Source organism: Osmerus mordax, chromosome 5 (genome assembly GCF_038355195.1).
Source record: "Osmerus mordax isolate fOsmMor3 chromosome 5, fOsmMor3.pri, whole genome shotgun sequence".
NCBI lineage: Eukaryota > Metazoa > Chordata > Actinopteri > Osmeriformes > Osmeridae > Osmerus > Osmerus mordax.
The window spans coordinates 20,666,062-20,734,633 of NC_090054.1; the positions used below are offsets into that span (position 1 = coordinate 20,666,062).

At 46.3% G+C, this 68,572-nt stretch overlaps 6 protein-coding genes across 10 annotated transcripts; 3 read left to right on the top strand and 3 right to left on the bottom strand.

Moving 5' to 3' along the window:
• Positions 1 to 8,555: 8,555 nt before the first annotated feature.
• fancl (FA complementation group L) lies at positions 8,556 to 14,980 on the top strand. Of its 2 annotated transcripts, XM_067236394.1 has the most exons (14): positions 8,556 to 8,847; positions 9,239 to 9,297; positions 9,474 to 9,534; positions 9,936 to 9,992; positions 10,347 to 10,444; positions 10,981 to 11,077; positions 11,167 to 11,235; positions 11,550 to 11,700; positions 11,983 to 12,066; positions 12,281 to 12,326; positions 12,636 to 12,717; positions 13,456 to 13,572; positions 14,031 to 14,102; positions 14,246 to 14,980. In XM_067236394.1, exons 1-14 carry the CDS (start codon positions 8,761 to 8,763, stop codon positions 14,279 to 14,281), a joined length of 1,116 nt encoding a protein of 371 aa, XP_067092495.1. In that variant the 5' UTR covers positions 8,556 to 8,760; the 3' UTR covers positions 14,282 to 14,980. The 2 variants fall into 2 exon arrangements, with proteins under 2 accessions (XP_067092495.1, XP_067092496.1); XM_067236395.1 differs by lacking the exon at positions 9,239 to 9,297 and having other exon boundaries at positions 8,589 to 8,847.
• vrk2 (VRK serine/threonine kinase 2) lies at positions 14,362 to 21,926 on the bottom strand. Of its 4 annotated transcripts, none has more exons than XM_067236391.1 (14): positions 21,830 to 21,926; positions 21,323 to 21,495; positions 20,989 to 21,044; positions 20,589 to 20,658; positions 20,190 to 20,277; positions 19,505 to 19,613; positions 19,014 to 19,106; positions 18,408 to 18,540; positions 18,071 to 18,191; positions 17,853 to 17,911; positions 16,940 to 17,127; positions 15,449 to 15,613; positions 15,136 to 15,264; positions 14,362 to 14,868 (listed from the first exon to the last, which is right to left on the bottom strand). In XM_067236391.1, the coding sequence occupies exons 2-14, from the start codon at positions 21,447 to 21,449 to the stop codon at positions 14,362 to 14,364; spliced, it is 1,845 nt and encodes a 614-aa protein (XP_067092492.1). In that variant the 5' UTR covers positions 21,450 to 21,495; positions 21,830 to 21,926. The 4 variants fall into 4 exon arrangements, with proteins under 4 accessions (XP_067092492.1, XP_067092493.1, XP_067092491.1 ...); XM_067236392.1 differs by having other exon boundaries at positions 15,136 to 15,258; positions 21,675 to 21,907; XM_067236390.1 differs by having other exon boundaries at positions 21,675 to 21,907.
• Positions 21,927 to 23,880: 1,954 nt separating this feature from the next.
• On the bottom strand, positions 23,881 to 25,236 carry cst3 (cystatin C (amyloid angiopathy and cerebral hemorrhage)). The gene is made up of 3 exons (XM_067236110.1): positions 24,985 to 25,236; positions 24,502 to 24,612; positions 23,881 to 24,199 (listed from the first exon to the last, which is right to left on the bottom strand). The coding sequence occupies exons 1-3, from the start codon at positions 25,186 to 25,188 to the stop codon at positions 24,122 to 24,124; spliced, it is 393 nt and encodes a 130-aa protein (XP_067092211.1). The 5' UTR covers positions 25,189 to 25,236; the 3' UTR covers positions 23,881 to 24,121.
• A 1,608-nt stretch (positions 25,237 to 26,844) lies between these two features.
• Positions 26,845 to 30,809, top strand: ephx5 (epoxide hydrolase 5). Its single transcript, XM_067236111.1, has 9 exons — positions 26,845 to 26,929; positions 27,032 to 27,245; positions 27,348 to 27,528; positions 27,671 to 27,880; positions 28,196 to 28,325; positions 28,889 to 29,103; positions 29,547 to 29,655; positions 29,871 to 29,996; positions 30,106 to 30,809. The coding sequence occupies exons 1-9, from the start codon at positions 26,907 to 26,909 to the stop codon at positions 30,305 to 30,307; spliced, it is 1,410 nt and encodes a 469-aa protein (XP_067092212.1). The 5' UTR covers positions 26,845 to 26,906; the 3' UTR covers positions 30,308 to 30,809.
• mad2l1bp (MAD2L1 binding protein) lies at positions 30,735 to 32,719 on the bottom strand. The gene is made up of 3 exons (XM_067236112.1): positions 32,363 to 32,719; positions 31,930 to 32,210; positions 30,735 to 31,826 (listed from the first exon to the last, which is right to left on the bottom strand). Exons 2-3 carry the CDS (start codon positions 31,978 to 31,980, stop codon positions 31,299 to 31,301), a joined length of 579 nt encoding a protein of 192 aa, XP_067092213.1. The 5' UTR covers positions 31,981 to 32,210; positions 32,363 to 32,719; the 3' UTR covers positions 30,735 to 31,298.
• Positions 32,720 to 33,211: 492 nt separating this feature from the next.
• On the top strand, positions 33,212 to 59,383 carry kif16bb (kinesin family member 16Bb). The gene is made up of 20 exons (XM_067235736.1): positions 33,212 to 33,258; positions 33,456 to 33,525; positions 33,704 to 33,820; positions 33,918 to 34,034; positions 34,786 to 34,883; positions 36,275 to 36,384; positions 36,490 to 36,632; positions 38,695 to 38,863; positions 39,396 to 39,533; positions 40,778 to 40,953; positions 41,268 to 41,333; positions 41,437 to 41,496; positions 47,657 to 47,776; positions 47,935 to 47,986; positions 48,156 to 48,293; positions 51,767 to 51,849; positions 52,921 to 53,015; positions 54,780 to 54,833; positions 54,976 to 55,312; positions 57,222 to 59,383. The coding sequence occupies exons 1-20, from the start codon at positions 33,212 to 33,214 to the stop codon at positions 59,301 to 59,303; spliced, it is 4,272 nt and encodes a 1,423-aa protein (XP_067091837.1). The 3' UTR covers positions 59,304 to 59,383.
• The last annotated feature ends 9,189 nt before the right edge of the window (positions 59,384 to 68,572 follow it).

Below are 68,572 nucleotides of genomic sequence, written 5' to 3' on the forward strand. Positions count from 1 at the left end.
CCCCTCTCACCGTCATTATGGCTAAAATTAAGCAGAGAATGTTCTGCCAACGACGATTAGGCACATCAGAGTAGCGTGGTGTTGAGAGGGGGCATGGTGTTAGTCTCAGAGCAGACCTGCATGGTGTGTTAGTAGGTACGAGATCCAGAGAGGTGTTCCAGAGATAAATGACCTTCCTCTCCCTGCGTCTCCTTCCTAGTCACTTCATCCTTCATTTCTTGATGATCTTTCTTTTTCTCTGTCTATCCGTCAATCGGTCCTCCTTCCCTCTCTCATCTTTCACCACTTTCTTTCTTCAGAGACTCAACAAAATATGACAACTGTAACAGGAGAGTCTGCATAAACGTAAACAAGTCAAATTGATCACGTAGAAGATGAGGCAATGTGGGAAGCAGACAGGGAGAGATTAAGCTTTTCCCTCTCTTGATAGTGCAGCGTTCCAGAATGTTCCATTCGAAAGAGACACTTCCCAAACAGATGCCTGAAACACAATTTCACCAAGCTAGAGTGCGAAGACACTCTCGCTATAAATACCCCATGTGATTTGAATAGGTGTGAGCAAAAGGCAATTAGGCAGTGTTCACAAATAATGTACAACAAAGGCAAAAATGTGCGCTTGAATATTCATTTACAAAACAACTGTAGGCTGAGGCATGCAATAATCTATTTACTAAATGTTACTGCAAAAACCAAGTTGCTTTTTTTGGTACTAATGTTTGTCTTTCAGAGAAATCAAAATGGATACTTCAGCAAAACTCTGTTCTGAATACACCATCCGCATTAGCCTAGATAATAGCAAAGAACAAAAAGGAAAACATGAGATGTATTTGTAATGAGTACGTTGGTAAGATTTGTTCATGGCGTGTACAAAGAGTCGGTGTTATATAATCTGAAGTGAGTTTAAATGCATTTGCACTTGCTTAACAGGTTGTATTTTCTAAGCAGTCACCGTAAACTCCTTGAACAGTAAAGATATGTTGACATTGCGTATGTCATACATTCCTTTTAGAATGTAAATTAAGATTCTTTATCAAATCATCCTGTCAATACCAGCAATATTAACAACAATCAAGCTCAACCTATCAAATCCTCCAGAGTGAACACGTACAGACCAAATGATCCCTTCATACAACTTAAAATTCACAAGTAATTTACCGTTAAATTCCATAACAGGAAGCTCTAATTGTACAGCAAGTCAGATGTAATTGACTTGTTCTTCTTGCACGGCGCTATTAACCCATTACCACTGTCACCAGTACACTGCTACAGTCGATGGTCAGAATGACGAGAGGCATGGTTCGAAATGAGGGGGTGCAGGGGCAGTGGGGTGTTGGGGGAGTGGGGTGCTGGGGGGTGGGGTGCTGGGGGGTGGGGTGCTGGGGGGTGGGGTGCTGGGGGGTGGGGTGTTGGGGGAGTGGGGTGCTGGGGAGTGGGGTGTTGGGGGAGTGGGGTGCTGGGGAGTGGGGTGCTGGGGGAGTGGAGTGCTGGGGGGTGGGGTGCTGGGGGGTGGGGTGTTGGGGGAGTGGGGTGCTGGGGAGTGGGGTGCTGGGGGAGTGGAGTGCTGGGGGGTGGGGTGCTGGGGGGTGGGGTGCTGGGGGGTGGGGTGTTGGGGGAGTGGGGTGCTGGGGAGTGGGGTGCTGGGGGAGTGGAGTGCTGGGGGGTGGGGTGCTGGGGGGTGGGGTGCTGGGGGAGTGGAGTGCTGGGGGGTGGGGTGCTGGGGGGTGGGGTGTTGGGGGAGTGGGGTGCTGGGGAGTGGGGTGCTGGGGGAGTGGAGTGCTGGGGGGTGGGGTGCTGGGGGGTGGGGTGTTGGGGGAGTGGGGTGCTGGGGAGTGGGGTGCTGGGGGGTGGGGTGCTGGGGGAGTGGGGTGCTGGGGGGTGGGGTGCTGGGGGAGTGGGGTGCTGGGGGGTGGGGTGCTGGGGAGTGGGGTGCTGGGGGGGTGGGGTGTTGGGGGAGTGGGGTGCTGGGGAGTGGGGTGCTGGGGGAGTGGGGTGCTGGGGGGTGGGGTGCTGGGGGGTGGGGTGCTGGGGGAGTGGGGTGCTGGGGAGTGGGGTGCTGGGGGGTGGGGTGATGGGGGGTGGGGTGCTGGGGGGTGGGGTGCTGGGGAGTGGGGTGCTGGGGAGTGGGGTGCTGGGGGAGTGGTAAAATTGGCATTTTTCATATTGTATAGAAATATAGGGAACTAAAACCCCCCCCCCCCTCATTATCATCACAATCATCATCGCCTCGTCAAACAACCAATGGTCTTAAACCCTGACAAACACGCAATAAACCCACACACTCTGCCACCAACTGGAAAGCAGGTACAAATCTCCCTGAACCAATGAAATCCAACCATATTCCACACTTCCAGGCCATGTGCTGCCCTTCCCAGCAGCACATGGCCTGCTGTCTTGAGTCCCTGAACCAAGGTAGCCCTCCCTCTACTGCCCAGACACAGAAGTGCAACTGTCCCTGGCTCTGCATCCTCTAGGTCACTTGATGGGGAATAAAGAGGAAAGGCTGTGCCAGGGAGAGCTAGGATTATCCTGTAGGGGAAAGGGTTGGCACGGCTATCTGGTAGGGTGTGGGGGTGAGACAATAGAGGGCTCGCGTCTCCTGGTGGGTGGTCCGCTCAGAATGAAATGAGGAGAACTTCTGATGAACTGTAAAATACCACGGAGTGCGTATCGCTAGAGATCCATGAAGCAATCAATGGTGTCATAGCGTGGAATAAAAACATGAAGAGAACGACAACTGTGACAATCAAAGATCGCATGAGAACAAAGGATTTGAACAGTTAGGGTGTCAAAGTCACGCAAAGTGCTCTGTGTGAAAACAACACCCTACAATTAGTCTAGATTCTGTTGATCAAAGGTTTCATAGTCAACAAGAGGTCATGAAATAAAGAAAACAACCGATAATCAAACAACAATCAAATTCGACAAACTGTAGAAGGTCTGTCACTCATCTGAAGACGTCCTCGACATGTCGCTCCAAAAAGCAGTGGCCAGTGCGCTTTTCAGAGACACGGACCCGAGTTAGAGTGGCGCACTTCTGTTTTGATGCTTCTGTTTTATCAAGGCTATATCCTTTCATAATGACACATTGACTGGGAAGAACTTCATCCACCTGCTTTTGCTATCTCCTCTGTGTGTGACAAGGCGGCTCTTTGTTGCCTTGAGAGGAAAGAGGAGGCTTTGAACTGCAGAGAGACTGCATGGGGGAAGCCGTTCCAAGCGTAAATGTAAATTATTGTTACTTACACATTTAACCTGACACCTACAATCCACCCCATTCAGAGAGGCTTTTAGTTGCTCGGCGAAGGAATTCTGACATCATGTTGCCCTCTTTTGGCCGGTATGTGCAACTGCATCTCTCCTCAGGAGAGGAAAGTCACTATCTACCCTTGACACAAAAAATACCGGAGGTGAGTAAGATACAGCTGACTGGCAAGTAAAAACACAGGATGTTCAAATGAAGGCACAAAGAGTGTTGCACGAATTACAGAAAAAAAACTATAAGAAAAACCAGCTGTGTTTCTATTTTTTTCCTTTGAGAACAATACTGTGTTTTCCTTCCTTAAGGACCCATCCCCAAGCAGCTCTTCTTTATACAACCATCCATGGTCCTATTCAACCCCTTTCTCATTCTCATTCTGCAGCCCTTCAACTTCTTCAATTCCTGCAAAAATGTCAAAGCAAATGATACATCTGTCTGTGAACTCCTTCTGCAGCACACACCAAGACCTCTCTGAGGAAGAGAGAACAGCTTAAGCTGTCTGGTGTATGTTTCCCTGTAGCGTGGTGCGGCATTTAAGATACGACCGACATTTAAGGAGTCCATTTTACATACTAACCCTGTGAACTACAGGAGGGTATTTGAAATAGGCTATCTTCAAAAGTCCTTTACACTAGATGTACTACAAGACAATCAATAAGGCCCTGTCAAGATATGATATTACACCTGATTATTATAATTACTTTGCGTAATTAATTTTGTCTTAATATGAAGGCTTATATAAATGTGCAATTCAACCCCACTGAGGGAAGAGAAAATAAGATAATCACAAATGCATCTCTTATGAAAATCAATTGCCGAATGGATATTCCAATAATGCAAAACCACTGCCCCTTAGTTTTCTCATGCATATCAACCAATCATGTTCTCCATTCATCTGGAAATAAATAAATAAATAAATAATCATATTTCACACTGCCCCCCTTTCTGACGCGAAAACAATATGGATTTGCGTGGCCTCACAAACAATTTTAATAAAAACTATCGATTAGCAATTGAGCTGCTAGCCTGTGGGTACAGCCCCCCCCCCCCCCCCCCCCCGTGAGTCTAGATCATAATGGCCTCAACGGCTGGCTTCATTGGCATAGCTTTGGTCAATAATAGCCTGACCAGATCCAGACTTTTATACAGCAATATCACTACTTTAGTACTTCTCACATGTTCAATCAAAACTATTTCTAGATCTGCTCAATGAGTCAAAAGTCAATATAGGTCAATTAAATCCAATGCAAGAGCTTTCCAAAAGGTAACTTTAGCAATAAATATGGACACCCTAATTTATGCGTAACACCGAAGAGCAGGCTATCCCAAACCACAACAACATTACATGTAGAGAGGATGCAATTACGAGTTCACTAAAGACAAAACTACACAGAAACATGATGCTTTCTCAATCTTGACGAAATACTCAGATTGTCAACTAAACTGAAAAACAACCTTCGTGCTTTTCAACCCTGCATCCCTCCCTCTCGCTCGTTCTCTCTCTTTTAAACAGACATCCAAAACAGACAAAGAAACACACAGTAACCCTCTCAGACTCCTGCTTCTGAGAATGTATCAAAGCCAAACAAGGCAAAACTGTTTTAATTACCAGGCAGGTACTGTTCTTATGCTTACAATTTAATTTTTTTCCTGCAAAAACGGTAATGATATTCAAACTGCCTGCCGGCTGGTGACTCCATCTTTGCTATTCTCCAAGCTTTTCTTTCTTTCCACAAAAATGTGAATGCCTTATTTTATGGGCTTATTTATCCTCCAGTCACTTTGGTAAATCTTTATTCTGATGAACATTTACTTAAAATGTGAGTGTCCCCAGACACACAGCAATAAAGGTTTGTGGAGAGATCAATGTCTGTACAACCGAGACCAGCTTCAGTAATAAAAAAACAAATGAAATTGTGCATTAAAGTGAACCTTGTTTTGTTCCACCCAAGTTGAAGGTTAGTCTATTCCTTTATAACCGCCTAGAAGAGAATCCTCATATTTCACACAGACCCAGAATTAATGACCACTTGAAAACAAGTAACACCCACCATGGTAAAGAAATCACAATTTACAGACCAATAACGTCCATTTTGATGAGTCAATGTAGGTTGACTTTGACAAAGCAGCACTGTTGCCATAAAACAAGGCATTGAAGGACAGAACTATTTAAATGCACTCGGAACGGAGCAAATACTTTGACTAATTCCTTCCGTTCGTTTATATGTTTATGTACTTTAAGAATGAATAAAACATAACTGTGACACCACAGTAATGGCATCAAGTGGACTTATCCATATTCACCCCCCATGTCTGCCTCATCAACTTAATTAATAGATCATTAATAAATGGATATTACATCACTCATTATTGTATATCAGGGGAACACTGCAAAATTACATTGACATACCGTGTATAAAAGAAGAACTGCTGACATCTGAAAAATTGTTTTACAAAACAAAACTCAATTAAAGATTTTTGAAGGAATGTGCAAAGTAATGTGCGTGGAAATGTGTGACAAGATTCCTTTTAGAGCACTTGGATTCATTCCCTGCCCTCTGCTACTTAAGACTGCAGATAGAAAACCAGACTGTTCAGAACTCCATATCCCCAGTACCATGTCACCCTACCCCCCCCCCCCGACACACACACACACACACCCACACCCACCCACACACACCTATTCAGTCACTCCCAAAAACAACCTTGCCTCCCAGGCCCACAAGACATCCACAAGGGAAAGTCATTTACACCAAAACTGCACCAGTCTCTCCCATTTTACACTTACATTTAGTCATTTAGCAGACGCTCTTATCCAGAGCGACTTACAGTAAGTACAGGGACATTACCCTGAGGCAAGTAGGGTAAAGTGCCTTGCCCAAGGACACAACGCCTTTCGCACGGCCAGGATTCGAACCGGCAACCATCTGATTGGTAGCCCGATTCCTTAAACGCTCAGACATCTGACCCCCAGGATGAGGATCATCACCTTCTAATCTGATCCGTTCATGCCACTGATCTGTCAGTCCTTAGCTCATACGACAACCTCAGCATCCAACAAACAGAAACTGTATCAACGATAGGGCAAATGGTAAATGGACTGCATTTTATATAGCGCTTTTCTACCTTAGCGGCACTGAAAGCGCTTTACAATGTTTGCCTCTCATTCACCCATTCATACTCTCACTCACACATACCGACGGCAGCGAGCTACCATGCAAGGCGCCGGCCTGCCCATCGGGAGCAACTTGGGGTTCAGAGTCTTGCTCAAGGATACTTCGGCACATGGCCTGGGAGGAGTCGGGGGTCGAACCGGCAACCTTGCGATTAACAGACAACCCTCTCTACCCCCTGAGCCACAGCCGCCACAATTAGTGTTGACACACACACAGAATTTTTTTTTGGGTGGCTTTAAACAGATCTTTAACACGTTTCCCTAAAATAAGAGGGTGCCATGTTGAAAGAGGTGGCAAATCTACTTCCTGTAGCATCATATGAACTTCTCACTGTTCTCACAAGCTCTGGTCCCATGCACACATCTCACAAAGACCTTTAACCAGTTTTATCACAGCTTACGTAATTAACTGGAACCTGTGTGTGTGTCTTGTGTTGAGGTGTTAGACAATTATATGCATGCAACTTTATTATGACAATGCTTAATGTTAATAAGCTAATACAGGCCTAATAATAAAATACTATATGTGAGGAAAAAGTGAAGTGGCATCAAATCATCATCTAAACATAAAGGAAATCCTCCTGCATCCACACCAGAACAGAATCAAAACGTAATATTCTCTTTCTTCTCTTCCCGGTCTAAAAATCCATCACAAAATTAGTCATTCAAATACATGCCAAAAAAGAACACACAACCACAACACCTCTGCTCATGTCTCACTTCAGAGAGCGAGACGGAGAGAGACAGAGCAAGAGAGGAAAAGAGAGAGGGAGAGAGAAAGAGAGTCAGAGAGAGATGACAGGTATAAGACCCACACAGTGTAGTTCCAGCCAATTGCGTTCCAGAGAAGTGACCATGGGCCAGAGATAAACAAAGCACGATACATCATCCCTCTGGAAGACAGAGCCGTCTGCCGGAGGCTGCAGAGAGGAGAAAACCCAGACAGAGACAGACAACACTGCCTCTGCTCTGGCTCCTGCTACACTCTGCTCACCGAATGGATCAAGCCTTTTTCATTCAGATTGCCATCTGTGTTGCATTCATTAATCTTTACGCGAGTCTGGTCTTACATGTGACACGGAGAAAGAGAAAGAAAGAGGAGGAAGAGAGAACGCCGGAGCCAATGTATGCTTTCAAAGGCTCAAATTACCTCGAAATGTTCCCCGCACAAATTGTTTCCCACGTCCACACACACACACACACACACGGAGACATTCAACACTTACCTGTTTTGCTGGAACATTGTCAGAGCATTGTGTCCACCACAACACAAACTCACATATTTCTCCATGCACAGCGCTTGCCTGCTTCTCCCTTGTTTGGAAAAAAAAAGCCTCAGCCCTGTCGGATTCCCTGTGCATCTGCCTGATTTTACAGCTTGGAAGCAGGTGAATGACAAAAACATCAGCCTCTTCAATGCAAGCATGCAGGGCTTGACGCCTCCTCTGAGGAATCACAATCTTACAGGAAGCATAGTGATCCAAGCAGAATCGAAACACTTAAGCTACTGCTGGAATCCTGCACATGGGAGGCTTTTGTTATAATCATGATTTGACTTGATTTGAATGCTGCAGAGAACATACCGTATTTGCATCATATGATGAATGAATTATTAAGATGCAGGGTGTCTTGTGGGAGGATGGGGTTTAGATAACAAACCAAGACTGGGCCTGGCGCTACTGGGCAGAATTTGAAATCTTAGGAGATATCAAATATGTCTTTGAAGGAGAATCTGCATTTCCGAGAGCAATACGGGTGCAATACAGCCTTCACAAATAACAGAACTTTAGTATGTGAGATGGTATGACTTTATACCACACCGGATACCTGTGAGACCCTGATAAGGGGTGCAGAAAAAAAGTTTTGAAAAAAAGTTTAGACATTCTCCAAAAATATTTAACAAAAAGGTTTCGATTTCTTTTTTTGGAAAGGTTAAAAACTTAATTAAAAAAATAAAACTAGAAACTTATTTGTGTTGTGTTTTTTTTATGTCACAGTTCAAAAGTTTGAAAACAAAGTTTGAAAAAAAAGTTTTGTAAAAAAAAAGTTTTGAAAGGTTGAAAAAATATTTTGAAAAAAAAAAAAGTTGGTATCATTAATGAGTAGGTTACTTGATGAGGACTACCATAGTGAAGAGTCCTAGCTAGTAGAGCTAATCTAGTTAGTCTACGCTAAATAACTTCTGCCTTTACCTGGTACGCTTGCTCAAACACTAGCTAGTCTAGTAGTATAACTGTGCCACAACTGAGCTAGGTTGAATTGAATGTCTTACATATGTTCATAGATTACGATTAAAAACACAGAACTGGAACCTTGTTTGACCAAAATGGAAAGTCTTCTTGAGAAAGACAGCCCGTTGTTATTGCCTCTCAACAAGGAGAAGACGGCATATGATGGATTTATCACTGTGCAGGTACTGAGCAAGGAAACTATGCAGATGGCTACAACATAGCTCTGATACAGCACTTGAGAAAAACGATGTAAACGATACTGTATGTACGTGGCTGGCTAATTAGCGGCGGTGTTCGAAGATTGTCTAGTTGTCGAAACAGGCTAACGTTGTCTGTAGTTTTGCATAACTGACTGTCTACTGTTACTAGCTATTAGCTTGCTAGACTACTCAACACAGCTAGCTAGCTAACCTCTATCGCTAAACTAGCTGGTACAAGTGGCTAGCTATTCGAGATGTATTGGATTGCTACAGTATGTCAGTTGCTATCTCGCCAAAACTTCTGAGATTATTTTGTCCTAATGACCACACGTGAACTGCCCATTTAGCTAACAAACTTCCTTTCTCGTTTCAGGGAAGAGACTTTAGAATACGAATACTTCTTCCATCAAATCATCAACTTAAATGTGCCAAGTACGGTTCACTTTTCTTATTAAAAAACAACTTGAGAAAGACTTGACAATCACGTGCCAGTGGAGATGCAGAATCGATTTGATCTGTCTGACAGACTTGCTCATTGACTACCTTTATGTGAACGTTACAAGTTTATCAGAATTATATTTTTTATATTGCATACTTCTGTATTGCAGACTTCACTGCTCCTGGCAGTTGAAACAGCTTCTACATGGATATCGACACATCGTGAAGCAGGCAAGTCTACAACAACACAGCATTAAATATCTACTAGAAAAGGGGATGAGATTAGCCAATTTAGTTAGATATGCATTAGTCAATGTCTTGCTTAATTACTGCTTGGAAAACAACCACATCTTGGTTAACATTGCTTGGTTAACATTGACTTGGAAATCCACATATTTGGTTGTAAGGACCCTGTTGGGTCATTGTGATTAGATTCGCAATTCCCCCTAGGGTGCAAAATACATTATTTTTTTCACCCTTAATAAAAAATGAATTATTGAAGCTAGCGACAAGGCACATTCATCAAAACATGTTTTGTTTAATTTGAAAGGCTTCTTTGAGATAAAGAAACACCATGCATATTGATTTTGACAAATGTTTGTTGTATTCTGTTCTTAAACTGGGTGTTTCAGAGGCTACACCGATCTGCTGATTTAGTCAGCTTCATATTGGAACTGAAGACCGTTTTGGTAAGGCCAATAGAACAGCTTGCTGCTATGTCAGGTGGCTGAGCGGTTAGGGAGTCGGGCTAGTAATCTGAAGGTTACCGGTTCGATTCTGGCTGTGCCAAATGACGTTGTGTCCTTGGGCAAGGTACTTCACCCTACTTGCCTCAGGGGAATGTCCCTGTACTTACTGTAAGTCGTTCTGGATAAGAGCATCTGCTAAATGACTAAATGTTAATGTCATTCACACATAATACATTTCATGTGATGAGTTTTTAACAGCCTTGTTTGACGATGTAATTATTCGATTTGTTACATTTGGTGCTGAGAGAATGTGAAACCCTTTGACCAAATCCTGGAGTTCTGTTTTGTTGTTAGGAGGTGGCGCTGAAGAACCATGTGGAATATTGCTCTATCCCCCCTCCACAATACTACTCTCAACTCATCTCAGAGATAGAGGCCCTGGGCTGGGACAAGTATGTTGTTTCACTGCAGTAGAAGGAACTCCTCGCTGTTAAACTGTTTCCGTGACTCATGTCAAACAGTCTGTCTTAGTAGGTCACTGAGTTTTAAGTTTTCACTTTAAGAATAAACCAAAATAATGTGTTCTGTGGGGGACAGACAAAATATACTTTTTTTATGAGGAAAAAAAACTTATATCGGGTGTGAAACTAGATGCATCATCTGTCATTTCTGACAAAACTGTCCCATTATTTTGTCACGGATTCCCCCCAAAAATCATTTTGTAGAGGCCCAAATGTCATTTTTGTACATAAAATCAGTCATCCAGTGCTTTGGTATTGATAGTGGGCGCCATGCAAGAAGTCTCTCGCAGATAATGTGTCCTTCAAGTTTATCTTTACACATCACAGTTAACTGAGTATCTCTCCACCCACCAACACAGTCCTCAGTATACTATACTGCTCTCTGTATGCTATAAGGTGCTCCTCACACTTGACAATAACTCACAGGACTTGACAATAATGGCAAAACGTGGTTTGTGTTCCTCTAGGCTTCTGTCCATCGACACAGAGTTCAGTACGTTAAAACTTAGAGCAGAGGACTCGTCTGGGCGACTGCATGACGTCACAGTTAAACTGAAGCCCAAGGTAAGGGAATGTGCAGCAATGCAGTAGCTACTGTGCAAAATCTGTAAAATTTTCTGTTTGTTTGTAAAGCAAAGCCTTCTGGTTTTCAGCATCCTGCAGAGGCTCCAGAGTGCTATGCTGACCTACCGTTACCACTGACCATCACCTGGACACCACAGGTGCACAAAACTACAGTCACTGGTTCAGGACATACAGTACTCACCTTGAAGCAAGTTTCAGTCTCCCATTGACATACTCTGTGTGAATGTGTTTGGAGCCTGCTTTATCTATCCTGTAACCTTGTATCCTGTGATTGTAAGGCCTTGGCTTTCAGATATATAACTTAAAGTACAGCGAGGTTTACGATTACTATTTACCCCCCGCCCATTATCCTTCCAAAATTGTCGTCTTAACCCTTGAAGTCCCTCATTAGATATCCAGTCAGTCACCCAATCCAAATTAAACTGACCTTTTTTTTTTTCTTCTCTCTCAGAGTACTCTTGGGCATGTCCATGCTCAGTTCCTGCTGGTGCTGGAGTCAGTGGCTGAGTTCTGGAAGGTTCTGGATGAGATTGATGAGAAGACTTGGGTTCTAGAACCAGAAAAACCCAGTAGAGCCGACACAATGAGGCGGATTGCGATCGGTAGCGCACACACATCTACAATCCTACACACACACACATCTACAATCCTACACACACACACATTACATTTAGTCATTTAGCAGACGCTCTTATCCAGAGGGACTTACAGTAAGTACAGGGACATTCCCCCCGAAGCAAGTAGGGAGAAGTGCCTTGCCCAAGGACACAACGTCATTTGGCGAGGCTGGGAATCGAACTGGCAACCTTCAGATTACTAGCCCGATTTCCTAACCGCTCAGCCACCTGACTTACCTCTTACCATGTTGTGTCTGCCTCTTCAAGGGAACAACGTGTCCATCAAGGTGGAAGTGGACACCAAGCACCCCAACATGCTCCCAGACTGCTGCCTGCTGGGAGCAGACCACGGTAGGGACAATGACTTCCTTCTAACCGCGTGTCGAATGTTATGAAATGTTATCAAACTAGCCTGGAGGCTGAAAACATTCCTATCTTATTAATGCTCAGGGATTAGTAATCGCATGTAAAAACAAAAGGTGAAGAAACTGTTGGATTCAAGGGCGTTCTAACAGCTCCGATTGAATTTCTTTATTAATTTGATTGTCGTCTGATTCTTCTTCAGTGGTGACTCCCCTGCGGAAACAGTTGAATGGCAACATGCATTTATGGTAAATACATCTCGCTGGTGTTGATCCTCAAGTAAATTGTATGAAGAGATGTTGTCACCCATCTCCAGAATTATTACACTACAATTATATAAATGGACACTAAGCAATATGCAACAAAAGCAAAGCAATATATTCTGTATGTAATGCATCCACTTCAGAATGATATTCTGAAGTGGAAGGAAAATAGAATTAAGAAGGTGTTTATCATTTTTGTGAAATCATCCCTTCAGGCCCCACCGTTGACACTGAGGGTGGCTTGCTTGCATGTGTTTAATTGGTGTGAATGAGGAACTGTTGGTTTGCTTTCAGGAATCCAGATTGCAGTGTGTTGCAAAATCTGCAGGATGTTTTGGAGATAGAATTCCCATCACCTTCCACCCACGAAAAATCTGTAAGTTGAATCCCCCCCACCCTTCACAATTCCCTCTGCCAAGTGATCAGTATGTGTGAGAGAGGGGTTGTTTGTGGAGAGAGAGGGGTTGTTTGTGGAGTGGGGAGGAGTATGCGTCCCTTTTTTGTTTGCAGGAGGTGGGCTTAAATCATCTTTAATTGGGGTGTTTACAGAAAAGATCATTAGAATAACAAAGATGCCAACATCCTTGCAACTATCAAGATCGCTTTAATCGCACACCCATTTATCTTTTCTTTATATATATATTTCTCTCTAGGGGAGGGGTAGAAAGGGCATGTGTTTATTCGTTGTCGCCACGGTGATTAATGTCCCCCTCATCATTAGCAATCCAAACAACGTGGAAAAAGTTTTGTTTGACCAGATGTGGGTATTTTACATGTCATCCTGGTTTTAATCTTTCACTAAACAAAAAAAACAAGTGCCTCCTCGCATTGCAAGTAAACCTGTGACAGGGAGAGACGTAGAATGACAGAGAGAGTTTCAGTGAGTGATAAAGCGAGCAAGCACCTGGTCTGGTTGATAAAGAGCGGAGGAGGCTAAGTTCAGGGGGAGGAGTGGGGTTAGAGCAGCGCTGCAGACCGGCGCTAAGCACGTCCTTCTGAGAGGCCTTGACACCATCTGCTGAAGGAAATATCGTTATCTACCAACATTCAGTCAAATCAAATGTGACCTTGCTAACTCGTACATGCATTGTGTGTGTGTGGGTGTGTGATTTAGAGTTTCAGTATGGAGTGTGGAATCTGTTATTCGTACCGCCTAGAATCGGCGATTCCGGATCAGATGTGCAACGATCCGAGATGTGGACAACCCTTCCACCAGGCCTGTCTGTATGAGGTGAGGGCTCAAGTGCACCTACTAGGAATGCTCATAATTAACCGTGATACCGACAATACGAATGTTAACCGGTCAAACAGTGTTTCCCATTAGACTGTTGCTAGATTTAATAACTTTTCACCTTCCCTAATGAAAAAAAATCGTATCTAGCTAAAAATCGAGAGCTAGCAACTTTCTGCTACTTTGGGAATCTCCGTTTTTGTTATGCAGCAAAATAACTTATTATACTTCCGTGTTGTTATACCGGAGCCGCCAATCTTGATTAAATGGATGGATTTACGTAATCTAGCCAACGGTTTAACGGTTAATATTCGTTAACTGACGTTGGTTATCGGTCAGAAAAAATTATCTAAATGAGTATTCATAGCTAGCACCTACACTCCAGAAGTGAAAATAATTGGAGGAAGTCGTAGAATGGGTCAAGTTTTTATTCTGAAGTCATGTTCGATCCCCTGTAGTGGCTACGAGGGCTACCGTCCAGTCGACAAAGCTTCCACATTGTGTTCGGAGAGTGCCCCTACTGCAGCAAGGTATCACAACATCATTTCATGTCTCCGTGTAGGATTACTATAAATTACCAATTGATAAAACAACTGTGCTATAAACGAATACAGTCATTTGTGTGTGTAACAGAAAATGGAATTAAAAGCTTGTCAATTCGTTTGTATTGCAGCCCATCACTGTGAAGATGGCCACGCAGAAAGCATAAGGACCAGACTTTTGACTGCTTGGGGTGGGCAGACTGGCTACCAGTAAAAAAAGAATCACTCTAATCCTTCAGTCTACTGGTTAGTGCAGGAGAATAGAGTGCAAATCACTGTCTCTCAGTGCAAGTAGAAAGGCAAGCAAGATGAAGACAAGCCCTGCCGCACAGTAGATGCTGGAGGACCAGGAGCCCTTCTGTTGAGGGGCTTGTGTCTCTCTGTCACCATGGTCACTGTCACCATGGTCGGTGTCATCATTGTACTGTTGCTTGTAGCCTCTGTTGTCTGTGTGGCTGTATCTTCGATTCCCCCATCTCTGGTCATAACCCTGGTCATCGTCCTCCCTGTGATCATCAGCCTCGGAAGGCTCCAGCCAGGGCCTGTGCGTCTGACCAGAGCGACCAGTCTGTGTGAGGCTGGGTCTCCTACTGTAGCAGTCCTCCTGGTCCCACCTGCTGCTTGTCTTGACAGGTGAGGCTAATCGTGTGTGGCGAGGCAGCCGGGGGTTGACTTGTGGTCCTGAGGTCACGGTGAGGTCAAAGTCTTCAGCTGCTTTTTCCTGGACCGGTCTTTTGTTTTTTGTTCTGCTTTTCTGTTGACAATTGTAATTTATAGTTGCCGTATGGTTACTACATTGAGTAAGAGTTGTTGAATGCATTCTCCTAATTATGACACTTTTCAATAAACTTGGGCTTGGAAAAAAGGATTTCTTTCAAATGATTCATTATTGAGAGGAAGTAAAGCACTTCAGTTGGCTTCAAACAAAGTCCCTTTATGAGAACCAACATCTGTTTCAATTAAGACTTGAACTGGTGATCTGTTTCCTACGTAAGGACCAGAGCTAGCGCCTTGGTCTCACCCCCAGGTCTGGCTGGGCCCTGGGCCCTATGGGTGGTCCTCTGAGGTGGCACGCTGCGATGGGTCTGGGTCTCTCACCCTCCTCCTCAGGGGCAGGGTTAGATCTGGATCCCCTGGGTCTGGTCTGTTTCTGGGAGCAAAAAGAAAAAACACAATGGCATATTCTAGCGGTTGTAGTATCAGTAGCTCTTTGTTACCAGGAAAAGTGGGCAAAGCATAAGACTAAAGTTATATAAAATACATTAACGAATATACAGGCAACAGGTGAAACTTGAGTTTTTTTGCGGTTGAATGTGAAAGAGGGACGTGTGTACCTTGTCAGGTTTGGTTGTGGCAGGAGCCCTCATGTTGCCAGCTTTAGCTTCCTCTCCATCTCCCCGCTTGTTACCTCCTTTCACTTCATCCTCATCTTCCTCCACCACCTGTTCCCCCCTTCTTCCTGGCTTTTTTATGGCTGACCCTCGATCTTGGCCTGTTCCCTGAGGATTAAAGTATAAACAGACTTGAATAACGTCAAGTCATTTCTTGTCATGAACTCACCCAAACAAGGTCTTGTGTACAATGAACCCTGATCACAGTAATGCTCAAATGCTTTCAAATCAAATTGTATTTGTACAGCCCTTTCAGAGGGCTTCACATCCATGCTTTCTACAATTTAGTATGCGTTTGTAACTCGTACTACAGTTAACTGTTGAGAAACATCAATATAAACCATATAGATACATTGCAAAATGGAAGGGCTTATTACAGCAAATAACCCTCTTTGGGATTCTCAGGCCATTGACTCAAATGAAGATAGTCAAGGTAATGTCAGCATGGCAGAACTGAACAAGTGAATTTAGATAAATGTGGGCTTTGAATAGTGAATGAAGTGCCTGAAAGCAGCACATCCTAACGCCTTTAGCTTCCAAGAGATATACTCTCTCTAAACCTCCTCTCTGTTGACACTTCTGTTATAACTACGTATCAAACTGCCCAGCACCTCAACAAGGAAACAAAACATCAAGAGACAGGAAATGCGAAATAGCATAATTGCGGCTGCTGAACTTATGACCCCCCCCCCCCCCCTGAGAAGTATGCACAAAAAAAGTGTGTTTTCAATCGTCTGAAATTGGGCTGTTCTTCGCATGGGCAGGTTTGAGGGGTTAAGTTAGCCACCGTTAGCTGGCTGAAGTGGGTGTGGGGAATTTCGTTGGGACTGGATCATCGCTTCGTTCCCCTCCATACCCTCTTGAGCACCGTGGCTGTGGCTCCCAGTCCTGCTGGGGGGGTCAGGGACAGGTTAACCTCACTTTCACTGTGGTCGTCTGGAGAACTAAATGGGAGGCCTCTCTCTTCACGGCAGTGGGCTGCTGCAGTGCAGAGGGCGAGGGAATGTTTTGACAGATTAGGTCCAATTAGACCATTTGAATCACACATCGGTGCCAGTCGACGCTGGAATACATCCACGACCGTGGCTGTACATGCTGTGGTGCTCTTCACAAATGTGTCTATGGTTACAGATGTGATGCCCTCTGGTAACCAGAGTCAGATCCACAGTACTGTGCTAAAGTCTTAGGCACAAATAACAAAACGTTTTAAAAGTAAGAAATAATTAAACAAAAAGATTAAACAAAAAATGTCTTCAACACTACACTTTATACTGCCACACAAATACAGAAGACAAAAGACAAATCTAAGACAAAATTCATGTAAAAAAAATAAAACTTGGATGCCAAAGACTACGAGTATGTTTCCCCTCACCTCTCAGGGGAATGAGAAGTGAGATGACATCAGATCAGTCAAGTGATCTCCTGGGTCCTCACCTTGCTCCTGTGTGGTCCCCTGGTCGTGCCCCCAGCCAGCTCTCCTGGAGGCCCAGACAAGTCCAGTCCTCCCTGGCCTCCCCCAGCCCTCCGCCCCCCTGCAGACAGCAGTGTCCTCAGGGCCTGGTAGTCTGGACGCTGCTCATAAGCCAGCTCCTTAACTTGCAGAAAGAAGTCAGCCATCTTGTCTGTATGAACGAAGAGAGCAATAGAAAAAACTTTTCTACATTGTTGAAAAGTCTGTTTGCGTGATTGATTTAATAAAAGCCAATATGGCACTTTGGTGATACGCTATACGAAGTGTGTGTCAACCAATATCCCCCACACACATGAAGCAGGTTCTTATCTCTAACGTCCAGCCACCCCTTCACCTTTTAAGATGCAGGAAAGAACCACACACACGCGCCTTTCAAAGTACAGATTCTCTTCTAAGATAGACAACAGCACTGCTTGAAATGTATACTGCCCATCTCCTTGGTCAATGGAAAGTTATTTTAAAGAGAAAACAGTGATAATATAGACACTAGTGAGTCCTAACTATGAGCGTTTTGTTCAAGATAACTTTTTTCGCATGAGTGACATGGCCCTATATATGAATGTGGTCAACAGAACACTGTCGACACGTCCATATCATGTACTGTAGCAGGTTGTACTAAGCACTACTGTAATCGAGATGTATAACACTAGTTGAGGAATTGGGGTGTTATTATTGCACAATAGTATTATGTCTGTTCACACTGCATTATATATTATTAGATATTATTTTTGTTGCTTTGCGTTGTCTTGTCCTAAGAATTTCAGTGCCCAGTCTGACCCTGTGTTGTTCTGTGCATCTGACAATAAAAGACTTGAACTTGATATGCTATGAATAGTGAATTTAAGGTTGAGTCGATAGATAAAGTCTCCCACTGACCCGAGACAGCTCTATCCATAGGAAGTTGCTGCACCGAGTTCGGCAAGTTGTCCATCAGCCTGTTGATGCAGCGGTGGTGGGGGGGGGGCGGTACAAATAGGTGAATGAAAATAAGATGTAAACATGAGCCACAGTAAATAAGGTCGCTTAATTTCTTACGCCATACGACTCCAAAGCTGTGTGTGTGTGTGTGTGTGTGTGTGTGTCTCAAAAGGTACCTGTCCTTGGCCTCATGAACCTGTGTGGGATTCTTGAGCTCCGAGTCCCAAGGCAGCGTTCCACAAAGCCAGTGTAACAAGCAGAACCCCAACACTTGGAGATCCCCTCTTCTGGATGGAGCTAAACAACACAGCAAGGAGGAAGGTCAAAAAAAAATGTGCACGCTCGTAAGTGGTCAGGGTTATTGATGCAGATTCGCGATTGTTTTCAGTGTTGTTTGGTCACATTTGAGGTTTTCCGATTGTAGCATGGCATTTTTTTTTAATGATCTGAAACCGTTTTTCCCTTTTAACAAATGTTCTACTTTAAAACTGCTGATTGAAGATCAGACTTTACCAGCTCCGTTGTGAGCATCCAAGCTGGTGTACTCGATCGTTCCATTGTGGCCTTTTTTTGGGTTGGCCTTGTACTCCTTGTGTACGCCATCAGGGCAGAACCTATAGGAGAGGCCGTAGTCTGCTAGGTACACCTAGAAGTACAATCTGTAGTTAAAAACTACATTTCGGTGAATTCAAAAATGTGATAACTGAAAACACTTAAGTGTTCAGAATACCCTTCTACAGTTGAAAGACAACTTTTATTCTGAATCACCAAATCTCTTGGATATGCTACTAGTCCAAACTGTTCTAGGACAGGGTTCAGATTGTGGATATGCTATTAGGACAAACTGTTCTAGGACAGGGTTCAGATTTTGGATATTCTATTAGGCCACACCCTGTTCTAGGGCAGGGTTCAGATTTTGGATATGCTATTAGGCCACACCCTGTTCTAGGACAGTGTTCAGATTTTGGATATGCTATTAGGCCACACCCTGTTCTAGGACAGTGTTCCGATTTTGGATATGCTATTAGGCCACACCCTGTTCTAGGGCAGGGTTTAGAGTAGATTGACATTCCGTAAACACCAGTTTCCAATACTGTTAACACAAGATCACATCTGAACCTTGCTGGGGTCTCCGTATCCAAGCATCAGATTGGATGCCTTGATGTCTGCGTGGACATACTCGTTTTCATGGATGTACTCTAAAACATCCAGCTGCGGAGGAAGAGGGAGAAACAAAAAAATCAGTGGGAGCGAAAATGAAGGAGAAATTACAGCTGAGAATCAACCCATGTTACCTGCACTGTATATTTCTGTTTGTTCATTTAGAAAGTGTATTGTATTTTCACTCTATGGTGGTTTCACATTTTGCTTATTTTCTCAACATTACTGATCACTTCCATTAGTCAACCACTAGGGGGAGGTAGAACACTTAGGAAACAGTGAAAGGCATTCATAATAATATACAGACATTCTACTCATGGATGCAATCTATTTTTCAGCTGGGGTAGGGTAATAGTTTCAAGTTCAAGTTTTCACAAAGTGTGTGTGTGGGTGTGTGTGTAGGACTCTCCATATATTTGTGTGCTTCAGAGAAACGAGCGTCTTCTCACCACGGAGCAGCCCAGCTGAAGCACTGTGTTTGTCTTCAGCTGGCCTCCGTTACCATCGCACACTTTTTGCAGGTCGGTGCCCAGACGATCCATCACCATGAACCTGTACCTGAGGAGGTCGAATAGTTCTAAAAGGATTAGGACCCAAACAACCTTTCTCCTACAGTTACTTGAAGTGATCAATCAATCAATAACTTTTACTGTTGTTGCACAACGACATTCAGTGCCTCTCAATGATACACACATACATGGAAACAGACAACACGTAGGCATCATTCCAGTATCTATCACACAATATAACAAATACAGACATTCCTGAGTTGGGAACAGAAGAGTTCAGTTGTACTTTTTCCTTATTATCTCTTGCATAGGCTACATTAATCAACCTTGTGGTAAAAGGTTTGGTTTCAGGGCCTAATTCGTCCTACAGTGTCCTATATAGGGTCAACTCTAACCCATCAAATCCTTGCAGGCCCTATGCAGCAAGTTGAAGTCAGTATGTGCTGTCCCATCTGCTACACAATCTCATATACCCATTCATGCATACACACAAACACACACACCCTAGCTATACCACGTGACACACAGGAAGACTTCCAGATTTCTCCATCTCTGTGTATATTAGTCCTACTGCAATACCACTTCAACATGTCTATCCTTATATGTTTTTCAGTCAAGAGGTTACCTCTTTCCATTGTGTTCTGCCAATCCGGAACCCCAGTATGCTGGAATTCCCAGAAAATCCATCTTCTTTGTCGTTTTCCACCTGTGTACTGAAACAGCAACTGGATAAGGTCATGATTTACATTTACATTTAGTCATTTAGCAGACGCTCTTATCCAGAGTGACTTACAGTAAGTACAGGGACATTCCCCTCGAAGCAAGTAGGGTTAAGTGCCTTGCCCAAGGACACAACGTCATTTGGCACGGCTGTGAATCGAACTGGCAATCTTCATATTACTAGCCCGACTCCCTCACCACTCAGCCATCTGACTCCCTTGTAAGTTCCTTTGGATAAAAGCGTCTGCTAAATGACTACATGTAATGTAAGGGGAGAGAGCTTGGGCTTGACGTGGATACTCACTGCTCTCCAGCTTTGCGGCTCTCTGGTAGAACTTGAGCTCAGAGAACAATGGGCCGTTTTCATGGTACTCCTGCAGACACACCCAGGACAGTCAGCAGGGGGAGGGGTCACTTTGTTTCAGTTAATTCCAGAAGAACTAAGTGCACTAAGTGCTGCCCAACAGTCTTCCATTAAGATGCCTTCCTGTTCATCTCAAGTTGCGTAGACAGCTGTCTGTCATATAATTCTATTTGAACAAACCATGAAACTGTGACACTAACTAGCAATTTTGGAACCAGGGCCCTGAGGATTTACATTATTTTGACATTATTCTGCCATATATCTGGCCAAATTGTTCAGGCGCAATGCAAATCCCCAATTACTCAACGTGTAGCCTTTCAACTACTAATGTTAAACTCACCAGTTTTATAACAAAATTTGAGTCTTGTGCCACAGGTTTGTCCAAATCTTGCGAGGCTGAATTTGGGGTAAAGAAAGAAACAGGATTGGGGGGGGACTGAAATAAAGACACCTAACGGAATAGGACCAGAAATGTAATTTGTGGAGAGTAAGAGTAAGGAGGCAGGGCAGGACAAAAAGATCTTAAAAACCACGAAAAAATTATGTAAAAAACATAGTCATATATTGATGTAGCCTATGATTCGTATTTCAGTAAACTGCTGATGCTGTAACGCTCAACTCAAGACAAATATTAACAAGATGAGTTTGTTGACGTATGTGTGCATTGCTCTTACCAAGATAGATCAACCCAAAACCTCCTTGGCCGATGATTTTTCCCAACTTCCATCTCTTCTTTTCCGTATCCGTCAGTTCAAAGTTTTCAGGCAGAGCGGTAGGCAGTTTTGGTTTTCTTGGTGCCATCTAAATACCTAACCTTGTTATCTGCAGCGTTAATTAATCACGGCACCTGGAAGAGGAGTTGAGTCGAGAGTAGAGAAGTGAAATCAACTCGAGTACATTTCTACGCAATGTTGCACATACATATATATCTCGCAAGCCAACTTACACTAACTAAAGAGGAGGCACAAAGTAACGGCATGGCTTATCAAGAAATGTAGAGTTGGTAAAAAAGAAAGTGATAGTTACCACCAGCATCAGTCACCATAACTGAACTTGTCTTGGCAAGTTAGCACCAACGTAGCCTACCTTTCTATGTAATATCACTAGAATAGCTCTAGGGTTTAATATGACTAATCAAGCAACGAGAGTTGTGGGGGGAAAGAAACTGATAAGTTTATTACCAGTAGTAATAATGTTTTAGACATAAGCCAAGCGTAGTTTATTTTTCTGGAGATGTGACCGAATAAATCTTCACACTGTTAGAGTTAGACCACTGAAATGTTCTTCTTCAATGTTAGCTGGGGTTTGACTGATCAACGTTAATGAAGTGCATTACCGCCACCTACTGTTTGGGAGCAAAAGGCCAGCAGTTTTTCCTTGGGGTCCAAAAGCGTTGAAAGTGTAAAACTGAATACAAACGCGGAATATAGATTTGTATCTTGTATCTATTAGATATTGTTAAAAAAAATATTTTGAAGGCTGCGTTCTTTAACAGAAAATGGTGTGGACAGTTTCGTCTATTTTCACTTCTTCTTTTTCTAATAGTGAACAAAATGTCAATTTATTTACGTCCTCTGTGGTTGGGATGGGCATTTACTTTCCTACTTTCTTGACTTCTTCCGCAAATAATCTCTTTCAGTTGTGTTAAAAATACATTAGAATTGTTTCATTTCTCATCAAACGTGTTTCAGACCATGAAATAAACCCCGGTTTCACCACTAGATGTCAGCATTATTCGCTAAAACTTTGTTTGCAGTACTTCACAAAGTTGTATTCTGTGTAGTAGACGGTATACATCAATCAATAATTAATATAAATAATTTACAATGAATAGAGCAATAACAGCGTCATTTAAAATGTTCTTGTCCAAAATGATGGACAAGAAGTTGGTAAGTTGTAACTGATTTTAAACTGATTTAAAATCCTTGTACTCGCTGTGAAGTATATTATTGTTGATTGCTTTCTACAGGTACACTCTTGCACTTTTGAGGTTCATGTTGTTTAATTGTAACTTGTTTAACTACATGCTCTTATGGTTCTTGACTTTGGCACTTATTTGGTTTTTCACAATGTATGCTTCATGTTTTGGCTACACGCAATGTTTGGGGCCATAGATATATATAAAGGTTGATCAGTGACCTATGCACTTTTGTAAAGCTCTCTCTTGGAAGTCCCTTTGGATAAAAGTGTCTGCTAAATGAATAAATGTAAATGTAATGTAAACACATCGTACAAAGGCCTATAGCCAACATTTGTAGGATTTGTTGTCTTAATTCTCCAAATCTGTTACCTTGAGGTTTTATGAGAACTGGTGTGATTTGTACCCGCATCTGTGTGGACGTGGTTTCAGAAGCAGAATTTGAGAAGCAGGCCAAGCTGACACTGCACTGACTGACTGCAGTTTAAGTTTGAGTCAGTTGGTTTCAAGTTAGGTCAGTGTTCAGCACCGTTCAAGTTTGATAAACTAGGCAACCAGAAAGCCACTAAACTCTGCAATGATTTCCTATCCTTAAGCTACTTAATATCAAACCATCATTGCTACTTTGATTCCAAAACATTCGAAAAACAAAAAATAATTTCCAAGTCGATAAACCATTCACTTAGAACTCACCTCGTTTAATTTTACAGAATCCCATGTCGGTTAATCGGTCAATTGTGTTAAATATGGCCTCTGTAGGCAGCTCAGACTCACACTTTCACTCTTTTCCATAGCGGAAAACATGTGTTCAGTTAATATAGCCACATCAATCCGACTATATTCATAATATAACTCATAATATTGAAAAAAAACAAAAAACAAATGACATTAAAAGCTGTTCAAAAATATACATAGACCTTAAATAACGTAATTATAAATGGTCATCTCTAACCTACATTTCAAAGTCAGTATTTTATTTGGAGCTACTCTCCCTCTAGAGGTGATGTACAGAAAGTAACATCAAACAAGATTGAACTTGAGCAACTATTGCGTGAAAATTGAGTGTCAGTCAGAAGCATTGTTCTCGATGATGACAACAATGACAAGGAACTTTGCTGCTCCACAACTTTTATGGAGCAGAAACACTTCATCGGAGAAAGATGTAGCCTATTAGTAGAATATGTTCAGCATAATGTAGTTTCCCATTGACTGGCGACCAGGTAGACAATCTTTAGTAAACTTCTAAAATAGTGGGTGGTAACTCCAAAGCCATTCTAGTAGTTTGTCGGTAAAGTAATGAGATCTATAACAAAACAATGTCAAATGCATTTATTTAAAAGGTTTGTTTACATTATTGCATTTACATTTTTTTTGTAATTCATTGCCAAAGCCTTAGTTTGAATACTAATGGTAGATTATGAACTTGACAGCTAAAACAATGTAACGTTACTAAAAGAAAAAAAGGAGGAGAAAAAAGCATGACCATTGCATGTGGGCATGGAACTACACGAGACTGCTTTCAGAAGAAGTAACAGCATCCTTAAGAGGGCCACCTCTACTCGCATTCATTCTTTACCACCCGTATGTCACTTATCCATGGACGACTCCAGACTTCAAATTTGCACTGGTATGGCTGTAGAAGGAACAAACACGATCAGAGAGAGAGCCATAATGTGAACAGGTTGAATTACAATCAGAACAACGGTTTCTGACCACAGTACAGAGATAACACACACCTGATGATTAAATCATTGTTTTTTAGTTCTTAAATTATTTTCTTCTTATTATTGTTGTGTTACTTTGATGTGTGTCTATATGTTTTGTGCTGTACAACAAATTGCCTCTCGAAGGATATTCACGCTCTCTTTTTCAGTCTAGTAGCAAATTTGTTTGCCATGGTTTTTCTTCTTTCGATAAACTTTAACGTGGTATTACCCGGGCCACTTGTGGGTCCTCGTGGATTGCACACGTGGTCTCAGCACCTCCTTTCCTGCAGGAGGTCCTTGCCATATCCACTGTGAAGATGTACTTGATACCAGCCACAACCTGAGGACAAGGCCGTGTCAGATCTCTCACACCAGGGTGTGGGTCTAAGCATAGGCTACAAACATTTAAAAAACGGCAAATCTGTCAATGGCTTCCTCCTCTGTGATAGTACAATATTAATACATTAATATCTGTGTGCCCCAAAACGGTCAATCTAGTCGTTTCAAGGATTTAAACGCAATTGTTGACCAATAGGCGGAATTATTTTAGGCCTAAGTGTTTATATTTGAAATCTTTGAAAGTAGGCGTTGCACAGACAGGACATCCAGGGTAGCGCAACGGTAGGCTAACCACCTTAGGCTATATGGAACTTAAGCACCTACACTTTGTATTGACTTCAATACATTTACAAGTTTTAATTAATCTACCAACCTGTTTCTGAACCTTGATGACCTTAGCCACCTGGCTGACGTACATGTCGTTGGTTTTCTTGTTGTGTTGCACAACTGCGAATTGTAAGGCATCTTGCGTAGATTTATCATTCATGTCAGCGTCACTGACACCTCCAGTCATTATGCCAGCATTTGCAACGGTGAAAACCACCGCAAGCAAAGGTACAACGAACGTCCAATTCATGATTGCAGATAATGTCCTTGTTTGTTCGATACCACCAAAACAATACGGTCGTCAAAAACAAGCCAAGTCCTTATATAATACTGGCGCGTCATTGTCTGCTGAGACAGCGCATCCAATCAGTGCAACTCAAACTAAATGTAGAAGTACGCCTGTTTTGGATTACGGCGTAACCCGTAACCCACAATAACCCGTTCCCCAAAATCTCAAATGTGACAATCGTTTTTTCTTCCACAACAGCACGATTAAATCGAATGGCGCTGATTTAGGTTCATGTGATCGTACCAGTTATTAGGGCTAAAAAGCTATGTTCAACTCCGAAAAGTAGAACACATTTATTGTAAAGATATAGTTGGTAAAAGCACGTAGTTTATGTAAAGCTGATAAACCTATACATAGTTTTCAGTCACGAGCAATCCGCAGTGACATGAGGGCTGAAAGCTGCTGGCGATGGCGTCTCATACCGTTCAGATGCAGCAAAAGCCGACAAATTTACCTTCCCACGTTTCTTTGGATCACGTCTTAGCTAAAGAAAAGTAAAGATATGGACACAAACTGCAAGTGTTGGGCACTTGCAATCCATATACAGCCCCATTGCCGTATTTCTGCCCCTAAAAACCGCAAGGTTTTATATATGTTATGACTATACATCATTATTGTCAACTAGCTAACCCCTCTCTCTTAAAAAACTGCTAACTATTCAAACGGAAAGTAAACTTTTTCTTTAATTTTTAATTATTACAAACTCAATTCCCAAAAAGTTGGGATGCTGTGAAAAACAAATAAAAACAAAGGACCAAATGAGTATGAAAAACCAATCAGTCCAAACACAAGCCTCACACATTGTGTTTGTTTTAAATTCAGTTGAATATCGGTGTAAAGGGATTTCCCAATCATTTAATTCCAAATGCATTTTGAGTTTAGTTGTGTCTAACACAACAACCCAACTATTTAGCTAAATAGCTAACTTTAACTCACTACGACCACTGCAGTTGGTCGCCTCGATACACAACAACTTGTCAAACCGATTACATAAAGATGTGTTTTATGGCCCAAAAAAATACCATAATTAATATACCTGTATATTCTTGTGTTTAACTTTACTTGAGCTTGATGAAGTTGTGTGACAAATACGTGTATATTTGGACGGCTGGCATTGTTTGCCCTCCCCGGAGACAGAGGTAACGTTAGGTTTAATTACACAAATCCACAATCTCCTCCTCTCTGGGTTTTCTTTATCGGACGAAATTCTAAAGAAACACAGCCCAGTTTTGTCTCCTCTTCGATTACTGCATCCTAGAACAACAACTATCCGGCATTTTCGCAACAGAAAAGCAACAGACTCAAAGAAAATGTATGACTTTATAATGGGTGTCGGGCAGAGAGGAAAGTCTTTTTTGCCCTCCAAGCGGGCGTGCCCCTTGGACCGTGACGTCACGTGAAAACTATGAATTTGAATGTATTGATCTCCGTTGTAAGAAACCCATCGTAACAAGTCAGATAATAAAAACTGCCTTGAGTTTTGGGGTGGAAAATCTACCAATCACTGCAACCCAAATCCTTTGGGTATGATTGTTTTGTGTCGTGGCGTAACCTACTTTGAACCGAAATAAAATGCACGTCCACACCAGCCCAGATTACGGAAATTGGACTTTGCAGCAGTTCAGAGGTAATACAAAAGTAGTCTACCAACATCGAGGCAGAAGCGCATTTGGGAAATAATGCAAGCAATTGAAGATCTGAGGTAGGCTAAATGCGATTAATAGGATCCCAAAGACATGACTTAAAGCGGCATAGAAGGCCACACTTGTAAATGTTTGGTTCATGGTAAGAAGTTGTTTTGCAGGCAGGCCTTCTCCAGTTTGGAGCCCAAGCACCAGCAGATTTTGGCAGCAGGATCTGTTGCCGTGGGCGGTGTGTTGACCTATCTGCTATGCAGAAAGAGGGAGGCCAAAAGCATTCCTATGATTGAGGAATGGTGGGGCCCAGGAGTGAGACCTGAGGTAGAGGAGGAGAACATTTACCCCTTCACAGTACAAACCTCAGAAGAAGAGATTCAGGTATTAAAGGAAGCAAGTTTACCACATTGAAATCTGCATTATTTGTATCTTTTATCTGTTAAACCGCCGTATTTAACAGTTGGTTTATGATTGCCTACTTAGGATCTTTATGATCGCATTGACAAGTCACGCTACACAGAGCCCTTGGAGGATTCCTGCTTCCAGTACGGTTTCAACTCCACCCATCTCCAGAGGGTGGTGTCCTATTGGAGGAATCAGTTTGACTGGAAAAAGCAGATTACTGTACTTAACAAGTATCCCCACTTCAAGACCAACATAGACGGTACACAGACACACCTAATGACGCATGATAAAAAGTATTGCTCCTGTCACACCCACAGCACAGTCAGCATCAACTCCCTCAGGTAGCTTATGAAACTGTTCTTGAAGACCTGACTGTCTCATCACCAACCCTTTTCCCTCAGGCTTAGACGTGCACTTCATTCGTGTTCGTCCGCCCCATCGCGAGGGGCAGAAGGTGGTGCCTCTCATGCTGGTGCACGGCTGGCCTGGTTCCTTCTATGAGTTCTACAGGATCCTGCCCCTGCTCTCAGAGTCCCAAGACGACCTGGTGTTCGAGGTCATCTGCCCTTCCATCCCGGGGTATGGCTTCTCTGAGGCTCCCCATAAACAAGGTGACAGTCACCGTGAAGTGCACAGCACACATTCTCCCATCAAGTTTTCCAAGGGCGTAGGTTTGTTTTCAGATGTGGGTCGGACAGCTTTAAAAATTACATCCACATTATATACACAGGATGCGGATGAGGATGCGGATGCGGATGAGGATGCGGCTGTTAAATATGTTTTTCGTTAAAAGTGTGTGTTAGACTGGGGCAAATATTTGCCGCTCTCAGAGTGTAACCTGAAGCCGACGGCCCTAAAATTCTCCGCCCTTTCCCGCCGGCGGACATTGAAGTTTGGTTCTTCGTCTGTGGTTGATGGTCCTCCAGGGTTCACCAGTCTGGCTGCTGCCACGGTCTTCCTCAAGCTGATGGAACGTCTTGGGTTCTCCAGGTTCTACCTGCAGGGTGGCGACTGGGGCTCGCTCATCACCACCAACATGGCCCAGATGAAACCTCAGTAAGTCATATCAGTCAACATGGCCCAGATGAAACCTCAGTAAGTCAGATCAGGTGTTGTATTGGAATATGGCTCCCCTCGCCACAGGTTGAACCTTGAACCTTTCACAATTTCATTTTTCTGGTCTACCATAAGAATTTAAGAACCAGCTGAATGTTCAGAATCGTGCTGCTGCTGGTGTTGCAACGTTGCACAAGGATGATTGTGTGTGACTCACATTTCCCCAAAACAGATGATGGTGAAATTCTTAGTAATCTCAAAACAATGGTGCCTTCTGTTAAGTACACAGTGACTATTGTAGTTTCAGAGAGCTAACAGAAATAAGTCTGCTATCACAAATGTGTTGTCTGATGCATACTTCCCTTTTAACCTGTGCTTGTTTTTCTATTCCTACTTCTCTTCAAAATACCAACATCTATCTCGAAAAATGTGAGGTTGAATAATAACAGATAGTCTTCTGATTACTGATGAAACTGTTCAAAGCTTAATCATTCATGTTGATTACATTAATCAACCACAAAAAACGTCATCAACTTCTTAACTTTTGATTTTTCTTTTGTCAGGAGTGTGAAAGGTCTTCATCTGAACATGATAACTGCGCCACGAAAAGGATTTGGAATTCTGATGTCTCTCCTGATTGGACCCTATCTGCCTTTCCTGGTGGGGCTAACGAAGGAAGATGTCCGCCGGCTGTTCCCCTTCATGGAGAAGAACGTGTATGAGATTCTGAGAGAGACAGGGTACATGCACATCCAGGCCACCAAGCCAGACACAGCAGGTATTGTTTCTGTGGCTGTGGGGCTTATCTGATAAGTGCACGTACCATGTAAGCTGAGCTCTCTCTCTGTCTCTGTCTCTCTCTCCCCTCTGTCAGACTTCACTTATAATCTGTCTAGTAAAGTATGAAAAATAGCATTAATATATCTTTAAAAAGAAAGAAAGGAAATGGTGTTTCTCAATTAAAATACTGAGATGCTCTGCCAGTACATTTACATTTAGTCATTTAGCAGACGCTCTTATCCAGAGCGCCACAGTACAGGGACATTTCCCCCGAGGCAAGTAGGGTGAAGTGCCTTGCCCAAGGACACAACGTCAGTTGGCATGACCGGGAATCGAACTGGCAACCTTCGGATTACTAGCCCGACTCCCTCACCGCTCAGCCACCTGACTCCCAGTAACGCCACTTTATAAAACTGAAACAGTGTTCATTTGTTTGTGCAGGTTGTGGTCTGAACAACTCTCCAGTTGGTCTGGCTGCCTACATACTGGAGAAATACTCCACCTGGACCGACTTTAACAACAGGGACTTGGAGGATGGGGGGCTGGAAAGGTAGATTCATGAACCTAATTTGTAGCCTGAAATAGGGAAGGTATTTGAATGACACATAATATCGTATGAATGTGTGTTATGTATTCTCAGTGTCATTCTTGCTTGAGCTATATGTTTGTTTTCACACTATATGTTTATTGATATACATCGTCAGACCAAAACAAATTCCTTGAATATGAAAACCTGCTTGGCAATAAACCTGTTTCCGATTCTAGGAAATTCATTCTGGATGATCTCCTAACCAACATCATGATCTACTGGAGCACAGGCAGCATTGTCTCCTCGATGCGTTTCTACAAGGAAAACCTCAAGACCAACATGGATAACAGACTGGATAGCAGGTGTTAGTGGAGTCCAGAGCAGAACTGTCACTATACTCTATACTTCTGGAGAACCATGTTCAGGGTCTGGTTGTATGACAAGGGTTAACTTGGTCTTTCCTGTTCACAGGACTGGAGTGTTTGTGCCGACAGGACTGGCAGCTTTTCCTAACGAGCTCTTTCACTGTCCTCGTTCGTGGGCCAGTCACAAGTTCAGAAACATCTACTCCTACTCTTACATGCTTCAGGGCGGGCACTTCGCTGCCTTCGAGGAGCCCTTGCTGCTGGCAGCAGACGTGGTCCAGTTTGTTAAGAAAGTTGAAAAAATGTAACGTTTCTCGTGTGATCGAATACTCTGACTTCTGTGGTCGTCTTAGGCAGGAAGAAGAGAGGAAAGCTGCTCACAAAATCAAAACGCTTTGCCTTGATATGCGCCTTAGATCCTGAAGTGAATGAATATGCATGTATCTGTATGATGCTTTGCCTAATTCTGCTAAATGGATTGAATGTAAACGTAAAATATTGATGTGATAACTGATAGATCAACATAGGGTCCAATGATAAAAAAAGATTTCACAGGAAACTGATTATGTCAAGTTTAGTAGTTATTGAAGAGTACCTAGATGGACAAAAATGACTGAACACACTACAGAGCTCTCATTTGAGTTTAAACTACCTAGACTGAAAAAGGTTATGTTAATTTACCTGATAACAACCCTTAATTAATATAGTGTAGGTCGTGGTGTTATGGTAGCAGAATGACTTGCACTTGTTACTTTATTGAATACTAAACTTTCAGGTTGTACAATAAAGTTTTAAAGCAGACTTATAAGCAGAATTATACCAAATTTGATGTCTAATCTTACCCGGCACACATTAAGTCAATCTTCCAAAAATACAACTACAGGACATCATGCAGGAGACACTGCAGTCAGAAAACAAGACACTGCTTGGAGAAATATTCTGAGATTGGAGAACACACGTTGCAAAATACACAAATATATATGCATTTGAAGTAGAAGACCTGAGGTTGAGTGTCCACGAGAGTTAATATGATGAACCGGATTCTGCTCATCTACAGTACAGACCCACCAGGTGTACTTTCATTCCATTATTTCAAACTAAAAGTAGAGCTAAGACAACCCATTAATAAAAACCTGTACAATTCGGTAGTTCACAGAACACCAGCCTGCGTCCTGAATTATAATAAAACTACACAGACAAAAAGGTTCCTGAGAAACGTGCGGTTAGCAGGCATATTTCCCCCCTTTGACTTCTCCGACCACCTTCACCCTCCTGCCGTCTGGTCCTTCCTCTGGAAGGTCATTTGCTGAAACCCTTGATGGCCACAGGGGCCTGGAACCACACGTAGTCCTGCCAGGCCTGGACGTCTCTCTGCGAGGCCTCAGAGAAGCCAGGGTCTGAAGCCAGGGCAATAACCTGGCTCTTAACCCGCGTGGGGACTCTGTATTCCAGTTTAGGCCGGAACCAGTCAACGCCGCAGTCCCTGTGGGCCAGAACCATGACGGTGGTGTTCATGAGGTGGATCGGTCTGGTGTCGGACAAAACATCCGCCACGAACAGAGTCCTGAACATGTGACGCATGCAGGTGGAGGCTCTAAGGCTGCGGCCCCCAGACGCCCGTATAACCGCCTCCATGTTGACCTCGTACAGCTCCTTGGGGAGGATGATGGAACCCCCGAGGAGGAGGAGAACCCGAGGAACCAGGCTGAGGGAGAACAGCACCTCCAGCTGCTGCAGTAACTCCTCCAGGTCCTGCAGCGTTCGCTGGCACCTCCTCCAGTCCAAGACTGTGGACAGCGAGGGCCTCCGACCCACCAGCTCCTTGTTCTGAAATGGAGAAGGATGGATTACATTCAAATGACAGCTAGCTTCTTCCGGGAAATTTTCAACAATGTTTTGGTTTGTTTGACAATAACGTTACCACACTCACCATCATATCTTGATGCTCCTTCTGAGAATACACCAGCTGTTCATAGGTCATGGGCAGTTGCTGTCTCTGGTACAGGATGCACTTGAGGATCTCACAGATGATACGACAGCAGCCTTCTTGAGTTACTGAGCCAGGAAAGACAACATTCACGCGACCTTCCTCGCGAGCCCTTCGCACCACCTCGCTGTCATCTTCTATCTGCCGACCAGGAGTCAGAGGAAGGGCAGAGACGGCCTTTTCGCTCCTCTGGGACAGACTGTCTTCATGTGGAGCCTCAGTGGCTGAAAAGTGAAGAATACAAACAATCTGATTACGTTTGAGTACAAATACGTTAGTCGAGTTAACTAGGACAAGCACGCAGGTTAGCTAGCTACCTAGTGCCGAATCAAGCTACTGTAGGGCCGTTTCACATTAAATTATGTTGGTGACTCACCGACATGGGCTGGACCGGTGACTCCCGCACCACAAGTAGTAACGACGGCCGGGATACAATTTTCCTTGTCTGCCGTGGTAAATTCACTATCTGAAGAGTTTTTTGTTGACTCCGAGACGTCTGCGTTGGCATAGTCGATCGGTATTGCCTGAGTTGAGAGTTGTCCCGGACATTCCGTGTCAGGTTCGTTTGAGACTGTATGCTCTGGCAGGCTACATTCTGTATTTAAGTGATCGGAGGAGTTAAATCCTTCTTTGTTTGGCGAAATCGAGAGACGAGATTTCCCATGTAAATGTCCTCGATCCTCTGTTAAACGGCTATTTAATACACTTACACTGGCCACTTCCCTTATCGATTTCTCCGCCATTTCTGATAACTTTTTAAAAATCCCTCGTCCAGTAGCTTTGCATGATGGGAAACAGAAAGTCGGAAGTGACTACTTCCTTGGGCTATTTTAGATGTATCAAATATTAAAATAACGATTTATTTACTTATTATGAAGGATTTAGTAAAATAACGTTTTCATACGTATTTCGTGCGTGAACAATGGATATTATTAGTATATTAATGCTACCAACCGGATACTAGCTTTCACCAGATTTACATATGTTTGTGATAGGCTAGATCAGTAGCCTCCTCTAGTGGCGTGTTTGTGTTATGACATGTTATGCACAGGTGACAGGTGTATGCAGAAAGTTTGTGGACTCATTGGACGAAAGACGATTTTGAAGTACAACGTGAAAAGTATATATTATTGTGGGAGTAGGAGAACAAATGTGCATTTAGGTTTTACTAATTTAAGTCAAGAGCGTCAAGTGAATTATTGTTGCAAGGTGATTTGGACAAACTATGGCGTCAGTTCGAGTTGCTGTCCGAGTTCGACCCTTGAACAAGAGGTTTGTACATTGTGTGCGCGTCAGCTTTTACAATGTTCAAATTATTTGAACAATTGTTGTTACAATTGTTAGATTCGCATTTGTTCAATAGGTTTTAATTCTTTTGTTTGTAAAGCATCATAATCTTTATGATAATTCTGTACCTTATATGAACGTGATTACTTGAATGGTTTAGTTACCTACTTTGATTTTAATAGAGAAAAAGAAATGTCAGCGAAGGTGATCGTCCGCATGGAGGGATGTTCAACTTCCATACTAAACCCAAAGGTGACTCGCTAACCTAATATGCAGGCCACAATATTACGCTCACGAGCAAACAGCCAATTTCTACCCAGTATTCTCTCAGCAAGAGACGAGATAGTCAGCGTGATCTCTGTGATGGCAATCAGAAACGCCAAGTATGGCAGACCACTACTGCAATTCTCTTTTTTCCCCGTGTTCACAGCACATATCCAAAGGCGTTCCAGCAGATGAAATAAAAGATGAAGGGAAGACATTCTCTTTTGATTTCTCCTATGATTCTACTGATATCAGAGGAGGCAGCTTTGTACCTCAGGAACAGGTACTAAAGTCTCAGTATGGAGGCGTCCTCTCACTCTAAGCCTACTCTATCTCTGGGCATAAAGCTCTCTGTATTTGTCACTTGCTGTCTTTTTCAGGTTTTCCAAGACTTGGGGAGTGAGGTTTTGACAGCTGCGTTTGAGGGGTATAACGCCTGCGTCTTCGCGTATGGACAGACAGGCTCGGGGAAATCCTACACCATGATGGGGAATCCAGTAAGGGCACTGCTCCTTTTAAACATCTCAAACTCTGTGATGAATGTGCTGTTTTAGTTTGCATAGGTACGAGTTCAAAGTTCAGTTCTGAAGACTATTAAATCAGATTAGGGCCATTAGTTGTATGTCAGTTGAATGTTTAGGAGTAGTTATCTTTCTCAAGCAGTTTACACTCGAGCACACACACACACACACACAAACAATCTCCTCCAAATTAGCGCCTGACTAATAGCATCCTCTCAGTAGATGCGCTCTCTTCTCCATCACTCCATCCACAAGCTGCTCCCCACTAATCAGAAAATGTGATGAGGGCAGCAGTTTCTGCTAGCTCTGCTCACCTTGCCCCGGTGCTGGAAACTCAGGCAGCTAATGAGATTTCTTCTTGTCTACCCGGAGACTTATGCAAGGTCATCATGAGGGTGACTGTCAACATGCTTGATAATCATACAGGCCTCTTCATATTCTCCATCTGCTGGATAGTAATTAAAACAAAGGGGTCCATCAGACTCAGGAATTGCTGTTCGGCTTCTCTGGCTCCAAATCAGACAAGCTGGTGTTTGGAATGTTATTAGGATGTCTTAGCATGTCTGCGCTCGTGTATGCGGGGGAGAGATTCAGCTGCGTTGTGAGAAAGTAGGAAGACCAAATTGAATTCTCTTCTCGTGGAATATGGCTTCCTGGGACTGTCTTTTTGATTGGATGTCTGAGGGTCATGTATGTGATCTGCATCCTGTGTTTCTCGTGGACACAGGGCGATGCAGGGCTGATTCCAAGGATCTGCGAAGGCTTGTTCTGTCAAGGAGCTGCAAACAGCCAGACTGATGGGACGTCCTTCCTCATGGAGGTCAGGTAAGGGGTCAGCTGATTGGTTGGTTTCCAATGTGTCAGAATATAGCTGCAGATTTCCCTCAATACTGGACATAGACCTGGACCCATATCCATATATAAAGGCCTATAGATGGATGTAGGACAGATATAGGATATAGGACAACCTTCTCTGTTCTGAGAGATATAGGTCTCTGATATAGGAGAGATATAGGATGTACTGGTCTAGCGTTAGCAGTTTAAATAGCCTTTTGGCCTGACAGGGAACTGTACTGCAGAATGAAGTTAGGGGCATGTGTCTAGCGCCTTGTAATGAGTGTCAAATGGCCAGAGAAGTCTGATGTGGAACCCAGGCGTTTCTCTTTGTGGGTTCACTGCAGTTTCCTGGCAAGACCCTCAGTTATTTCCCGACAGCCTGGACAGGATGCCCCAAAGGTTAACACTGAGCCTCTTCATATCTGCATGATGAATTAGGAGCAGTTAGCTGACAGTCATGTCTTAATGAACGTCTGACCTTGAGCCCTTGATGGAATTTTCTGCCGACTCGAGACTAGGGGACAACAAGAGATTCAGTTTGGCAGAGTGCGGTTCCTTTTGTGAACGGGGTAATTTCCAAATAGGATCACATTTTAATATGTTTTCCTTTCCTCCAGAAGCTAATTCGAATCCCAGAGTTGTTACTGAATACAAGCACTAGGCTTGTTTAATACTTTTGGTGCTTAAATCTTTTTTTTTTTATGCAGCTTTCAAGGATGAACAAATATAATTTAATAAACACTAAAAGCTCTGCAACCTAATCAGGTAGAATTATTTCAGGATTAATTTGTGAACATAAAACATTGGTGCAGGTAATAAATGTAGAATGTTGTTGACTTGTTTTCCAAAAAGCTAATCACTTTCACTTTCAAATTCATGTTAACAACCACTTTCTTTGTTAGATTGTGGAAATAGTAATTTGTTATGAATTAGTTTTGCAGTCAATGCATAAACTATGAGGGAGCAATAATAGCTCTCACTTCAAGTGTTACATTTTAATCTGCAGATTTCAGTCTAGTCATGCTTTAGTTCGGTTTTGATCAGGAAATAGCTTTTTTTAAATGCAATCATTTTATGCCCATCATTAAACAGGAACTCAATGGTGGCAAAAACAATCGGATCACCAAACACAGCCATTAAAGTAGAAATTGTTACTCAACCTTCACCATCCAACCCTACACGATGATTATCAAAAATACTCTTATTGTGAAAGACTTGTTCTCCTCCTATGTTACCAGCTACATAGAGATCTGTTCTCCTCCTATGGTTACAGCTACATAGAGATCTGTTTGTCTTCCTATGGTACCAGCTACATAGCGATCTGTTCTCCTCCTATGGTACCAGCTACATAGCGATCTGTTCTCCTCCTATGGTACCAGCTACATAGAGATCTACAACGAGAGAGTGCAGGACCTCCTCCAGAAGACGACCATGGTGAAGGGCAGTCTGAGGGTGAGAGAGCATCCCAAGGATGGGCCCTACGTCCAGGGTAAGACTTCTGCAATGTCCTTTCGTCTCTGGAGCTTCCGCAGGGCCAGTGTGTGGCTGCCCTGCGCCCGGTGCTGATGACTGGCTTGTGTGTGTGTGCCATCAGGCCTGTCCAAGCACCAGGTGCATCACTACAGCGAGGTGGAGGACCTGATGGCGTGGGGGAACGCCAGGCGCACCACGGCCTGCACGGCCATGAACGATGTCAGCAGCCGCTCACACGCCATCTTCACCATCAGCTTCACGCAGGTGCACAAGCACGACTCGGACCTGACGTTACTATGACGATATCAGGGTTTCCCGCCGAAAATGTGTTAAGGTGGTAGGGTGAGATTTGCCGGCGGATCGGGGGGGTTATTTTTTTGACAACGTAGTTAAGGCGGCAGGAGTGTGTTGCTTAGGCGGCCGCCTTAACTGCAAAGTGCTGCGGGAAACCCTGGATATTCTGTTTGGAAAGCCAGGTCCATATTCTTGTGGACCTGGCTGTGTCGGAAAGTGTTTGTCTTGGGGCACTAAACACACTCACCTTGAATATTATCTCTCTGTGTGTGTGTATGTATATATATCTCTGTGTGTGTGTGTGTGTACATGTCTCTTCTTCAGTTTTGTATGTGTGTGTGTGTGTGTGTGTATATACATCTTTGTGTAAGTAAGTAAGACTTTATTTATATAGCACATTTCATACAAGAATTGTAGCTCAAGGTGCTTTACACAAAATCAATAAAAACAATAATACAAGTGATAAAAGTAATAATTAAAATAGCAAATTATAAAAACAATAATATAACTAATAAAAGTAGTAAAACCCTTCTGAGATAAAATTACTTAAATGCTTCGGTAAAAAGGTAGGTTTTAAGCTGTCTTTTAAAAATGTCTAGCGTATTTGCTTCCCTAATATTTATGGGTAATTTGTTCCATAGTTTCAGTGTTTTAGCTGGTGTGTAGTTTATAAAGGTGTTAGCAATGTAGCTAGGTCCTTGTCCGTGTAGAGCTTTGTATGTGAGGAAAAGGACCTTAAAGTCAATTCTGAAGGTAACAGGGAGCCAGTGTAAAGTAGCTAGGACAGGACTAATGTGTTCTCTCCTTTTAGTTTTGGTTAATAATCTAGCTGCAGAATTTTGAATGAGCTGTAGTCTTTCAGTGGTTTTCTTGGGAAGACCAGTGAAAAGTGCGTTACAGTAGTCCAGCCGGGTGGATATAAAAGCATGAATTAACTTCTCTGCATCATTTTGGTTTATGAATGGTCGTACCTTTGCTATATTCCTCAGGTGAAAGAAAGCTGTTTTGGTCACTTTATTAATGTGAGAGTTGAAATTCAAATCTGAGTCCAGGATTACACTGAGACTCGTCACCTCTGGTTTAAGACAGGGGGTTAAGCCTCCTAGATTCTTAGTGAGCATCTCTCTTTTGGATTTGGGGCCACATAGTAGGACTTGGTTTTGTCTTCATTTAATTTAAGAAAGTTATCATTCATCCATTTGTTTATTGCCAACAGGCAGTTGGTAATGGAATTGATGGCCGTTGCATCGTTGGGTTCAGTGGATATATATAGTTTTGTGTCATCCGCATAGCTATGGAAATCTATGTTCTGTTCTCTGATTATGTCGCCGAGTGGTAACATAAAGACAAAAAAGTTATGGACCTAAGCAGCTTCCTTGAGCAACCCCGTAGCAGTTCTCATGTTTCTTGGACCTATGGTCTCCTAAACTAACATAAAACTTCCTTCCTGTGATATATGATTTCATCCAGTTCAATACACTATCCGTGAACCCAATAAGCTTTTCCAGTCTATTGATTAAGATGTTGTGATCAATGGTATCAAATGCTGCACTGAGATCTAACAGGATAAGGATAGAGACTTTATTTGCATCAGAGTTTAGTCTGAGGTTGCTAATTATTTTGGTGAGAGCAGTTTCTGTACTGTGATATTTCCTGAAACCTGACTGCGAGACTTCCAGGATGTTATTTTCTTCAAGAAAATAATTTAATTGGACTAAAACTATCTTTTCCAGTACTTTACTAATAAATGGAAGGTTTGATATTGGTCTGTAATTTGCAAGTAGACTGTTATCCAATTTGGGTTTCTTTAATAGGGGCTTTACAACAGCTGTTTTGAAGGCATCTGGGAAGATGTCAGTTCTAAGGGATGTGTTTATATGTCTCTTCTTATGTACATGTCTCTTCCTCAGTTTTGTGTGTGTGTCGTGTGTGTGTGTGTATATATATCTTTGTGTGTACATGTCTCTTCCTCAGTTTTGTGTGTGTGTGTGTCTAATGTATGTATGTGGGTGTGTTACCTCTATGCCCTCAGGCTCGGTTCGACCCTGCCCTGCCTTGTGAGACGGTGAGCAAGGTCCACCTGGTGGATCTGGCGGGCAGCGAGCGGGCAGACGCCACGCGCTCCTCCGGGGCCAGGCTGAAGGAGGGGGCCAACATCAATCGCTCCCTCGTCACGCTGGGCAGCGTCATCTCAGCACTGGGTGCGTCTCACTTGCCGGGATCACCACCTCAGTTCTCTGTGATAACACCACTACCGCCTCGCACACTTACCTCAGTTCTCTGTGTGATAACACAACTACCGCCTCGCACACTTACCTCAGTTCTCTGTGTGATAACACAACTACCGCCTCGCACACTTACCTCAGTTCTCTGTGTGATAACACAACTACCGCCTCGCACACTTACCTCAGTTCTCTGTGTGATAACACAACTACCGCCTCGCACACTTACCTCAGTTCTCTGTGATAACACAACTACTGCCTTGCACACTTACCTCAGTTCTCTGCACTATAACTCACGTAATGAAAGTCATGCTTGTGCTGCTGAATGATATTTATAGGACCAGCTCTTTGTTGTTGTAGTCTGAAATGCTGAGGGGTTCGTCCCCTTAATTTCTCCCCCCCCCACCCCCCCCCCCTCCTCCTCCAAGTATCTTTCAGGCGAGAATCATCCTACTGTTAGAACCCCCTAAGGCTGGTTTAATTGGTCTGTTTGTGTGCCATGTGATGCCAGCTGACCTGAGTGACAGTGGCCATGGTCCCCAGTCCTCCAGGAAGAGGAAGCTGGTGTTCGTTCCCTACAGAGACTCGGTTCTGACGTGGCTTCTGAAGGACAGTCTGGGAGGGAACTCCAAGACCATCATGATCGCAGGTACAGAACATCTCTCTGACTGGGACCACCAATACAGGCCCACCCTGAGGGAAGGTCTTAGAACCCATCCATGTGTGTCCTCAAACTTCCTGGAGATGGAGGTGATAGTGTTGCGTAACCTTAGGGATGGGGGTGGTCAGGGGTTGAGGTGTGGGTCAACGTTCATTTAGGAATTGCCTTTGACCCTCACCTTTGTGCTCCAGTCATCCGTCCGTCAAACTCCTGAAGTTTGCGGACGACACCACCCTTATTGGGCTCATCTCTGGTGGAGACGAGTCTGATTATAGGTGGGAAGCGGCCAACCTGGTGACCTGGTGCAGCCAGAACAACTTAGAGCTCAATGCTCTTAAGACAGTGGAGATGGTTGTGGACTTCAGGAGGAACACAGCCCCACTCACCCCCATCACCCTGTGTGACTCCCCAGTCAACACTGTGGAGTCCTTCCGCTTCCTGGGCACTATCCTCTCCCAGGACCTCAAGTGGGAACTGAACATCAGCTCCCTCATCAAGAAAGCACAACAGAGGATGTACTTCCTTCGGCAGCTGAAGAAGTTCAACCTGCCAAAGACAATGATGGTGCACTTCTACTCAGCCATCATTGAGTCCATCCTCACCTCCTCCATCACCGTCTGGTACGCTGCTGCCACTGCCAAGGACAAGAGCAGACTGCAGCGTATCATCCGTACTGCTGAGAAGGTGATTGGCTGCAATCTGCCTACCCTCGAGGACCTGCACACCTCGAGGACCCTGAGGCGAGCGAGGAAGATTGTGGCCGACTCCTCCCACCCTGGACACTCCCTGTTTCAGTCACTCCCCTCCGGCAGAAGGCTGCGGTCTATCAGGACCAATACCTCACGCCACAAAAACAGTTTCTTCCCTTCCGCTGTTGGCCTCTTCAACAAGGCCAAGGGACCACACTGACTCAAATGACTTATTGCCTAAAACACTCTGCTTTTGCACTGCACCATAACATGGTATCTTGTACATTTGTATTTTTTGTAATATTTGTATTTTTGTATTTTTATATTGTAATTTACGGCAACTTATATTTATCCCACTTAGTACTGCTAGTTTATGTACCCTTAGTATAGTTAGTCCACATATTTAAATTTTAGGTATATGTTTATTGTATGCACCTTCCTGCCAAAGCAAATTCCTTGTCTGTGCAAACTTTCATGGCGAATAAATCCCTTTCTGATTCTGATTCTGATTCTGAAGTGGGAATGTGTGATTTGTCCTCGCAGCCCTTTCCCCTGCTGATGTCAACTACGGAGAGACTCTTAGCACCCTGCGCTACGCTAACAGAGCTAAAAACATCGTCAACTCTCCGATGGTGAACGAGGACCCGAGCGTGCGGGTGATCAGGGAGCTGCAGGCAGAGATCGCCAGGCTGAGAGAGATGGTGGGCCCGGACAATCAGGTGAGCTCCCCTCGCAGAAAGATCCAATGAAATTGATTTGTACAGCTTTTTTTTTTTTGCAAGCAGTGTCACAGAGGGATTCACATACGCCCATAGAATTGCACCTAAACCAACCTGAACCCTCAGAGAGATAAAAAATTTAAGACACCTTGGAAGGTTCAGAGATTAAGTCGAGGTCCAGAACTCTGTAGTGAAAGAAGTACTTCCTGAATGTAGATCATTGGCGATGGTTTTTAATAATTGTTCTTTTTTTTTCTAGCCATGCATTTGTTAACACGTGAGGGTCATGTTCTTGGCCCTCTGTCTGTCCTCAGGACCTCTCGGGGGATCCAGCCTCCACGCTCCGAGTGGAGAAGAAACTTCACCGGAACGAGGCCAAGGTGAGCCGAACACCGGTGTCTCCTCGACGTCACGTCACGGCTACCCGCGTTCCTTCCGGGAAACGTGAAGTCAGAACGCCGCTCTCTTTCTGCCCTCGTTTAGGTGCTGGAGCTGACCAAGGAGTGGGCGAGCAAGTGGGGCGAAACGCAGAACATTCTCAAGGTGTGATTATCCATGTCTTATACCTCCTGTTGTCATTCCCCGGTTGCAGATACTTCTTCCCGGAAAGCGTTTCTGAAGAGCTGATGTTGTAACTTGTTTGGCGGCCTCGGTCCTTGTCTGTCTGTGTGGTTCTCTCTCTCTCCCTGCTCCTTCCTCTTCAGACAGACACACATACACCCCCCTAACAAAAAAACAGAAACCCAGCCCAACAGATGGCCCTGTGCCGTGTCAGAGCTTAGGAGCCGTCTGTCCAGTTGCCGTGAGACTTAGAAGGCCACATGAGCTTGACATATTAGCAAAATGTAATGTTTTAGTCCTTGGCTGGCTGGTGTCATTTACCATTCTGTTAGAAGAAGCTTTTCTGTGAAGAAGCCGACTCGGGGGGAGAAGATAAATAAATAAAAAAACTTCCAAAGTATCCTGGGAGCAATTTACGGTCGGTTTCCTCGACTCACAGAAGCCCAGTGTGTTCTCTGAGCTGACTGCTACATGGAAATTAGCTGGTTGGTTTTCAGAGCGCCGTAATTGAGGATAATCACTTGATGTAGCTCTTTGTTGTGATGTTTTCTAGTTCCCTCTCTTTGTTTTTGTCTTCAGTCTTTGCTCTGTTTCTGAACGTAGGAAATATTACTTGCAAATACCATAGTCAGTTTGAAAGTGCCACTAGTGAGGGGATTATAAAAACTTTTGTTTGGATGAATGCTTTGGCACTTCAGGATTAAATGATGTTCTAGTTGCCTGAAGGCCTTTTGTTCGACATGATGACGTGGCTACACCAGGATATTGAGCAGTATTTGTGATGGACAATTAATTCAACAGCCATTGTGGATGGATGAGGACTTGTCACAAACAATATCTAGTATTTTTTATGTAACTCCCACTGTAATAGCAGAGCAGGATGGGTCATCTCGTGACAATTGGATTGAACAAACGGATTTAATGAGATCGGTCCTCTATTCAGACACACCTTTTGACTGTTCCTGATACAGCAGTAGTTATTAGAGCTCTTGCATGAATGGCTTCATTAATGGCCAAGTGGCAAGGTTGTAGATGTGTTCAGTGATCTTTTAATTTCAGCTGGGTTCATTTTCAGCTGCTCGCAGTTGACACGTCTGACCAGGAGGGGTCCCTGTAGCTCTTCAGAGATCCAGAACCTGGACTCTCAGTGTAATAAAAGTAGCAGGCCAGGTGCCATTTATATGTAATTTTCCAGCTATTTGGATGTGAATGGTATCCAGCTGCCATTAGAGATGGTTTAACGGTCCTGAAGTCAACATTTGACAAAGTGAGGAGAGCGCCAATGAGTGACAGCTTCAGATGTGCCTTCTCTCGCCCCTGAGGAAGGAGAGGGAGAGCAGAGGAGAGCAGAGGAGAGCAGAGGAGAGCAGAGGAGAGCAGAGGAGAGCAGAGGAGAGCAGAGGAGAGCAGAGGAGAGCAGACCGAAAGAGAGCAGAGGAGAGCAGACCGAAAGAGAGCAGAGGAGAGCAGAGGAGAAGGAAGATGTGCCTCACAGAATATATCCCCCAGCATGCCTCACTCAGCCAGCCCAACACGCACTCGTTGATTTGCGACAGAGCCAATAAGGCATTTTTATATATAATCATCATTTCCTCTCATTTCAAAGTGATGGATGCAATGTGAAGGCATTCTTTACAGTAGCTTTCAACCCAGCCTCTCTCTCTGTCTCTCTCTCTGTCTCTCTCTCTGTCTCTCTCTCTGTCTCTCTCTCTCTCTCTCTCTCGACAGACTGCACAGTTCTAAACCCCAACTTGAAAAACAACTCACCAGCGTTCCCTTACCGGAGGTGAGAGTTGGAACAGCTGTGTGTTGTCGTGAATGAGAAGTATCCATGAGGAGACAGACTATTGGGTCTGACCGATCATTTGCACGGTCAAATAACGTGTTGTGGCGAATTCATAACGAAGTGATTATGAAATATCTTCGACCACCTACACCTGAATCCCGTGGAGAGCGTGCTTATTAGGACTTGGTCGTTGACTGGAGTGTGTGGGTGGTTTGCTGTGGGACTCTTAGAGAGAGGCTGGCAGATGAAGCCTAAATCAGGATGGTACATGAGCTCATTACAAGCTGCCTCCCCCTCTAATTAAGAGGTCTTGATTAGCAGCACATGGAGAGGCCGTTTCTGAGTGCCCTGCTCGCTCGTTAAAGGAGCCATGTTGTAAATCTCAGCTTGCGTGTTGAAGGGTAGGTGAAGTGAGGCGGCTGTTCTTGCCAGACCAGGGTCTGGGGCGGAGGGTCTGGTGCGGAGGGTCTGGGGCGGAGGGTCTGGGGCGGAGGGTCTGGGGCGGAGGGTCTGGTGCGGAGGGTCTGGGGCGGAGCAGCGGGGCGCTTATCGGGGCTGTGTGTCTCCATGCAAGAGGGCGGTTATGATGCATGACACAACGTGACACCCGGCTGAAAGGCCACTCCACTGGCAAGCGGCTGGCTCACTGATGTTGCCATAACTCTAAGTGTTTGATGAATGACTTTATGGATTTGACATTTGTCATCCCTCGTACATTTGCATTCTGTGCCGATGAAAAATGCTGGTTTCCTGTGCTGAATGCAGGAGAGGCACTGAGCTCTGAAGAGACAGCCTCCCTTTCAGCCTCCCTTTCAGCCTCCCTTTCAGCCTCCCTTTCAGCCTCCCTTTCAGCCTCCCTTTCAGCCTCCCTTTCAGCCTTCCGTCTGCACAACGGCCTCCTGTCAGCCTCCGAACGGCGTAAACAGAACTTTAATTCTGTATCCGAGGCAATTTTGTGAGAAAAGTTATTCTTCCTCCGCTTCTTAGATTAGAGGTTACAGGGCACCTAAGAAAGGGAATGAATGTGAGACAGGTTGAAGAGCAGCCTCAGCCGTAGACAAATGGCAGGAAGAGCAGGGTTGGGGGAAGGAAGATGATGTACTAGGAGCAAGAGAAGGTGGAGAAAAAGCTTAAATTGACTGGTTATGACACAAACCCAGACCCTGTTAGAACGAGGACTTTCCCCCTTTGTTTTATCTCTGGTGGGTCTTGATATTTTGAAACAATGCTTTGGAAAAATGTGGTGATGTGTGATTTTTAGAAATGTTTCAGCGTTCTGTAGGAAGGTTGGAACAGGAAGAAGCAAATGAAAATCGATGGGAGCGTTGCTCCACTAAACGTTCTGGGAGGAACCGCACTTTGTTTCAGTGTTTGGTGAGAAACGGCGTTGAAAAGAATTTCCAATCTCTTTGATCAAGGTAATGTTTTTATTTCCCTGGACTCAAACTTGCTGGGATCAGCAGACGGTGTAGAGGAAATCTAGAACGGCGTGTTTCCTGGGTCTGCCTGTGTTCACTCTCCATTTACTCTGTTCAGTCAGCACTTATACACCATATTTCATCATTACTGTGTCTCATGACCTTATCACAACCACGCCCTGTCAGCAGTTACCCTTGATACATCATTGGAGATGACCTTTGATGCTCAGAAACCTTGTTCGTTCACCGTGTCAGCGAACAATTGAGTATTCAACTACTTATATATGAAATAAAAATCTTTTTAAGCGAGTAACCCACACAGGAACCTTACAAGCAGAACTGGACTCATCTGAGAACGTCTTCATTTCACCAGAGACATTACGTCTCCTGGATCCAGAGACCTTCTCTGGAGGGAACAGTCTCCCTGGGTGAGAGGGTCCATCGACACAGGCTTGTTGTGGACCCCTCCAGGAGAGAGAAGAGAGAGAGGGAGGGGGGAATGAGAGATGGAGAGGGAGAAGGATGAGCTGATAGGCTAACCAATCGAGCAGCTCTCCTCTGCATAGCAAAAGGGGAAACATGAGGAGCTGAAGCGCTCAGAAATCCATTAAAATTTCGACCCAACTGCAGATGATGGCTTTAATGGGAACTTAAACGCTGCCCAAGCCTGGCTGCTTGTCTGGGGCAGAGTTAATTATTCTCACCACCTGCCTCAATCAGAGTGAAGCATGGGGGATGTGCAGAGAGGGAGAGAGGGAGGAGAGGGGAAGTGAGAAAAGGAGAGAGGGAGGGAAGGAGAGAGACATTCTCACCACAGTCAGAAGTCCAACTTGTTTTGTGGCGGCCTAGGTTCATGGCTGATACTTGAGACAAGTGTGTGTGTGTGTGAGAGTGAGAAAGAGAGAGCGAGAGTGTGAGAGAGGGAAAAATCTCATGTTGTCCTGATGTCTGTGGAAAGTGACACAGTGCATTAATCGGCCAGACCTCACCTCACCTCTAATGAAGTCTGTGAAGAATCCCTTTAATGAAGTACGGGGCCAGAGTCCATGTGTCTCCCTCTTCATTAGAAAAAAGGATTTTACCCATCTCTGTCTTGTCGATGAGGGCTGGAGGGGGGGCAGGCTGGGTCTCTGACGGGAATGGAGGGAGGCCGGGAGGGAGGCCGGGAGGGAGGCCGGGAGGGAGGCCGGGAGGGAGGCCGGGAGGGAGGCCGGGAGGGAGGCCGGGAGGGAGGCCGGGAGGGAGGCCGAGAGGGAGGCCGAGAGGGAGGCCGAGAGGGAGGGGAGCTAGATCACGCAGGGTATTGACTGAATCTTCCATATGTTAGATATTTTCTGCTCGGCCTCTTGAAAAGGTACTTATGATAATCCGTCGCAATTTGAGGTGTGAGTCCCACAGCTTAACACAGCGGATTCTCCTGACAGGGCCACACACCCACTCTGTCTCTCTCTCTCACACACACACACACACTCTCACACTCTCTCTCACCCATTGAGTAGAGGCCATGGCTCAGAGAAGAAAAGGTTGTTAGCCTTGAACCCACACCAGGAAGTTTGCTATCCTTTAATTGCTTAACTTAACATAAATTTCAGTAACCCTGTGTTTCTCAAGGCCTGCCTGGGGGGGGGGGGGGGGGGGGGGGGGGGGGGGGGGGGGTGGTACAGGTCTTCAATAGGTTTCCTGTTTTGTGCCCATGTCTGATATATTTTTTCAAGGTAGATCATTGTTAAAACGCACCCTTCCTGACCATTCTGCATTCCTTTTAAACCGAGTGGAATTCATTCCGGCAAGGATTTTTGCTTGACTTGTTTCAGGTGTTAATGCTTCACACACTCTCTCACACTCTCTCTCACACACACACACATCTCTGTGACTCTCAGGTTGGCAGTGTGTTGCACATGCTCCAGCATCAGTCTGCTGAAGCGGAGACCCTATGGTGCTCATCAGAGCAGGAGCCAAACTTGGCTGTAAAAATGTCTTTCACGGATTACAGCAATTTTTCTGCCTCTTATCACCTTCCTGTTGAGGTGCTGAAATGCCATTGAATACATATTTAGCAGAGATTTTCGGATATGCAGAATGGATTTTTCACGTGCACATTGATTTAGTCTGACTTCTGAGTTTCTGATGTGACTGGTAATGTTGGGGTGCGATGGCCTGTAAGCTGAATGTCAGCACAATAGGGCAGCATTAATCACAGACTTGTGTGTGAAATATGGACCTTAAACCCTTCCTCTTATTTATAATCTGATGGGAATTTTGTATGAATAAATATAATTTCTCACGGTAGAAAATGGTGCGTTCATGATTTTTTTTTAAATAATAATTTATATTTCCCCAATATTCCACTTGTTCTCATACATATCACATCATGTTGTGTACACAAGAGCATGGTGTGGTACTGTTTATTCATATGAATGGAACGGGCTGGAGATGGCAGCCATAAAAAGTGAATCTTTGACCTTTGTCTGACCTTTCCTGCGTCGTCACCAGGGATGTGTCTACCGTGCTGAGGCCGGCTGAAGTTGTCCTGATCTGTGATCGACTAACTTGACTGTCATGGGGATTTTAATGGCCCTGGAGAACGGACATGTCTATAAACAATCACCCAAATGATGCGTGCTCTCCGCCTTTGGCCTCTGCGTGGTTGCCACGGCGTCGCTCGGTGAACACCGTGCACAGTTTGACTGTAGCCATGGCAATCTGAATGATTTATGACCCCTCTTCCGCCTTCAGCCAATCTGCTGCTATCGCGGCGACACATGGTTGGAGTGCTGCTATTATTCAGCTTGGCCTTCGGGCAAGGAAGAGCACTCATAAAGAATTCACTTTTCTTGCTGTTTGCTATTAAATGTCTGTCAGCGGTTTTATGTTTTATATCTTTGTGCTAGGCTGTGAGAGGAGGGTGATTTCTCTGTGTGTGTGTCCCCCCCCCCAGGAGGAGACTCTGGCTCTGAGGAAGGAAGGCAGCGGTGTGGTGCTGGACTCGGCCCTGCCTCACCTCATAGGCATTGACGAGGACCTCCTGAGCACAGGCATCATCCTCTATCATCTGAAAGTGAGGAGCGAGGCCCGTCCGGACGCCTCAGGAATCAATACAAACACATAAGCGCCAAGACGCCGCTGTTATTAAATCTAGAAAATCCATAGCAATTCATCCCCGTGGTTACATCTTGTCGTCCAGCCTGGTCCTCTCTGATGGCGCTCTCATTGCAGGAGGGAAGAACTCTGGTTGGTCAAGATGAGGCATCATCCAATCAGGATATTGGTGAGTCAGGAGGAAGAAGGTATTGGCTCAGCCTGGCTGTCTATAGTGCAGCACAGTGTGAAAGTAGCACTAAGTCATTCTAGAGATTGAGGCTATTTTCCTCTCTCTGCCTCTCACTCTAACCTTCTCTCGCTCTCTCTCTCGCTCTCTTTCTCGCTCTCGCTCTCAGTGCTCCATGGTCCTGGACTCCAGAGCGATCACTGTGTGTTTGAGAACTGTGCAGGGACGGTCACTCTGGTCCCTAGTCCTGGTGCATGGTGCTCAGTCAACGGAGTGCAGATCCATCAGCCCTGCCACCTCACCCAGGGTAACTATCACCTCACCCAGGGTAACTATCACCTCACCCAGGGTAACTATCACCTCACCCAGGGTAACTATCACCTCACCCAGGGTAACTATCACCTCACCCAGGGTAACTATCACCTCACCCAGGGTAACTGGCGTTGCAGTGTTTGTATGAGCCAAGATGGATTCTGTGGTATTTAACTCTTTGAGAATGAATGCTGTCATGGTGACAGAGGCCTGTTACTGTAGTACTGCAGGGAAGCCTTCATGGTCCTTCACGGTTCATCCAAATCCCCGTAAACAAATCGTGCATAAATCACACTACATCAGGTGCACAATCGACCGATGAGTGTTGCATTTCCTTCAATGTTCTCATGCAAATTCCCCCCTCTCCTTAAGAAGCACATCCAGCTAGCTAGTGGGTGGCACGGTAACCACCGCTACTCCCATTTAATTAGGGTTGATGTGATCGCTGCCTTTCAGCGCGCCTCACAGAATCCTCTTTAGATTCCTGTCTCCCTGTCGACGGCGTGACCGCGTGTGTGTTCTCAGAGCCGGGGTGGAGGATGCTCTCCGCAGGGCAGATGCCAAGTCTCTCACTAAACATTTTGCAGGGCGAGAGGCCCTGGACAAAGTCTCAGACAAAGCCACTGGTCCTCCACCTAATTGGCAGATGGAGCTGATAGGGCTGGCGGGGTTGAAGTGGGCTGGAGGATTACCCTTTCAGAGGATGGAGCGGAGCTGAAACTTCGACACAGAGAGGGGGAGAGACGATTCCGTCCGCCAGGGTTGGGAAAGCGCTCTCTCTCCCTCTCTCCCCCTCTCCCTCTCTCCCTCTCTCCTTGGCCGCAAATGCCCCGCTCCTCCGCCGCCGGCAAGATAAGACCAGCACAGTGCGCCACACATCAAAGGGGCCACGCCACTCCTCTCCCCAACCATTTCAATTTAGCCGATATCCCCCTCCGAAACGGAGGCATCTGGAGCCATTTTCTTTGAACAAACGATAGTAATTTCCAGGCCTGATGCAGCCTGAATCTATCCCAGAGTGCAATCCCGGGCTCTTTGTCACTCGTCAGAAGTCATTAATAGCTGCAAGATTAGGATTTGCTGCTCAGGAGAGGGAGAAGGGAACCGGGAGAGGAGACCCAAACATCCTGGGGTGTGTGGTAGATAAGTGTGAGCTTGATAAAAATAAACCGGAGTGTTGGACCTTTTCTATAGCTTTACAAGACATTCCAGGGTTCCCACCAGCCGTGTTCTGTGGTAAGTCATACTCATTTTTTGGCAATGGCGGTGGCAATCTCGCTGGAGCGACTGTGTACTTCGTGGCAGTGTATTCACTTAACATTGGCAAGAGATTGAGAAATGGAATGAGACTATCCAGGTTTAGCTGTCAGGTTTGCCTGGTGGAGAGCTCAGAAATGGCTCCCCAACAATCCTAGAAAAGGCCTACTTTCCCCCTGTTGGAGCAGAGATTGGTGGGGGTGGGGGTGGGGGGGGGGAGAAGAGAAGAGGGGATGAGGGGGTTAGAGAGAGGGGGGTGGGGGGGGCAGAAGAGAAGAGGGGATGAGGGGGTTAGAGAGAGGGGGGTGGGGGGGCTGACAGGTCCGGAAGAGTCTGTCCCCAATTTCTATTGAAAGGCTTAGACACAGATTTTTGGGCCCTGTAAATATCAGCGCTGCATGTCTCTCTCTCACTCCCCCCCCACACACACACACGCACACACACACACACACTCAGCTTGTCTGTGCCCACACACAGGAAGTGGGTGTTCACTGTTGGGCTATCAGGGCTTGATGCACATGAGCCAGGAAGCCTGTGCCCCTCCAGTCATCTTCCACCATCAGCCTCTGACTTGTCCCTGTGTGTCGCTCCATCAGCCTCTGACTTGTCCCTGTGTGTCGCTCCATCAGCCTCTGACTTGTCCCTGTGTGTCGCTCCATCAGCCTCTGACTTGTCCCTGTGTGTCGCTCCATCAGCCTCTGACTTGTCCCTGTGTGTCGCTCCATCAGCCTCTGACTTGTCCCTGTGTGTCGCTCCATCAGCCTCTGACTTGTCCCTGTGTGTCGCTCCATCAGCCTCTGACTTGTCCCTGTGTGTCGCTCCATCCGCCTCTGACTTGTCCCTGTGTGTCGCTCCATCAGCCTCTGACTTGTCCCTGTGTGTCGCTCCATCAGCCTCTGACTTGTCCCTGTGTGTCGCTCCATCCGCCTCTGACTTGTCCCTGTGTGTCGCTCCATCAGCCTCTGACTTGTCCCTGTGTGTCGCTCCATCAGCCTCTGACTTGTCCCTGTGTGTCGCTCCATCAGCCTCTGACTTGTCCCTGTGTGTCGCTCCATCAGCCTCTGACTTGTCCCTGTGTGTCGCTCCATCAGCCTCTGACTTGTCCCTGTGTGTCGCTCCATCAGCCTCTGACTTGTCCCTGTGTGTCGCTCCATCAGCCTCTGACTTGTCCCTGTGTGTCGCTCCATCAGCCTCTGACTTGTCCCTGTGTGTCGCTCCATCAGCCTCTGACTTGTCCCTGTGTGTCGCTCCATCAGCCTCTGACTTGTCCCTGTGTGTCGCTCCATCAGCCTCTGACTTGTCCCTGTGTGTCGCTCCATCAGCCTCTGACTTGTCCCTGTGTGTCGCTCCATCAGCCTCTGACTTGTCCCTGTGTGTCGCTCCATCAGCCTCTGACTTGTCCCTGTGTGTCGCTCCATCAGCCTCTGACTTGTCCCTGTGTGTCGCTCCATCAGCCTCTGACTTGTCCCTGTGTGTCGCTCCATCCACCTCTGACTTGTCCCTGTGTGTCGCTCCATCCGCCTCTGACTTGTCCCTGTGTGTCGCTCCATCCGCCTCTGACTTGTCCCTGTGTGTCGCTCCATCAGCTTCTGACTTGTCCCTGTGTGTCGCTCCATCCGCCTCTGACTTGTACCTGTGTGTCGCTCCATCCGCCTCTGACTTGTCCCTGTGTGTCGCTCCATCCGCCTCTGACTTGTCCCTGTGTGTCGCTCCATCCACCTCTGACTTGTCCCTGTGTGTCGCTCCATCCACCTCTGACTTGTCCCTGTGTGTCGCTCCATCAGCCTCTGACTTGTCCCTGTGTGTCGCTCCATCCGCCTCTGACTTGTCCCTGTGTGTCGCTCCATCCGCCTCTGACTTGTCCCTGTGTGTCGCTCCATCCGCCTCTGACTTGTCCCTGTGTGTCGCTCCATCCACCTCTGACTTGTCCCTGTGTGTCGCTCCATCCACCTCCTGACTTGTCCCTGTGTGTCGCTCCATCCGCCTCTGACTTGTCCCTGTGTGTCGCTCCATCAGCCTCTGACTTGTCCCTGTGTGTCGCTCCATCAGCCTCTGACTTGTCCCTGTGTGTCGCTCCATCAGCCTCTGACTTGTCCCTGTGTGTCGCTCCATCAGCCTCTGACTTGTCCCTGTGTGTCGCTCCATCCACCTCTGACTTGTCCCTGTGTGTCGCTCCATCCACCTCTGACTTGTCCCTGTGTGTCGCTCCAGGTGCTGTGGTACAGCTCGGCAGGGGCACCATGTTCCGTTTCAACCATCCCACTGAAGCGGCCCAGCTCAGAGAGAAACGCAAGGTACTCCTCACACCAGACCACTTCTACTAACCCCGTTTACACCCGGAGATCTGGCTTTGAGTCCTGGAGTCAGTCTGTTTCCCCTGTTCCTCCTGCATATCTTATTTAATAAATATTTTAGTGAGGAAGTTCTATGCAATTCTTCCTTGAGTCATAATTATAGCTGCGCCGTCTGTGATACAATAAAACAAGCTGATCTCTCTTCAAAGAAATGCATGTCGAGTCCTCCCAGCTATCTCTGTAAATATCCCAGTATTCCCTGGTCCCCCTCTCTCCTCCTACGGATGCTTTTTACTCCGAGGAGAAAAGAGATCTCGGGTTGTGGTCCAAAACGCTCGCGTACCTGATTGTTTTTTGGCTGAGGCTGGTGTAGCAGGTTAAGGAATGTTGAGCCTGTATGTAAATTTAGAAGCCTTCTGTTTACCACCACAGGGAATCCTACCCTTCATATGTGTAGCTTTTCAAACTCACCCGATTTAAATCAGTTAGATTAGCCGGGTGTTGTATGACACCATTATTGTCAATAGTTTGGATTCCATTTATTTTTGTTAAATAGGTTATGCTCCTATTTCTGGAGTGCTTTTTCGATCAGGATGTTGTTTTATATTCAGCTGCACTCAATCGTCGATTATCTTGTTTTGTTGGACTATAAACTAGCAGTTAGACTCCCTGCATCTGAGGATTGAGATCTGTAGAGAGCACTCACATAAGATTTGTTCGTATTTGTTTTGCTCACTGTTGAAAGATTACACATGCAGCAACAGCCAAACGCTTTTCAGTGTTACTAAGAGTATCAAGGCCCCATTCTTTACAATTAATTTTCAGATTCAGTGGAAGAATGCATTAATTATTTACCCCAACCGTTTGTACGGCATGTCCCAGGTGTGTAAGCCTCCAGAGGGATCTCTACAGCCACCTGGGTCATGCTGAATAAACAACCCTCATTAGCCTGGAGTGGTGATGACTTTCATCAGTCTCTTTCTGGTTTCATGACACAGCTGCCATCCTCTCTCTCTCCTAACTCCTACGTGGATGTGGAGATCAGATTGCTGTGTTTGGTTTCTCCTCCAGAGCGGTCTCCTGTCCTGTTCCAGGCTGTGTGTCTCTGTGCCAGACCTCTCCAGACCCTCTGAGAGCCTGGCCAAGGCCATGCTGCTCTACCCAGGGTGAGTGATCCTCACACACTCCCACACCTGAGCCTCCGTGCCGCCCCCTCACTCAGACCAAGGGGCCCCCGGAGGAGAACCATATGACCTGGAGGGCCTGATTTGAAAGGGGGGGGGGGGGGGGGGGTTCTTTTCAGTAATGCCAACGTCAGGTGTTCCCCATCCACCTGAGGGCTGTCTGCTCATTACACTGTGTTTGTCTGGCTTGAGGACTGAGTGAAGCTCCTCTGTAACAAGCCAGCAGAGGCGGGCTCCGTCCCAGCTGCAGCTGATAGGCCGCTGTTTCTGCCAGCTTGTCATCTCCTCGAGAAGACAGCGGCCCCAAACAGCAGCACTCCTGCGGTCGAGAGACTAGAGAGAGGGAGTTGGAGAGGGGGGGCGTGAGAGGGAGGGGACACTAGAGACTAAAGAGAGGATGGGAGATAAAGGAGCAGGGGGATAAAGATGGAGGCATGGATTGACGTCCTACAAGTTGAGGAGATTGAGGAAGTAGTCTGGCAGAGAAGGTCTCTCTAAACTGAGGAGTCAGATGGCTGAGCGGTGAGGGAGTCGGGCTAGTAATCTGAAGGTTGCTAGTTCGATTCCCAGCCGTGCCAAATGATGTTGTGTCCTTGGGCTTCACCCTACTTGCTACTGCCTACTGTAAGTCGCTCTGGATAAGAGCGTGTGCTAAATGACTAAATGTAAACCATCAGATGTCACAGCGTGTGCCCTCAGTGCAGTCAAGGTTTGACTGCTAACACATCACTAACGAATGGCCGTAACCCATAGGCATCAGGCTGACAACATACAGCCAGCACACACGTATACATACGCTCACAAGCATTCATCAAACAACCCTACAGATCTCTGGAGTCGAGCACACCAGTCTGCCTTGAAGCTGGACCAATTGTTTTGCGTTAATCCTCCTCGTGGCATAAACCCTCTGACCTTAATCAGAGAAGTCACTTGAGATGTGAGCTCATCTGCGAGCCTTTCACCGCACGGAGACGGTGTGAAGCCATCTTGTCTGGATGCTGGACAGATCCTGCTAATCCGAGCAGGCTCTGCACTGCTCTGGACCGCCGTTTCTCTCTGCCCAATTTGATCAGGGAAACCGAGAGGAATTAATTGGATCTTCTATCATTTCATATCTGTGGAAGCGGCTGAGTTCTGCCTGCTTCGGTAAAGTGGAAATGGGTAATGAGCACAGCACTGTGAGTGAGGGGTTGGTGTGGGTGTAGCTCCCATCCAAAGCTACAACAGTGTGTGTGTGTGTGTTTGGAAGAAGAAACAAGAAATAATCATTTAGGCCTTCAACTTCTGTATGTTTAGGCCAGACCCCATCAGATTTCCGGTGTAAAAGAGGCCAGTCAAGGTCAACCCCGCCTGTTTCTCCCGCTCCTGGTGGAACGTTCCGGATTATCTGACCCACGCCCATTTAATGGCCACCGCAGTTCTCCTGTTCCTCCACTGACAGCCCTTCTGCTCTGCTCGGTCTGACCAGGAGACCTGGGCTGGTGTGGGAGCAGGGCTGGAGACAGGCTGTGATTAGCTGTGCAGGGCTGAGGGGCTGAGGGGCTAGCTGGAGAGTGCTCTGATGTCAGTCTGCCAGCTAGCTACCCACTCAGAGGCGGGCTCCCGTTACTGCAGATCTACCTCCTGTGTGCTCCATGTGCTGTAAAGGCTATGATTTGATTGTCCAGATTTGTTTTTCCTTTATACTGTTATTTTCTCCCCCTCCTGACGTCTTGGACGGGTTGTAATCATCTCCCTGTGTTCTAGGTTGGAGTTTGAGAAACGGCAACAAGAAAAACTGAAGAAGTTGGAAAATTGTCGGTATGTGGAGACAGGCCTGTTTGATCATTCTGTGGCAGCATCTGTGTGCTTGCTTCAGGTTAGATGTATTCTCCATTGAAATGACAGTGGTGATGGGGTGTGTGTGTGTGTGTGTGTGTGTGTGTTGGACTGGTGTGTGCAGGAAGCAAGAGGCGGAGCCACAGAGCGAGGGGGTGGGGCCAGTATACGAGGAGGTGGAGCCAGGGATTGAGGAGGTGGGGCCTGGGTGCGAGAAGGCGGGGCCTGGGAGCAAGGAGGTGGATCGGCAAAGTGAGGGGGAGGGGCCAGAACCTGAAGGGGCGGAGCCTGGGGGCGGACAGCGAGGGGAGGAGGACCTGAGCGAGGGATGCTTGGACGCCTGTGATGAGGAGAGGAGAGGAGAAGAGGAGGAGGAGGGTGCTAACGAGAGGAGAGAGGACCAGAGGAAGCTGCAGTCTGCACAACCTGGGGTCGACGCCCGGAAAAACCAAACGGGCTCTGTGTGGTTAGTAAACACACGTACACACACACACACACACACACACACACACACACACACACACACACACACACACACACACATACACCACACACACACACACACACTGTGTCTGGTCCCGCCCTGCCCCAGCTTGACCAGAGGAGCTTCTCCCTCTACTCTGAGTGTGGCTGTGGAGGGCTTGAAGCCTCTTCTCAGTCTGTCAGCTGGTCCACATCAAGCCCTCCACAGCTGCCGTTTCCTGTCACAGATCTTCACAATCTGTATGTGTAGTTTCCCTCTGTCCCCCCGAGCGCCTGTACTGGATGTAAATCCTGAAATCTACATGCACATTCAGATTCCACTGCTAGTTGAGTGGCTCGTATCTCAGACAGCCTTTTGGGTTGTTTGCTATTCAAATCTAATACATGGTTTAGTGAAGGGGGGGGGGCATGTGTGGTTGGGTCTTATGCCTGCAAACTGTTTCAAGTCTCAAGTGTCACGCCACGGCAAATTATTAAAATTGCTTTTGAAAACAAAGAGCCTTGCAGCGTGTATTAGAAACACGTTTTCTCTGCTGTCTCGCCTCTTTGTATAAACATCATTAGGTTGAAATGTGTTTGTTTCTCTGGGTACAATAACAGATGTGTTATTTCAGTCTGGGTTTCTGACTTCCTGTTGTCCAGCAGGATGGACAGCCCTTCTGCGCTGAACAGATCCAGACTGCCTCGGCTCATCGTGCCCTCTGTCCCACCAGGGACCTGCGCCGGCACGGTACACACACACTCACACACACACACACACACACACACACACTCTTACTCACGCTCTTACTCACGCTCACTCACTCTCACTCATACATACACACATGTGCACCCGCACATACACACATGCATACACGCGCGCACACAAACATATAACAATGTCTACCCTCACACACACTCTCACACACACCCAGCTAGCCCTGCATGCATACACATGGGTATGTAATATTAATGCATTGGTCCGGCCTTATACACAAGCTTGGGGCAGAATAACAGTGGAAGTGTGTGCCTCATGTTTCTGTAGGTCATTTAATGAGGGCTAACCCTTCCAGCAGCATGGCAGAGCCAAGCATGGTTGTGTTGGTAATTTATGTATATTTGGATAAGACTACTGGAGTGTTTGTGTGCCGTCTGTGCCTGCTGTAGATCAAGCGTATCTCGCTGTCCTCTCTCTCTCTGCACAAAGGTGAAGCTAGTGCCATAATGAGTGCTCTCCCTGCCCAGGCAGAGCTAATACAGCTTTTTATGAACCATGAAATGCTTCTCCCCTGGCTTGTGCTGTTTGTTTATTATGCACATATTTCAGCCCTGTAACGCTGTCCTGCAGGCATAGACCACCTAGCAGAGAAGAGCTTCAGTAAAAGCACAGGGCCACTTCCAGACTCTCGTGTTCCCGTCTCTCTGCTCCTTACTGCATTCGGGTGTTTGGGGGGCTGATGCTTCTCCGTGCCTCCTTTGTAATAATGATGCGCTGCATCGGTCATTGTTTTTGGGACAGTAACCAGGATAGAGGATGTAAGTCATATACTATATGTGTAAAGACTTGAATCTGTTCATTCTCTCTGTCTCGCTCTCTCTCTGTCTGTCTCTCTCTCTCTCTCTCTCTTTCTGTCTGTCTCTCTCTCTCTCTCTCTGTGTCTCTCTCTCCCCCACCAGAAGGAGGTCGTACCGTGGACCCGCGTCGTCTTCCCCCCTCCCTCGGCCCCGGGCGGAGACGTCCGTCAGCGAGGGGTAAGCACCAGGGAAGCCCTGGAGCAGGAGAGGGACTCGTCTCATGAATCAGGGCCAGAGATGGTGTGGGGTGGGCGGGGTGGGGGCGAGGCTGGGGCTGGGTCTGGGGACGGTGACGAGCAGGAGGACGGTCCAGGGGAAGTCTGCCTCCGCCAGGTGCCTGTCCCGGGCCGGGGTGATGGATGCTTGGCGGGGCCGGAGGGGCACGCTAACGAGAGGCAGGGCGTCCTGGCTGACGGCTGCGAGGGCTCGTCGGGCTCAGAGGGGAGCTCATTAGACGACTCGGCCCTCCTTCGGGGCGCGGCGGGAACCACGCATCTGCCCGGCCGTCCACACGCCGACACTCTGCTCTCCGCAGACCCGCGGCAGACACGTCAGGCAGGTCCTGGTTCACCGGAAGAAGCTGCCCTGGAGGGCCGGTTCAGCCTGGCTTTGATGGATGGATCCAGGCCGGTGGTGGAGGGGCAGGGGGGCTGCGAGGCAGAGTCCCAGGCAGAGGAGGTGCTAGACGGGGAGCAGGCCTCAGGGCTGGGCTCTCTGGTCAGCAGGGTGTCGTGGGTGTTCCAGGACGCGGGGAGGTTTCTGCGTGGCTCTCCCAGGGTCCTACAGCCCCTCCAGACCCAGACAGCCAGGTCCAGCTGGTCCAGTCAGGTGGTGTCTCTGGTGCTGGACAGCCAGGCCATGTCGGTGGTCAAGGAGAGCCAGGTCTTCTCCCTGGTCAGAGACAGTATGGTGTTCTCCTTGGTGAAGGAGCTACCGTTGGTCCAGAACTTCCAGATGGAACTCAACCAGGATCTTCAGCCTGTAGAGTCAGTTCTGGCCCTTCATAGTCCCCCTGCCCTCTGTCTGCCCCCGCCCCCCCCTGGCCAGACCCCTGCCGAGGCTACAGACCCACCACAGCACCCCAGCACTGCAGGGGAAGGACACCAGAAGGCAACTCTCCAGGAGCTGGTACCGTCACAGGATCAGGACAGCGATCGAGCTCCCGACGAATCACAGGAACAACCCGAGTGTAAAGAGTCTGAGGGAACTGGGATTGAAGAACCGCAAGTCACCTACGGAACCAAAGACCAGGACTCGCCCTCACTTGAGGAGAACACAGGCTTAGCCCCTGTGGTGGCCCAGGAAGGTTCTGTGGTTCCCCAGGAAGGTTCTGTGCTGGTCCAGGAAGGCTCTGTGCTGGCCCAGGAGAGTGAGGGTGTTCCCGTGTTTTATCAGAGCCTGGTGGACTTCCCTTCCAACTTGCTGAAGCTCCGGTCCCTCCCCCTGCCCAGCCTGGTGACCCACCTCCAGTATGCCCTCCCAGCATCGCTCCTCAGCTCTCAGAAGATCCTGGCCGTGTACTGGCTCAGCGCGGCCACTCGCAGCCAGCCCCTCCCTCAGCCAGCCCTCCTCATCCTCCTGGAGTCGGCCCTGTACACCCTGACCTCTGACCCCGCTCCCCTGGCCCTGTTCCACCAGCTGCCTCTGCTCCAGCTGAGGGAGGTGCAGGTGGGCTTCGCGGGGCAGAGCGTGAGGCTGCTGGGGCCCACCGAGGACAGCCTCCTCAGCCTCCACACCCTCAGCCCCAGGCTGACCCAGGAGCTGTGCCGCACCCTGCTGGCGGCGGTCCGTCCTGGGGACGTCCACGCCCCTCGCCACCCCCTCCTCCAGGGTGACCTGCCGGGGCTGTCCTTGGCTTGGGGAGCCCACGTCCCCGACCTGCTGCTGGACGCAGGGCTGCGTGTGTGCTGCCAGTTCCAGAAGAGCCTGGCTGACCTGGTGTATCTGCTGCACGGGAACATGGAGGAGGGCCGGCCCACCCTGGGGGAGGTGCGCCTGCTTCTGTACACCAGCGTGGAGGTGTGTGTGAGCCCCCGGCCGCGGCCCCAGCCCCGAGCCCAGCTCCTCCTCACAGACACGCACCTGGCCCTGCTGCAGGAGGACGGGGTGTTCCATCCCCCCCCCCGCTCCCTCCGTCTGGCCCCCCTCCGGCCGCAGTTCCAGGGGCTGTCGCTACGCCGGCGCTCCCAGATACGCTGCGTGCTGGTGCGCGACGGCGGGAACGGGCCCCAGGGCGGAGCGAGGAGGCTGGACGTCATCTGGGCCCGGCCGGGGGTCAAGGGTCACACGGAGACGGAGGCCGCTGCCTCCTCTAGTCGGGCCTCTAATTCATCTCCGCAGGCTGAAGTGTGGAAATTAACTTTGGGCTGCTCCGCAGAGGCTGCCTGCCTGATTAATCACTTGTCAGACGTCTGATCGCCGACCGGACAGGCAATAATGAACAGTGCAGCCAAGACGCCAGCACCAGGCGAGCTCCACTGCACCTTAATCAACACAGGGAATGATCTCTGCAATTAGAACAGGAGGCTGCTCTATGCAGATATGCAAGCCTCTGTGTATTTATATATACGTAATATATATATGGTTTTAAGATAATTATGTCACACGTTTGATCCTATATATGTATTTGACCAAGCTTTTGCACTTCAGGAAATGTAAACAAAATGCAGCTCACTGTTCTTCACAGGGCTCGTTCTACCTCTGTTTGTTTTTCCTTTTATACACGTTGCACAGTTTTTAAGTAGCTATGATACATTTTCACTTCAACTTGTTTATCGGACGATAAACCAGCACAATCAAAGTCATTTATTTTATGTGATGTTCATACATGTGTCTTAGACATTTTAGAGAGATTACACTTATTTTATTTAAAAACAAACCCAATAAAATGTAATGTCATCAAGTATTATTTATAAATGGAGTAATAAAAGTTGTGGTGATAGTATGTGGTATCCCTCTCTTGGCTTTCGGTTTACATTTTTACATTTACATTTAGTCATTTAGCAGACGCTCTTATCCAGAGCGACTTACAGTAAGTACAGGGACATTCCCCCGAGGTAAGTAGGGTGAAGTGTCTTGCCCAAGGACACAGCATCAGTTGGCATGACCGGGAATCGAACTGGCAACCTTCGGATTACTAGCCCGATTTCCTCACCGCTCAGCCAACTGACTCCTAGAGGTTTAGCATGCAGCAGGAGTGGCTCTCCGTGAAGACCTTGACTTGAGCCACCTGGAGAATAACGACTTATGCCCTCTCCTCACAGTCTCTGCACGTTCCTCTTTCTCTGCCCATCTTAATGCCTGCTCCCTTCCCCTCCAGTTCTCTACCTCTCACACTTGTTCTTTCAGTCTCTCCCTCTCCCTCTCTGTCGATCTGCAGTGTTATTTGTCAGTCACGGGCCTCTTGTCCCTCCAGACATGGCTGTACCTGTCTGAAGGACCGTGTGAATCAGTATTCCACTCCTGGCCCTCCCCTCGCCAGCGCTAAGACACACGCTAAGCATTGTGGGTCAAGGTGATCCTCCATCGCTGCTACTTTCCAGCTCCTTCCTCCCGACACCTAGCGACTCATCTTCGCCTCTCAGCAGTCCATCTCAGGAAATATATCTGTTGCCTGGGAAACACAAAACTCTAAAAACCAGCAGCTGATGATGTAGGAATGTGATTGTGTTCCTTGGCTGGCTGAAGATCTGAGTCGGGGCTGAGATTTGTCTCCCCGTTTGACGGCACGTGTCACACTAAACAACAAGCCCAGTGCCCTGCAATCAGCCCTCTTGTCTGCTCCTAGTATGAGCCAGAGAACTGCCTGGGAATGTGGGATTGTCACACCTATTTCATTGGGCTGAGGTTGAGCCAGGTTTTTTTTTAAGACCCTCCCTCTCATGGCTCAAAGACATTTTAATTAGAAGGTACTCTGGGCCATTCAGCGTGAATCTTGTAATCTAGGTTTTTTATGTATTTTTTAACAAAAGGCAGAGCAATATTCAAATTTGATGGATAATCAAAAAGGATAACTTTCATTTTCCGCTGGTTAATTTAAAAATGTTAAGATTATATTGAAGCTAATATATTGCAAATATTTTTACAGGCTATGGAAAGTTTTAATATAGATGAGAAAGGAGATAAAACCAATCAATTCTGAGCTGTAATTGAAAACCCAAGGAGGGTTAAATCCGCTTGAAATTAGATCTCCCCGTCCTACATACTTTTACGAGGAGCTATAAGAAGGTTGTGAGATTTGTTATTGAAAAATAATCATTGATTATTCTCTCATCTCTTTGTAGGGATAGTGAGACAGCAAACTGTTCTCACTTAAATCAGCCACTTTGTTGTCTCAATCTGAATAACCCTTCCTCCACCGTAAACCAGACACCTTCAAACCCTTTTCAGTAAAGTGCATTGCTTCTCAGCAATCTGTGTCGAGTGAAATGAACTACAGCCAAACATAAAGTAGGCTGTCTAGGAATTGCTCAAAATAAATGAGTATCTTGGTCTGACTCGAAAAAAAGGGGAGAAACAGGTTTTAATCCCGTGTGAAATGCAAGAGACTGAGTGTCAGTTCGCTGTGGCCTAGACCCGCTCACCGCGAGTCATTTGTTTTCGTAATAGACGTCAGCCCGATGCTGGACACGGACTGGGACCAGGCGGGAGGCGTGAGTTCGCAGGACTGCCGACAGACACACACAGGTAGGGAGCTGAATCCTAATCATTACTCTGAGAGATTTCCCCGAAGATCCTCTGTCCCTAATATTAACCGTCACTGAAAGAGGTCCGAACGGTTTGTTTGCCTTCTCATTTGGAAAGAATCAAGCGAGCCGTGTGACCTTATTTGCACTGTGGCTGATGGTTGATAAAGAACTCGATATTTTTCAGTGCCTGATCTTTCAGTTCTTTGGGGTCAGCTTGATATGTGGTTTAAGAACATTGATTCGACTATTTATATTTCACACTAGTCTTGATGACCCATATGCTCTCCTGATAATGGCTGGAATCCATTTCTGAATCATGTTCCAACTTATTCAATAATTCTTCTGTATTTCCTGCACTTGTTTCTGTGCACAGAAACTATTTTGATAGACCACATTTCCGGAAGTTGAGAAATGTACGAATGGATGCAGTTACACAACAAACCGCCCTCTCAAAATGTACTAGAGACATATTCATCGCATTTTCATTCAGTGATTGTTTTTATTTTTATATAAAACTAAATTCATCCTTCCATTACTCTGAGGAATGTTGTTGATTTATACCATGATGACTAAAGCAAGTGTCTACGCTAAATATAAACTAAAAGAAATAGTTTGACCCTAGAGTTGATATGGTTGAAGAAACGAGCAACAGTCAATAAGCTTTTATGACCAAAGGGAAGTCAGGTGGCTGAGCGGTTAGGGAGTCGGGCTAGTAATCTGAAGGTTACCGGTTCGATTCCCGGCTGTGCCAATGACGTTGTGTCCTTGGGCAAGGCACTTCACCCTACTTTGCCTCAGGGGGAATGTCCCTGTACTTACTGTAAGTCGCTCTGGATAAGAGCGTCTGCTAAATGTAAATGAAAAATGAAGCACAGTTCAAGACCAGATTCCAGCTGACTTGAAGCTTCAATCAGGAGCATTACAATGTCTAACTTCATGCCTGCTCTCCCCTCTAATGAAACCCGCTGTAGTGTTCCACCAGAACCAGGTTATATCCAGGCCTCTGATGGAATTTGTAGCGGTTAAGTCTCATAGGAGAAGCTCACAATGGCAGTCTGAATGTCACTGGCATCTTTGAGCTGGGCTCATTTGTGAATGTCTGTCCTCGGGCCAGAGAAATTTCGATGCCCTTTAGAAAGATGATTTTGTCACACTGTGTCATTTTTAGATTGGAATACTCTCCTCCTACACCCCCCCCCCCCCCTCCTCCCCAACCTGCCCCCACAAACCCCCCCCCCCCCCCTCCTCCCCAACCTGCCCCCCCCAAACCCCTCCTTTCACCCTCTTCGTTTTTGGATCTTGAATGAGTCACATTAGCATTTGCAGGAACTGCAAGAGATTTGCCACCATGGATTATGACAGCTTTCACAAGCTCAATTTTACTGTTGCCCTCGGGGGAAGAGGCAGTAAGCACCATCTGTTGATTGTGCCACTGTACCCAGCAGATCCGGAGGAAACTGCAATTCCTACCACCAGTGAGGCTTGCCTGACTGCTCTTTGATGTCTAGGGACTGGGGTGGAACTCAAGGTTCTCAAGACGAACTGAAAATATATATTCTATTGCCGTGAGGTTTTTATGGAAATTGTTTTGCGAGACCAAAAGCTGGCATGTTATTGTCAAACGAGGTGTTTGACAATGGGAAAACGGTTGTATGCATAATTATTCTTTTTACTTCAAAACATGCAGAAAGTTCGTTTTAGTGTTGACTGCGATTAGTACAAAAATAGGGCAAGTGGGTGGATGAATTCCGTTTGCACATAGTAGCAGGCACTAATAGATGACTTGCTTATTAGCATACCTTAACACCTACATAAATTGGCACGCGTCCGGCTTCTGCGACTATCAGTGTTTACGTTCCTACATACAGCCACCTTTGATAGACACGAAGAGAAGCTTCATATAGGCTTTTTAATTGGTTCTCTCTGAAGCGACTTCCCTGCAGCAGTGAAGGAGTGTTTGCCTGTTTGGATATGACTCCTGCAGTACCACAGAGATAAGCAGAGGAGATAGTCAGATGGTGTTGCTGCTTACATATGCAGTTCATGTCAGCACGGTTCATTTAAAATGGCTCCAGCAGAGTTTTGTTCCTGTGGCAGCCACGCGTAAGCTACTCGCTTCATTATGGACCAAATGATTGTGCTTTGCAGTGTTAATGCTGATTTCAATCTGGGCCCTGAGTCAATGGGGTGCTATTAACTTAAATTGCTAAATTGTTCACCAGAACAGTCTGATTTGGTGTCCTTCTTGCCAGTTTAGCACCTTCTTTTATGACATTTCTCAGAGATTAGATCTCCTTTCAGAGGCTGTAAGCGCTAAGTTAATTGTCAGGCTAACAGAGGGCTATGCTGCCAGCGAGAGGTACGCACTCGGGACGTGTCGAGACGTCACACGCTGAAGACAATATGGAAGTTAGTTGAGGGTGGAGGAAAAGTTATATTCTAGTCGTTTCTGCTGTATGCTCGACACTGTATTCATTTCGCACTCTGATTGACAAAACTGGCAACAGAATACTGAGAGGAGAAAGTGTGAGTGTTTAACTTTCTACTGCTTTGTTCAAAATCACAAAATAGGTCCGTGAATGCCTATTACAGGTTCATGTTAGTGAAAAAAAAAAAAAATCTATATATATATATTTGTTCTCATTGTCTGGTTCTTGATAGTGCTGAAACAAAAGTTTTGTACTTTAGTCGCGTGGCTCTGTGTATCTACATTTACATTTAGTCATTTAGCAGATGCTCTTATCCAGAGCGACTTACAGTAAGTACAGGGACATTCTCCCCGAGGCAAGTAGGGTGAAGTGCCTTGCCCAAGGACACAACATCATTTGGCAGAGCCGGGGATCGAACCAGCAACCTTCTGATTACTAGCCTGATTCCCTCACCGCTCAGCCACCTGACTCCAAGACAAACTGCCATAGCTGTGATGAACTCCATCAGCATGCTTCCTCCTCCCTGAGGCTATTTACGACCGCCCCTCTGACAAACAGGACCAGGCTGTTTTCCAAACCTGCTGCATTTGACTTTTATGGGGGGTTGAGCAGTGGGTCGACGGAGAGGCCAGGTCCAGACTGCTGATTCTGGTGATGTTGGCTTGTGTTCAACCCCTATTCCTGGTGCTGCAGATTCAGGATGGTGCCATTAATCGAGTTCCAGAACTTAAGTGTTACTGTAGGCACCACATCATTATAAATTGCGTTAAAAAAATATAATAATAACAAATAAAGCATAATTATTTTACAATGGTAACGTATTCAGTTGGGGATGTGTTTAGTTGAGATTGCCTTGCTGCAGGCATGATAAGCACTGCTAGAGGCCAGAGGCGCTGTAGGCACACCTGATTAAAGTGAGACTCTGAGAAACGTCAGACTCCCAAAGAAAGAGAGAAATTGAGAGGCAGAGGGGAAAAAAGAGAACAAGCTGCTGAAAGAAACAGCCTGATGAAATATGATATGAAAGTTTATTCATTCATTTAACAGATGCTTTCATTCAAAGCCGTGCTGACACGAGCATGTAAATGTAATTCAAAGCGATGGAGGGATTTTGAACCTCTTGATCTCCAATCAAATACTCTAACCACTGAGCTATACCCTCCCTTGACACACATGAATGGAGTGACAGACGTCTCTCCAGGCTTCTAGAACCCACTCATCTCACCGCCACTCCACCGCTCACGTCTCAAAACCAACGTTCTTCGCTTGCCGGTTAAATCAACACACAGCCAGGCGTAAGGATTCACTGTAAAAGAGACTTTTCCTTCTGCCGTGTCATCTATGTGTGTAAAGCGTCTTATCAGAGGAAGTGGATCCACAGGATGTCATCTGCAGTAGCTCCGCTACAGTCAGCGTGAGGAGGTCACATGGCGGCTGTCTGCACAGCCTCTCATCTCTGTATGAGCCGATGGTGGCCCTGCTCTGACCTGGTGGCCCTGCTCTGACCTGGTGGCCCTGCTCTGACCTGGTGGCCCTGCTCTGACCTGGTGGCCCTGCTCTGACCTGGTGGCCCTGCTCTGACCTGGTGGCCCTGCTCTGGCCTGGGTCTGACTGCTGTGTGCTGCGAGGCGTTCCCCAGCATCCGCTGCCCCGCGCTCACGGCCCGGGGTCCCTCTGAGGACGACGCTGGCCCACGGACCGATCTGTCGTCCCTCCGCGTCGCAAAGCCAAGATAACGGCCTCTCCACGTCCACCAACGCCTCCAGGCCGGAACACACTCTCGCACAGCCAGCCCTGACGGGACGGGAACTAGTCCAGCCACGTGAAGCCCCCTCACAAAGAAGCAGGGAAAAAAAAGTTGTGAACAGCTTTGCACCTCTGACAAGTTTCCATTGCATCCGGCAGGTTTGGCAGTTTCATGCTCTATTTTACATCTCTGTTCTCCTGTCTTCTCCAGAGCGTAGGGAGGGTAGAAGGTGCTGGAAGGCACTCACTCATTATTCTCGCTGTCCGTAGCCCATCCTCCACTCTGCCCCAGTCTTTCCCCTGTAATTGGTCCTGATGTTGCTGCTGGTGCCATTTTGGATTTTGATTTCACCCTCCCTTTGAGTGGAAGGAGCAAAAGGGTGCAAAGTGTCTGTCTCTACAGGCTGCAAATTGCTCCTCAGAGCTCCCCTTGGCCCCTTGCTGGGGGAGGGATCTGCCTTAGAGGCAGGGCAATTTGTCCGACACGAACAGCTTCCCTCGAGACTGTCTTTAAGTGTCAAATGACCTGGGTGAACCCAACACTAATCCTCCGCTGGTTATTCAGGCTCGGATGGCAAACATTTATACCCTCTGCGCAGCCATTTGAAGACTGTTTATGCAAATCCAAGGTGATCTGATTTCTCTCATGGCTTGGTTCAACGTCTCTCTCAGGAGCCCCGGGTGAGGCTTGCAGTCTCCCCCCCCCTCCCCCTCCCCCCCGCCCCGCGTCTGTCAGGGACACATTGTAGGAGATAGTTAGCACAGAAGATGGGGAATAAGTGTTCACAAATACATTATTAAACAATGCACACACAGGCTTACATAATCAGTCACCCCGCTCGGTGTGTACTTGTTTTGCATATGCGAGCACCTGCTCCCATACTGAGCCTGGAAGAACACGTACTGCACATGTTTCCAGGCCGTCTACCACATAATGTACCATAAAACCATTGCATGAATGAGCACAAGCTTACAGTCATTACCCTTGATGTCCAGTTGTTGTAATTGTAGCTAATTTGATAGATTTTTTTAAAGAATGTAACTCGAATATGCCCATTATCAGAACTGTGCCTAATACTATAAGGATGAATCCTTCCATAGAGACAAGGAGACATTGAAATATTTAAATATGAAATATTGGGTATTTGAAGAAATGGTTGGATGGTTGGAAGGTTTCCCCTTCTTACAGTAGGGGGCAGCAGTGAGCTATAATAACAACTTAACCTTCTCTCTCGGTCTCTCCCTCTCTTTCTGTCTTTTGTCTGATAAACAGGATTGTGCTGTGTCCCCTAGACATCTGCTTGGTTGTAAAGAAAATGAATAAATAAAAACAAAGGCTCATGAATGACATGTAACAGAATTTATGTTCCGTCGAGACATGCATCCTCTGTTTTAATATCGCAGCCCTTATTGGTCCGTTTACGGTTGGTGTCAGCGTTTATGTTATGGTGCACTTGTGTTCCTCCAGTATGTTTGGTACCCGTAAAATCTGAGTAAAGGTGACAATATGGAGGTGGACAGAGAGTCAGGAGATAGAGGAGGAAAGAGATGAGAGAGAGAGGGGGGGGGGAAGAGAGAGGGGGGGAAGAGAGAGGAGATGAGAGAGAGGAGATGAGGGGAGAGAGATGAGGGGAGAGAGATGGGGGGAGAGAGAGAGAGGGGGGGAAGAGAGAGGAGGGGGGAGAGAGGAGAGGGGGGAAGAGAGAGGAGGGGAGAGAGGAGATGAGGGGAGAGAGGAGAGGGGGGGAGAGAGGAGGGGAGAGAGGAGAGATGAGGGGAGAGAGAGGAGGGGAGAGAGAGGAGGGGAGAGAGAGGAGGGGGGAGAGAGAGGAGTTGAGGGGAGAGAGGAGAGGGGGGAAGAGAGAGGAGGGGAGAGAGGAGAGATGAGGGGAGACAGAGGAGGGGAGAGAGAGGAGGGGGGAAGAGAGAGGAGATGGGGGGAGAGGGGAGAGAGGAGAGAGGAGGGGAGAGAGAGGAGGGGGGGAGTCCAGTGTGACTGTCAGAGTACAGATCATTAATTAATACTGCTGAAAGTGTGATGGGAATCGATTCGCCTCCCTGAGCATGACACGCACTAACACCCACATCTGACTGGAGAGGAGGAGAGGAGAGGGGAGGAGGAGAGGAGGGAAGGAGGAGATGAGAGAGGAGGAGGAGGGAAGAAGAGGGGAGGATCCACGATCACTTCTAAGTGTTGCCAGGCAGTACCATGCAGTAACAGGCAGTACCATGCAGTACCAGGCAGTACCATGCAGTACCAGGTAGTACCATGCAGTACCAGGCAGTAACAGGCAGTACCAGGTAGTACCATGCAGTACCATGCAGTACCAGGCAGTACCAGGTAGTACCATGCAGTACCATGCAGTACCAGGCAGTAACAGGCAGTACCATGCAGTACCATGCAGTACCATGCAGTACCAGGCAGTACCAGGCAGTACCATGCAGTACCATGCAGTACCAGGCAGTACCAGGTAGTACCATGCAGTACCATGCAGTAACAGGCAGTACCAGGTAGTACCAGGCAGTACCATGCAGTACCATGCAGTACCAGGCAGTACCAGGTAGTACCATGCAGTACCATGCAGTACCAGGCAGTAACAGGCAGTACCAGGTAGTACCATGCAGTACCAGGCAGTACCAGGCAGTACCAGGCAGTACCATGCAGTACCATGCAGTACCAGGCAGTACCAGGTAGTACCATGCAGTACCATGCAGTACCAGGCAGTAACAGGCAGTACCAGGTAGTACCATGCAGTACCATGCAGTACCAGGCAGTACCATGCAGTACCATGCAGTACCAGGTAGTACCATGCAGTACCAG

Bases quoted from the DNA above. Each gene is read 5' to 3' on its own strand.
- fancl (XM_067236394.1), top strand. From the start codon at position 8,761: ATGGAAAGTCTTCTTGAGAAAGACAGCCCGTTGTTATTGCCTCTCAAC. The intron at 11,236-11,549 runs GTGCACAAAACT...CTTCTCTCTCAG, and splicing joins CCATCACCTGGACACCACAG to AGTACTCTTGGGCATGTCCA. The intron at 12,067-12,280 runs GTAGGGACAATG...ATTCTTCTTCAG, and splicing joins CCTGCTGGGAGCAGACCACG to TGGTGACTCCCCTGCGGAAA.
- vrk2 (XM_067236391.1), bottom strand. From the start codon at position 21,449: ATGGCACCAAGAAAACCAAAACTGCCTACCGCTCTGCCTGAAAACTTT. The intron at 19,107-19,504 runs GTGAGAAGACGC...CTTCCTCCGCAG, and splicing joins TTCAGCTGGGCTGCTCCGTG to CTGGATGTTTTAGAGTACAT. The intron at 15,265-15,448 runs GTACACACGTCC...TTTTGCTCCCAG, and splicing joins CCACAACCAAACCTGACAAG to AAACAGACCAGACCCAGGGG.
- cst3 (XM_067236110.1), bottom strand. From the start codon at position 25,188: ATGAATTGGACGTTCGTTGTACCTTTGCTTGCGGTGGTTTTCACCGTT. The intron at 24,613-24,984 runs GTTGGTAGATTA...CCTTGTCCTCAG, and splicing joins TCATCAAGGTTCAGAAACAG to GTTGTGGCTGGTATCAAGTA. The intron at 24,200-24,501 runs GTAATACCACGT...TTCCTTCTACAG, and splicing joins AGGACCCACAAGTGGCCCGG to CCATACCAGTGCAAATTTGA.
- ephx5 (XM_067236111.1), top strand. From the start codon at position 26,907: ATGCAAGCAATTGAAGATCTGAG. The intron at 27,246-27,347 runs GTATTAAAGGAA...TTGCCTACTTAG, and splicing joins CCTCAGAAGAAGAGATTCAG to GATCTTTATGATCGCATTGA. The intron at 28,326-28,888 runs GTAAGTCATATC...TTCTTTTGTCAG, and splicing joins ATGGCCCAGATGAAACCTCA to GAGTGTGAAAGGTCTTCATC.
- mad2l1bp (XM_067236112.1), bottom strand. From the start codon at position 31,980: ATGACCTATGAACAGCTGGTGTATTCTCAGAAGGAGCATCAAGATATG. The intron at 31,827-31,929 runs GTGAGTGTGGTA...TCTCCATTTCAG, and splicing joins AGGAGCATCAAGATATGATG to AACAAGGAGCTGGTGGGTCG.
- kif16bb (XM_067235736.1), top strand. From the start codon at position 33,212: ATGGCGTCAGTTCGAGTTGCTGTCCGAGTTCGACCCTTGAACAAGAG. The intron at 33,526-33,703 runs GTGACTCGCTAA...CCGTGTTCACAG, and splicing joins CTTCCATACTAAACCCAAAG to CACATATCCAAAGGCGTTCC. The intron at 51,850-52,920 runs GTACTCCTCACA...TTTCTCCTCCAG, and splicing joins AGCTCAGAGAGAAACGCAAG to AGCGGTCTCCTGTCCTGTTC.